The sequence below is a fragment of the Archocentrus centrarchus genome, chromosome 24 (genome assembly GCF_007364275.1).
Source record: "Archocentrus centrarchus isolate MPI-CPG fArcCen1 chromosome 24, fArcCen1, whole genome shotgun sequence".
Lineage (NCBI taxonomy): Eukaryota > Metazoa > Chordata > Actinopteri > Cichliformes > Cichlidae > Archocentrus > Archocentrus centrarchus.
The window spans coordinates 10,965,601-11,037,689 of record NC_044369.1 but is presented as its reverse complement, the minus strand read 5'-3'; the positions used below and the strand labels follow the sequence as shown (position 1 = coordinate 11,037,689).

Genomic DNA, 72,089 nt, shown 5'->3' with positions numbered 1-72,089 from the left:
AAAGTCTTTTATTAGGTCCTTTTAATTAAGGTGTCGTTTTTACGTTGGTGTTTTTGCCAATAAATTAAACAACTGTTCAAAGACTAAAATACGTTCCCCTTCTTTCTGAATATGAATGAAGATGACAGTCACAGGACAAAAACATCTGCAGCAAAGTGGCAAAAAGTGATCAAATGATTAATTTTCCCAACAAAACAACTGCTACATAAAAAAGGTGCATTACTATCACTATTACTATTATTATTAATGGTGTCTACTGTAAATCTGAGTCTTAAATAGACCTCAATAACACCAAGTCATCATTTCAAAAAGACATCTTGTTTTAGTTCTGTTCCATTAAAGTGATCAAACCTCTGTATGCTTGCCAGAATTAACAAATGTCTAATTTACCAGCAAAATAAATGGAGAACTGAAATCAATAGATGTGTTAAGATGTGGGCCCGCATGACTGAACCCAATTCTCTGTGTTAAAGAATTTTTGAGTTATAGGAAAGGCAAAAATCATTTCAAGGTGTAAAATTGTGTAGAATGCTTTTTTCAATTCAAGAGCTGACAAAGTTCCAATAGTTTGCATCACTGGAATAATAATCGTATGGACAACAATCCTTCGAGAATTTAAAAAAAAAATATTCTGGTCTACAAACTTTTTGGCACAGGAGGGACACATGCCAAAATAACTAGTCACACAAAAACTGCAGTTTTTTGCTGTCTGGAACACCCACATACAGTACTTACCTCAGTGAGGCTAAGCCAAGTCTTCTATGAGGGAGAACAGATTTATTTTCATCTAGTTCACCAGTCCAGTGCTTCTTGATTAATAATGATTCAGATATTTTATTGGTATGTTTACCCTTATATGCCAGGAACTATTAGAATGCAACAGTGCATTTTCTCACTTGTGTACTTAGGTACAATTAAGAGGCACTTTACTTAATTGATGCATCCCTACTTTGTGCTACTTTACATCTTTAATTCAGTCATTTTCATAATTTTGTACCTTTCGTATACAAGCTGTATAACAAGCTAATAAAATATGATGCATTATTCTTTTCTTCGTTTTCTTTTTTTTTTTTAGTGTTTATTTGTATAGCTGGATTAAATGATGTTAAAAAATTAAGACAACACCAACTCAACAACCAGTTCCAGTTAAAAATCAGCTCCAAAATTGTCCAATCCTCTGGATTTGTATGTCTCCAAGATTATCAGTCCCTTTCATCAGTGCTGGCATGCTGCACAATACAAAACAATGACATCAAACTCATGACAGTTAAGCTTTTACACACTTGAGCTATGATTTTTCAATTTTGTTTCCACACTGTTTTCAGGGATAATAAAATAGTTGTGTTGACAAATTGATCAGACGTATGGAATTAAGCCCCTTCTTGTTTGCAGTGGTGATGGACAGGTTGATAGATGAAGTCAGGCAGGAATCTCAGTGGGCTATGATGTTTGCAGACAACACTGTGATCTGTAGTGAGAGTAGGGGGCAGGTGGAAGAGAGAGACTGGAGAGATGGAGGTATGCACCGGAGAGAACAGGAATGAAAATCAGTAGAAGCAAGACAGAATACATGTGTGTGAATGAGAGGGAGGCAGGTGTAACAATGAAGATGTAAGAGGTAGAGGTAGTGAAGGTAGATGAAAATCACCAAATCACCCGACACCAGTGTCAGAGGTAATTTGTGACATAGAGATAGCAGCAAGAGTAAAGGGGAAAATGGTACTTAGGCCTGCTATGATGTAGGGTTTGGTGACCAGAGTTGGGAGTGACCAACATGAACAAAAATAGAAACAGACAGACAGCTCAGGTTGAGCAGGTTGAAGACAAAGTTAGGGAGGCAAGGCTGAGATGGTTTGGACATGTGCAGAGGAGGGATAGTGGATATACTGGACAAAAGATGTTGAATATGGAGCTGCCAGGCAGGAGGAAAAGAGGAAAACTTCAGAGAAGGTTCATGGGTGTAGTGGAGGAGGACATGCAGAGGGTTGGTGTGACAGAGAAGGATGCTAGGGATAGGGTGAGATGGAGGCAGGTGATCCAGTGTGATAACCCCTAAAGGAAACAGCCAAAAGAAGAAGAATGTATAAAATAGATGGGCACAATCAGCAATGATATCACTACAATCATATGGCTATCCATCCGTACAATAAAAATAATTTATCAAACTAAAAACCTACAAGCATCAGATTCTTCATGATAAGGACAAACTTGAAACTTCTGAAATGTTCCTAAATGTTTTGAGCCCAGATTATTCTAAATCATACATTGTTTTAACAGAATGTAAAGTAGGTCAATTTTGCTCAACCACAGCTACTATTATAAGAAATGCTTCACACAACATTTGTTATAATAGTCCTATGTGTTAATAATATCATTTTCAAAGGGAAACAGTTTTCTATATTGGGCCAGATAGCTGATTGTTTGTACACTGTTGTTAGAAACACTGTTATTATTAAAATATAGATTAGAGCTGCAAGTGAATGCAGGACTTGGAGTGTTTTTAATAAATACTCCTTTCAACAACTTCCTTTAGAGGCTTTCTTTTGTCCTTTACTGCATTCAGCTGCAATAATGGGAAGAATTGCCAGCACCAGTTCTTTTGTAATGTTCATATTCAGTCGCTAATCACAAATACAACACTGAGGTAGTCTAAAGAGACACATTCCTCCCAACATTACCTGCTACAACTCTTTCAAACATAGGGCAATACATTGTTCAATGACCTACAGCTCCAGGTTTCACCATTGTGCCCCCTGGTTTATTTGAATTTTTAGTCCAAATTGTCCAAGAGATTGTCCGAAATTGCAGTGGTGCAGATGTTGCAATCTTAATCCTCTTGCAGTGACTTTGACTCTGACATGCCATAAAATCTGTACATGATGTCATTTTACCCACAGTTTAGTGGTTATTTGCACACTTCTCTGTAAAAACATGACATTCCAGATCATGTTTCATAATGTTAAGATATATATATATATATATATATATATATATATATATATATATATATATATATATATATATATATATATACAGCTATGATGATTACAGCAGGCCAAGCTGACTAATTGAAGGATATACTGAGACCTTTTAAACTTATTTTAAAGAACTGTGAGCCAACTGCAGCTTCCTTTGTGGGACTGCTCAGTAAAGAACAGGCATTTGTATCAAATGGTTTTTTGTGGCACTTTAAATTCTGCAGGAGTCACACTGGTAGCTACAGTGGACTGTACAGTGCTCACCCCTGTATGATGAAAGCATGCTTTGCGCAATCAACTTCTCCTCCTTAGCAGCTGGGGGACAATCTTTCCTACACCCAAAAAAACATGAGGAAAAAAAAATTACATAACACTGAAGTTGGAGCTTGAGATCTAACTGTCGAAGGAGGGGTGGTGGGAGATCCTCAATATTTAACACACCTCATCTGACATTCACTTTGACTCGGGTCTAGGAATAGCCTTGTGATCTCGCCCATCAAAGCTCACTCAGTCAGTCACCTCACATCTCCCTTTTTACCCGAGTCTAATCGGCGCTGATTGGCTTATGAAAACCCTAATCATTGAAAATTACTTTCAGTGTGATGCCGGTATGTGTGAGTTCTGAATAACTTTAAAATGACGAGTGACTGCAGGAGGGTTTTTCTGTGCCTACTTGATTTTAAGTAGCTGTGCACAGTCACTCTATATGGATGTGGTTTTGAAATCTAATGAGACAGAGCAGAAATCTCTCCTCTACAGAGATGAGGACAGTCAAATCCCTGATGAAAAAAACATTACAACATTCCTGTTGCAACCCCACAGGGACAGAGCTACCCTATATACTGTGTATGGCACCTCAGTCAGAACGTCATTGTTCTTGAAGTTATCTTTATCCATATAACCGACTATACTATGTCTGTGTTAGCTGATAAGGAGTTAGTGACCTTATTCTTTTTAACAATTTTAGTGCCTGATATTAGCCATAAGTGTCGACTCAGTGGAGTGGACACATAAAGGTTTGGACCCAAGTAATTACAACTCTAATACTGTTAAAGGACAACCACTAATGCTGTCAACTAACTCAGCTGTGAACTTGTCTTTTTATCTGATGGTATTATGTAATACATACATAATATTTCTTCTATCTCAAACCTTTGTCCACTATTGAAGAGTGGATTTAGTGATTTAATCATATTATTACCTGAATGGCTCTCTGGATAGGAAAGTCAGTTGGTTGACCACTGTGATTTAGATGGATTCGTTTCTTTTTTAGCAAACATTCATGGGCCCCAGAGGATGAACCTTCACGATTTTAATCTTTTTTTTTTTTAAAGCCTGTCATGTCTGGTAGATCTTGCAAGCAGAACTGTGATCTGAATGCGTTGTTGTGCCAAACATATTTGCTATTTCAAGATGACCTCTATATGTTCTCAATAGGCTCTTCTTGTTGATGTTTTAACCCTTTATTTTATTTATCTGAGTTATTTTTTCACATACAATGTAACAGCCAGAGCTGACAGGCTGAAGAAAAGGAAAATAAAGAAAAGAAAAAGGGAGAGAGAAAGGGAGCAAAAAAAGGAGAGAAAAAAAAAAAAAAAAAAAAAAAGGGGAGAGAGCACAAGTCTATTAATCAGATAGTTCATCACTTTAACATAAAAAAATACTATCAATACTTGCAAAAATAAATTTGTGTGTGAAAAACAAAACTAACAAAGCATGTTACGCACACCAACAATTTTGTTGAGTTGTGATTGAGTGGGTGTTTGTGTCTGTGTCATGTTTGTGTCTGTGTCATGGAACGTACTGACCAATGAGGGCAAAACGCTGCAGCTCCATCCATCAGAAGCTAGAGGCAGGTAGGGAAAGCCCCCGGAAACCCAGGCCACCAGCAGCCCACCAAGAGCCAGGAAGACCCATGGCTTCTCAGTCCAAAGACAACCGCGCACCTACCCCAGCAGACGGGAGAGGGTGGTCTCAGATGGAGCCCCCCCAGTCGAGGAACAAGGGCTCCAGGGAACCCAAGGCGATGAGAAGCCAGTCCCCCCCCAGCGGCCAGCCCCCTGCACTGGCCGGCGGCAGGGCCCCCGGGCCCACGGCACCCAAGGACCGCCCGACCCTCCACAGAGCCCCCCCCCACGCCGAAGAAGCCAACGCAGCCCCGCACTGCACCCCCAAGGGGAGCAGGCCAGCACCCACGCCAGAACATCCAGCCCCACCCAGGAACCCTGAGGCACCCCCATCCCAGGGGGGTAGGGGGGAGGAGGCAACCAGCAAGGAGCGGCCAGGAGGCAAGGCACAAGGCCCAGACCCAGGTCCAGCCATACATACAAACACACCCACACACCCGTGTACACATTTATGCACAGATACTCATACATGCCCATACATACTTACCCACACACAGATATGCCATACATACACATTCACTCACCCACCCATACTCACGGAGACGGTGACAAATACACAAAGACACACATTCATCCATAGCTACCCACCCTCTGAAGACGGGGCAAGTGGAAACCACCCCAGGGCCAACAGCGACCCCAGGACGCCACCAGCCCGGTCCCCAAGGAACCACCCGATCCCCACCCTGGGTGAGGTGTAAGAAATCGGGGTGTAAGATGACCCATCCACCCCTCCTCCTCCCCAACTTGTAGGTCTATGTGTTAATGTTTGTGAGTGAATGAGGTGTATAGGGTGCAGTTAAAATTGAGGGGACAGTTATGCCACAAGCACCAACTGTTGGTCGTCAGTGCTTGCCCACACTGCCCCCCCAAAACCCTCCATGTCTAATGTGCAAATAAAATTTGGGGACAGACAGTGACGAGGATCCGAGTGGGGCCACCTCAGCGGCCCCACCTCATCAACCTCTGAGTAACATGCCTGCCCCAAAGGTTCTATGTGTATCAGGTTGTAAGTGTGTATGTGTTGTGAGTTATAATGACTAAAGTGCAATTAAAACGGAGAGGCAAGTGGTGGTGCAGCTCTCCACGTGGCCTCTCCATCCTACATCTGTGAGTGATGTGTATTCTGTGTGTGTGTGTGTGTGTGTGTGTGTGTGTGTGTGTGTGTGTGTGTGTGTGTGTGTTTGTGTATAGGGAGGGGGAGGGGGGGGGGGGGGGGCATATGACCAGAAAGAATCCTGGAAGAAGAGAGCCAGCTGTTCGCTGGCTCAATAGGCACCCCGACCTCCCACACCACAGCACAGGGCAGGGGGAGGTGAGCCCGGGGCCGTGGTGACAGCATCCCAGAGCACTGCAGCACCCGAGGTTGGCGCCCTCGCCCCCACTGCAGAGGGCGGCCCGCTCCCCCTAGATGCCCATTCACTCAACAATAGACACAAACAAGCGACAGGACATACTGGCCTGGGCATGGAAATACAGTGCCCAGTCCCCCCTAACCACCCCACCATGGCCCCATCCCCCACCCCACCCCCCTGCAATGCAGGCACCCCAGGGCCCCAAAAGCGTAGACCGGACATCCCGACGCCAGGCCAACCCACCCCACCCGGTGGCGCGGCCGGGACAGCAGAGGCCCCCCCCGCGCCAGGGGGGACCCACCGGGAGCCTGCGCGGCCCCAGTGTCGGGGCCCCAGACCCCAGCCCCCAAGCTATACAGGGAAGACCAGCCAACCGACCGAGGGCCGGCACCACCCCCCCAAGCACCCCGCCCACACCCCAGGACCGAAGGCAGCATCATCCAAGCCCCCACCACCATCAACCAGGACAGGCACACAGACATCACCAGAAGGTCGCCCCAGGACTCCAGTCTCAGGAGGCTACCAGCTACATAGGCATCCAGAGTCCTCACCCACCCGCCTACAAAGCACAGGAGCAGAGCCCGCAGCCCACCACCCCCACTAAGTAATGGAGCTGAGCAGTGGGAACCAAAGAGAGTCAAATTCCTCCAATTTGTTTTTAGAAGAAGCAAACATTCTCTCTAAACTAACATGATCTACTAATAAATTTCTGTACTGAGTAATACATAGTTTATTTTTTGTCTTCCAGTTCATGAGGATCATCTTCTTAGCGATGCACAAGGCAGTAAGAACTATGTGTGATATATTTAACTCCATAATTAATTCACTGACATCACCTAAGATGCATAGTCTGGGGGAAGTTGGGATACGACAGCTAAACCATGTGGATAGATCTTCACAAATCCTCTGCCAAAATCTCTGAACTGGTACACAAGACCACAGAGCGTGTAGATGATTATCCTCTAAATTGCTTGTACAGTGGGTGCATATGTTTGAGTGTGTAAGGCCCATTTGGAACATCCTTTGTCCAGTGTAGTATGTTCTATGGAGAATCTTATATTGTACAAGTTGTATTTGGGGTCTTTTAGTCATTTTGAAGATATTTAAACATATTTCTGTCCATAAATTTTGATCCAGGTTGACAGAAAGATCACGCTCCCATTTTGCAATTGTGAGGGAAACTGAATCATCAGTTTTTATTAATAATTTATATAATTTTGATAACAATTTTGGGGTACAGAGGTTAAGAAATTCTGTTACCCAAGTAGGCATTTCTAGATTCAATTGATTAAGGTTAAATCTTCCCTGTAGGACGGACTTAAGTTGTTGATATTCCAGAAATCTACCGTTGCCAATTCTATATTTTGATATAAGTTCTTGGAACGTGATAAGATTTCCATCTTGGATAATATGTTCTAAGTTATTTATACCCTTATCACGCCATAACGGAAAATTCAGCATTTTCTTTTTCTGACAAATATCTGGATTGTTCCAAATGGGTGTTAGTTTACAGGGGATAAGTGAAGACTTAGTTATTTTTAAAAATTCCCACCAGGCTGTCAGAGAGGTATTTATACTAAGGACTTTATAGCAGTTATGATGTTTAATACTGGAACTAATGAAAGGTAGATCTGAGATTTTTATTTTTCCACAAAACGCCTGTTCTAGATCCAGCCATGGGTTGTCTAATGAATTGGATTTGATCCACTTTGAAATATACTGCAATCTACTGCTTAAGAAATAGTAATAAAAGTTTGGTAATTCTAGACCTCCACTGTGTTTTGGCTTTTGTAAAGTTTTTAAGCTTATTCTTGGCAGTTTGTTTTTCCATAAAAATTTTGAGATGTTTGAATCTAGTGACTTAAACCAAGGAAGAGTAGGTTTATTAGGGATCAATGAAAATAGATAATTAATTTTTGGTAAAACCATCATTTTAATGGCAGCAACTCTCCCCATGAGTGATATAGGTAGACTGTTCCAACGTGTGAGATCATCCTCTATTGTTTTTAATAAGGGGATATGATTTAATCGTACCAAGTCTGAGAGCATGGCGGAAAAATTTATGCCTAAATATCTAATATTTCCTGACTTTAGTGGGGTCCTAGAGGTTCTCTGGAAATTACAATTCAGAGGCAAAACTGTTGATTTACTCCAATTGATAGATTAATCAGATATAGATGAGAACTTATCTATCAGTGTGATAGTCTTCAAAAGAGAGCCTTGTGAATTCCCAAGGAAAAGTAATACATCATCAGCATAAAGGCTAAGTTTATGGTCCATATTTTCAGTTTGAATCCCTTTAATATTTACATTTTGACGGATTGCTGCTGCTAGCGGCTCAATGAAAATTACAAAAAGAGAGGGAGAGAGTGGGCAGCCCTGCCTGGTGCCCCTCTGCAGACTGAAACTTTGTGAAATGAGATCATTTGTCCTAACACGTTCATTCGGAGAGCTGTGTAGTGTTCTGATCCACTACACAGCTCTCCGAATGCACGATTTTTAATCTTAACGCCACTTTGAGGTTGACCTTTGTGGCTGACCTTTGTGGTTGTCTGTTAAATGCTGTAAAATTTGGTGGAGATATCCAGGATTCCCAGGGGCTCTCGCTGGCTTTGATCCTCTTCAACTGGATAATAGTTTTTACTTAATCAGTGAAACACAGCAATATACAGTGAAAGGGTGAGTAGATAGTCATGGTTCCCAGAAAATGCATCTTAATGACTTTGATAACTTGCTTTCTCTGCAGTACCAACATATGTCTGGTATTATGGTTATAAGTAGAATACCTCAAAATATCCTCTGATTCTCTGAATAAGCTCCTCTGACCTTTTGTGCTGTGCCATCATTTTTTAGTAGAATATGATGTATTGTGTTGTTTTGAACTTACCAGTCATCCATGATTCACTAATCATTCAAGACTCCCCAGAATAATCAGCCAATCACATGGCAGCACCCCAATGCATTTCAGCATCTAGACATAGTCAAGATGACCTACTGAAGTTCAAATTGAGAATCAGAATATTATAGAAAAGTTGATTTAAATGACATTAAACGTGGGATGTTTATTGTGCCAGACGGGCTGATCTGAGTATTTCAGAAACTGCTGATCTCTGGGTAAAAAAAAGAAAATGCTTTGTTGATGTCAGAGGTTAAGCTGATATGAAGGCAACAGTAACTCAAGCAACCACTCGTTACAACCAAGGTATGCAGAAGACCATCTCTGAATGTGCAACATGTTGAACCTTGAAGCAGATGGGCTACAGCAGCAGGTTCCACTCCTGTTAGCTAAGAACAGGATTCACATGGATCCATCCTGCCTTGTATCAATTATTCAGGCTGCTGGTGGTGTAAAAGAGCGTAGGGGATATTTTTTGGCACACTTTGGGCCCCTTAGTACCAAATGAGCAGAGGTGGGAAGTAACGAAGTACAAATACTTCGTTACTGTACTTAAGTAGATTTTTCAGGTATCTGTACTTTACTTAAGTATTTATTTTTCTGACTACTTTTTACTTTTACTCCCTACATTTTTACACAAGTATCTGTACTTTCTACTTCTTACATTTTCAAAACAGACTCGTTACTTTTTAACACGTCAGAGAGAAGTTTGCATTTCCGGTCAGTTCGCAGTCAAACATCAAACGATCTGAGCCTAAACGGAGGAATAATAACACATTAGAGACAATCGTACTGCGTATCCTCCATCATCGGGGCTTATCTCGTACAAAGGGATTAAATACGCAAACCCATATAATTAATGTATCATTTATAGCGCTATAATCGGGCCGGACCGAGTCCGTAAGTTGCGCTGCGGGACATAAACAGCTTAGCTAGCGCTACTGAAGAGGAGCGAGCACGAAGGGAGTAACGTGTGGCAGATAAATGCAACGTTTCTAAATGCTCAATAAATATCAGCAAACACACAAAGTGTGTGCAGTTTGTCACACAGTGTGTCTGCTAGCTAAAAGAAGAGCTGCTGTATTTCAGGGAGAGCAAAGAGAGAGAAGTTCACTCAGAGATGGAGAAAGAGGACAGGAGAGGAAGAAGAGAGGCTAGATTTAAAGGTAAGGACTGGAAAATAAACTGAAGTATGCTGACTTTGTGTAATTCAAAGATTCTATGAAAATACTGCAGTTTAGGTTAGCTTGTTGTACTGTATTTACAGTAAAGCTCTGTGTTGGACTGGAGCACAGTGTTTGTGTTCATGGTCAGAGTTACAGGTTACATCAGTGCAGCAGAGATGAGTTTGAATCAAAGCTGCTGATGCTGAGATTCATTCACTGAATCCAACATGTATTCAGCCTGTATGCTGTCAGTGTAGGGGATGGAGATCAGCTCAGATAGCTGTGAAATACTGGGTTACATCTTTGTGAGTTCAGTTCATCCTCACAGAGCAGTAAACCTCAGAGCAGCAGCAGCAGGTCAGCTGATCACAGCCTGCACACAACATTATTTACTGCAGCTACAATAGAAAGTTGTGATTCTTCTCTCCATGCAGAGCCACTACAGCTGATCTTAGGGTTCCTCCACCTTCTGAATCCCACTGTAACCCCTGAGTATCCTCATGTTGGTGTTTAGGTGGAGGCACAGTCACCCTCTACTATGGAGGACACAGAGAATAGAGCTGTGTTTAAATTCCCTTTCACAGTTTGTGTCCTACATAACAGATTCAAGCTGAGTGCATTCATTAGGATTAAAATTTAGATTGGAATAACGTTTGTATTCTCATGTAATATTATTTTATATTATTACAATAATATATAATGAGGTTCGGTTAGTTTTACACAAAAATAGCAGGTAGAAACATCCTCCAAAGAACTACTTTTACTTTCTTACTTTGAGTACATTTCAGAGCCTGTACTTTTTTACTTTTACTTAAGTAGAGAAGTTGAACCAGTACTTCGACTTTTACTAAAGTATTTTTTAACATAAGTACTTGTACTTCTACTTAAGTACAGAATGTCAGTACTTTTGCCACCTCTGCAACTGAGTGCCATTTAAATGTCACAACCTATGTGAGTATTGCTGTCAACCATCTCTTTATGACCACAGTGTACCATTCTTCTGATGACTGCTTCCAGCAGGATAACAGACCATGCCACAAAGCTGAAATCATCTCAAACTGGTTTCTTGAACATAACAGTGAGTTCAATGCGCTCAAATGGCCTCCACAGTCACCAGATCTCAATCCAATAGAGCACTTTTGGGATGTAATAGAATAAAAGATCTACAGCCACACGTGCAGCTGACAAATCTGTAGCAACTGTGTGATGCTATCATGTCAATATGAACCAAAATCTCAGAGGAATGTTTCCAGCACCTTGTTGAATCTATGCAATGAAGAATTAAGGCAGCTTGGAAGGTAGCAAGGCGTAACTAATAAAGTGTCTGGTGAGTGTATATATATTGCTAAATAAGTGTAATGGGTTTAGTTTAATGAGAAACAAAGGACTAGGGAGGTGGGCTGACAAAAGCAAGCTGCATTTGCTGTCAACTAATGCAAAAACCAGACAAGCAATCAAAAGCAGGAACAATAAAATACAATATAACAGTTGAAAAATAAATACCTGGAAAGCTTGACATCTGGGTTGAATAAAGACAATCTGGCACTGAACCAAAGAGAAACAGGGGAAGTGACTTATTAGATGATTGAACAGAGGCGATACTAATTGGGGTGGGGAAAGTAATCAAAAAGGCAACGAAAGAAAGAAAGTACAACAAAGAAAAAGATGACAGGAAATGACAAACAGAAGGACACAGACAATCAAACAGAGGAGACAAATAGAAAGCAAAAACACTAAGACACATGAGGAAAGAGAACTACAAAATAAAAGAGGATCCAAACCCACAACAAGAATCCAAAGCCATGAGAATGACTGCTGTATCACTTAATGTGAATAATATTAGTCAATTTTTTACTCTGATTCTAAACACTGCAGATAATACACAGTGACTTGATGAGTGTCTGTGTGTTAGCAGTGACTGCACTTTATCTGTGCTCCCAAATAGACTTTGGGAGTTTATAGTCACACAAATCTCAGTTATCAGATTTTTAACACTAATTCTTATAATACCGCTATTCAGATCCTATTGTTGTTGTTGTGCATACTTGAATGGCACCATACCCGAATAATCCCTCCACTGGTGTTACTGTCATTTGCCACAAAAATGTTCTGCAGAAAAACTGTAGCACTGTTAAAGAAAAAAAAAGACTAAATGACACAACAGGAGGGGCCTGAAACAGATGGCTGTTCCCTCTACATAAGTAAATTGACCATAAATTCAATTCATTTCTCTCCTCTCTGTGTGTGTGTGTGTGTATGTGTGTGTGGCTTAGAGAGGGCTTGTAAGCAGGAGGAGACTTTTTCTTTTTGTGCACAGTCGCACTGAATTAAATGTAATTCAATGTTTCTTTATCACATCATGACCAATGAGGCTAATTCCAAATGATTTTCTGTTTAAGAATTGGCAGTAACGTCTATTGTAGCCTATAGAATACTGGGATACTGGTTTCCTTCCTGTCACTCCAACATATTAGAACTGAACAGTGATTGATAGAGCGAGGAGAATAGGAGAGAGAGAGAGAGAGAGAGAGAGGTGGTTAAGCCTATCCGGAGGAAGAAGCAACTAGCCAAGAAGCCTCAGCAGTTAGACTTGCCAAAGCGGTTCCATTTAGCCAGCAGGCTACACTTGCAGCATTCACCGTTTAAATGTGAATTAACAATTTTGCATACGTTTTCGAGCCACGGTCGCTCCGCGTCTCTTCCTGTCTGCGCTGTGTTGGAAAAGGCAGCTGGGAATGGGATTTTCTTTAACATAACTTAACGGCAGCAGCAGTTGTTGGACCGGCGTTTTCGGCGCCTCCTCGCAGCGGATTTACAAAGCCTCTCCGGAACCCGCAATAAAATTCAGCACCCTGGACAGAGACTAAGCATTTCAGCACCCCGGGCAGCGATTCACCGTCCTCTGGAGGTAAGCCAGCAGGAGTTAGCACAAGCCTTCTGCCTTGTATCTTCACGGTAGTGGGAAAGAGCAGGCTATAAAGGAGACCAAATTACTCCTGAACGCGCTTTGACTTGTCTCAGCGCTGCTTCAGAAGGAGAGACGGGATAGGCGCTCATGCCAGACATTAAAATGATAATGCTGGGGATGAAATCACAGAAAGCACAGTTTCCTAGCCAGTAAGTTTAAAAGGTTAGTTGGTAGAAAGCTTTCTCAGTTCCGCCACTTTCCCCTGTTCTTGTTCTGACTCTTTTTTATGTTAAACGAGCATATTTTGGCGCTCGCTTGAGGAATTCGTGATGGGATGTGGCAAAAAAAAAAAAAAAAGACGGCTGAAGTAACTGCTAAGCATTATTTGTTTCTATAGCTATTTGAATAATTAGATTTGTCGCCATGCTTCGGTAAACAGGGAGCTTCCGTTTGCCCTCGCCGGTTTAATTTAAGCCAGCTGTTTATTTTGAAGAGTCAGCGCGTGCCCAGCAGCGGCAGCAGTAGCGGCTCGTGCCTCCGGTCTGCGCGGAAAATCAGCCCATCCGTGTTCAGAGGCCCCCACCAGCCTCCGCACCCAACACACACACACACACACACACACACACACACACACACACACACACACACGGAAAAGGGGGGGGGGGGGGGGGGCGTTCACACCACCCCCACAGCACGCGACTGTTAATCCTCATGACCCCTGTGCTTTCCCACCCATCGATATTTTCTGTGCGATAATGGGCACATGAAAGGCGGTGCTCCCTTTCAGCCTACAGTGTCCAAGCCTTAGTTTCAATTTCTTGCCTAATTTCTGAGTTTTTTGTGCCAACTGCCACGTCTTTGACCCAGTGACTTCAAAGGTTAATCTTGCAGGTTTAACTATCATAAAGCTTCACATGCCTCAAGTGTTAGGCAATATATACGATAGCCAGCGCCTTTTGCCACCAGTCAGAATTAGAGCTTGGTGATTAATGGATTGCATATAGGTGAGGAATGAGTCCACAGCTGTCATTATTTCAGAGGTACACCTTTTCAACTTTGAATACTTGCTGTATTTCTTTGTCTTATGTTATGTAACAGTGAGCTGTTACTTTTTTTTGTAACGTCAAAACGGGGGGGGGGGGCAATCTGTAGCTGAAACTAAAAAGTGCAATGGGCCTTTTTAGCAACTTTCTGCTATCTCATAGATCAAACACAACAGATTAATCAAGAAAACAATAAGCATATTAATCATTACGAACCCAATCATTAGTAAGAGCCATAGGCCTTTGAATAATGTGTCAAGTGCTAGCAAATATCGTCACATTAGAGGTTTTCTTTTTTCTTCTTTCTTTTTTTATTTTATACTCTTTTAATCTAAGCTGCACATTAGCTATTGCTGGGATTAACCATGTGACCTTTGGGTTTCCACTCCGGTGCTTAAACTTGATGTGGCCACCCAGCTTGTTCACTCCATGCATTGCTTGATCTGTCTACTGCAGCTCTTTTGCACGAGAAAATTAGCTCTCAAAATGTAAAGGAAGAAAAATGCCCATGTCAGAGCTGCTTTGAATAAGAGGTGACCCCGGTGCTTTTTTTTTTTTTTTTTTTTGCCTGCGGCACTCCAACAGGCTCTGATAGCCCTTCACACACACTCTCTCACACACACACATACACTCTGGCTGTGTAAACCCACAGTGATGTAAGCCTCAGTTTTTAAAGCCTTGATTTTAATGATGTTCATTAGGATTTTGATTACACTGAATGTGTGATAACTCTCGGCACTGCGTTAAGTGTGTCTGATATGTCGGCTCAGACTGTGAGTGACAAGAATTAAGTGGGAGGAAGCAAGAAGTGTGAATCACAGCGGAGATGTTGCCACAGGGCTCCACTCCTGTGTCCTTGAAAGAAAGAAAGCACATATTGATATGCCAGTGTTGCCTCTGGGTTATTAAGCTCTGGGCACCACTGTATAGAAATTGCTGCTCTATATCATTGGGATGATGAACTAAATGCAAATTAATCTTTCATGCTCAATTTATTATCCAATAAACAGACTATGAATTTGAATTTTAATAGTGGCCCTACAGAGGGCACACCCCAGAATTGCCTGTTACCCCTCTGTAAACTGCATTTATTTTGTTTGAAATTGCAATGGCTGCAGTGAAGATGAGACACTCTCAGTTCAGGCCAGTTGTCCTGAGGCATTTTGTTTTCTTGTACCATAAAACCATTGCCAGTTTAACATTCATTTGCCACCCGGAGGGTTACCGCTCAACTGGGGTACTGTCTCAAACCATGCCTCATTGAGAAACATGGCACACCACAACTACAGCTTTAGGGTCAGCAGTTGGGAGCTCATGCTCGCATCCAGAACACAGCTTGTTGATAGGCTTTGCTTTAGATTTTTTTTTTTTGCATTACATAGATTGCAAAACTGGTTTGCTTTTCATGAGTATGTATTTTACATGCTCATTGCACAGTGGATCATGATTCTGCATGCCTGGAATTCCATTTGTGGGGTCTCTTGAAATTCAGGCCCTTGCTAGAAATGCAATTAGATTCCATATTGCTATAAATACATGATGGGCCGATCTGAAGGCCACAGAGCAGGCAGAGGCAGTGAACGCCCACTCACCCTCCTCACGCCACATCCCCCCTTCCTAATCGAAATCCTCTCCCCCTCACCCCGCCGCATGGCGAGCTGTAGGCAATTTGAATGATCAGCAGAAGACAGTCTGGAAGCAATGGCTGTCACACAGAATACTGGTCCACTATGAGCCTCATTAGTAGAAGATTTGTGTGTCCATAGATGTGTAGTTCCCTCCTCCGTATGTTTCCGTATAGGTCTTTGTGCACAGATAGAAACTGGATTCATCAGAGTGCTCTGTCTTTGCTGTGCTTGGCTCTACGAGGCAAGGTGTGCTATGCTAAACTGTGTGGTTCTGTGTTGTGCTTTGCTTTGCTGTGCTCTATGCCATTAGCTGAAACACAGCTGCTATTACATCTGATGCAGTAAGCACTCAGCTTGTCTCACCGGTTCCCTGCCACTGGTTTTCCACTCCAGAATCACTGTGCTTCGGAGAGCTATAATCTCACTGACATAATGGCACCCACTCCAATCAATAGCCAAATGGCACAGCAAATCAATAGCTAAAATACTGTACAATAACGTGGCCTAGGAGAGGCAGAGGGAAAAGCAGCTTGCAGCCATCACGTGTTTAACCCTGAAAACCTTTTGAAAATATACTCCTTAATTATGGATCAAAAATACCAACCTTGTTAACGATCCATGTATTATGGATTGCTGCATGATCTATGCTAATATAAGCACAGAAGTTGGAAAAATACTGGCACCACTTTCCAGGCTTGCTTCCTTCAGTCTCTGATCACTACCCCCCCCCCCCCCCCCCCCCACACACACACACACACACACATAAACATAGCAACAAATTAAAGCCAGAACTACTGTAAAATATAAAAGTTTGCACAATACACAGTGGAAAAACCTAAGTAAATACCCATTATTTGTTGTAGTTGTAGTCTTTTTTTTGTTTTTCTTGACAACACAAACAAGTGGGCGTCAGTATTAGGCAAAGAAGTAGTGTTCACACATTTCGCTCATTCAATTAACAGTTGTTGGTTTTCTGTGAGGACCCAGAAAATTAATTTGGTTTTTAAGTGTAAGCTTTTATCTAAACCTAGCTTAAAGAACTGTGTGATTAGAGACATCTTGTATGCGACGAGGCAATGGGAAAAATGCAGTATATTCTGAGTTTTATCTGACAGAAAACAGTGTTCACATTCTAGAAAAAAAGGGCCTTTAAATGATCCTGTTTTAAATGTTTTGCCTGCACCAGCCTCAGAGATAATATGATGCACACAGAAAAAGACCAAGACGGCGCTGGCAAGAATACAAATTGCAAAGGTAACTAGGTAAGGGTCACAGCTAGAGCTAAATAATGGCTGTTATTCCAACAGAGAAGTAAATTGTCCTGAATGGAAGATAAGAACTTTATCTTTCTGTCTGTACCACACTTTAACACTGCTAGAACCAAGATATGATTAGACCCAGCCTTTAAAAAAATCACTGCCACCCTAAATGGCACTTTCTCTGTTAGAGGGCAATTTGGCAATCTGCTCAGCATCTCATAAAGCAGCTACACTGGACGTTTATAAATCAAAGACTTCAAATCTCAGAGTGTGGCTGGAGGAGAAAACAAATGTACCCATGTGGATTTTTAACCAATCACTCCAAGGTTTGTTGTGGTAGCATAAAAATTCTGCACCATCTGTATGGTGGTTAAATATTTTTTATTTTATTTATTTATTTTTTTTATCTCTGCTTTGACTGTGAATATTTTTTTGCTCCCAGCTCACTAATTTGCTCCAGTGGAGGATTGTTGACAACAAAAAAAGGGACCTGTAGCAGGAGCAGAATGCAAATCTCCCTCTTGTCCTGTATATATGCAGAAATGTTTGGCATGTCATTACCACAAATGTCACCATGTAACTACCAGCTAGTGCTGTTCCTTTTAGACAACCGTGCACCCAGCACACCTACATTTTTACTGCCACCCATATACCCACACACACACTGTATATACACACACTGAATGCTTTAAAGAGAGTGTGATTGTGTGGGTATATAGAAGTGAAATATTGGAGCCATTGCAGCCCTCCAGGCATGCAGTTATCAGGGATATAGAACTGATGGGAAATCAATCAGCTCAAGTGGAGTGGCCTGGCCTGTGGTGAAGTGAATCTTGTCTTTTCCAGGTGTATGCCTTGATGTCTGGAGCTTACTTCCTAATCACAGAATACATTTAATCCATGTACTATCCATCTATGCATGGGTGTACATGCTGTATCGTGCTCTTAATGTCCATCTATCCACACACCAATAGCATCTATCTAAAAACTATTGTTAAAATATATGGTTAAGTATGGTCAACAATGGTTAGAAATGGTCAAGGACAGATTGTGGTTTGGGTAATAATGTGTATATGTGAAGTGCAAATAATTACTGGGCTTTCCCAGAAACACAGGGGATGTAGTAATGTTGTTTACTGCTGTTAAACCTCACGGGAGCAGGGTAAATGTTGGGGGCATGTCTGTTTTTTAGAAGAGAAACTGCAGTTTGCATCCAATTTCCTAATGTTGTTGTGTTTTACAAATGATACTGTCACTGGGCCAGGCAATGTAAAAAAGTATATGTATACTTTTTATATTCATATATATGCTTGAAGTTCTCATATTTAATTCACTCTGTAAGGTTTTCAATTTCAGACAAGCATGCATGTCTGTATTTAAATTTTAATTTCTGCAGCCTTAGGATGAAATAACAGTCTTTTTTGCATAGCTCAGGGGAATAAAAGAATGGGGAAAATACTATTTCTTCAGACCTCGGTATGTGCTTAAAGACATTTTTAAACCTGTGTACATTTTGTGTGCATAAGACTTCAAGGGGTGCAAAGAATATGAGAAAAGTTGTTTGTTTCAAATGTATTATGCCCAGATATTCTCATAACCAACCTAAAAGTATCCAACAACTGTTGGGAGCCTGATGTGCTTCATAAAGAACTAAGTGAAATGCAGTGCTCATATTAAAGAGTCCTTGATTATATTTTTACTGGCTGAGTGTGCAGTGTCTACCACAAACACTCGTGGCTAGTTTATTATGAATATGTGCTGATCCTGAAATGAATTATAGTGAATACATACATGTTTTTTCACTCTTAAAACTTATATGTCCATCTATCGGTACTAGAGATACTGTACCTATCGCTAACCCTACCTAGCCTACAATCATATTTGCTTGGTATGATAGGGGAGCGATGCAGTGTGAAAGCCAAAAGATCTGTTACATCTCTGTGTCAACCTCATATCTAATTCATGCACTTTATTGTTGCTCTGCAGCTGCATATATGCTCTCGGAGGTGTACCGGCCAAAGCTGAATCACATACAAAAATGAAGAGAACAAGGTAATGTGCTGTAGCTGGAGGCTCTAGCGGATTTAAGTGTCCATAAACATTAATATGCTATATTATCCCACTGTGACTGTTTCCTTTATAATGATTTTAAGTAGGAGAGTAAACCCATTTTTGCATTTTCATGCAGACTTCTCAATGGCTTTATCTTGACAGAAGGTAGCGAAGGGAAGTGCGTGTCTGTATACGTGTTCCATTATTGCATTTTTCGAGGCTCTTACAGGAAACAGCTTACAACATACACGTCCTTGCTAGTTTAAATGCTCGGACTGTCAGCAAAACAAGGATTCACATTAATCTGTCAGCATGTGTGTTTGGCTGTGAATGCATTTGGCCACATACACACTTCCATGGATAACGAGGGTGTCACAGCAATGCTCCAATTTCTGTTATCTAATACCATTAGAAGGGAAATAAACTGCTATATTCCATGTTTGGAGACATTTTGAATGTGTTTGCTTCTCATTTCCATCTGATCATATTATTACTACAAATACACACACCTGACCAGATGGTAAATGTGTGTCTATTTCTTCACGTGTGTGCTTGTGTCTATTCTCTACATTTCTTCCAATTTGTGAGCATTCAGTATGTGAATACTGCATATCTGCATGATTAGTCTTGAGTGTGTTTCACAGTGTGTCTTTTTTTTTTTTAACTCATGTTGGTTTATGCCTGTGTGTGACAGTAGCTGTTTGCATTTGTGAGTAAAGAGGAGTCTACCAGTGACAGCAAAGTGTCAACAGGGATATGATTCTGAGAATCATGAATCACTTTCTACTGCCTTTAATTTATCGTTACTAAAAACAAGAGAGATTTTAATAGAGAAGAGAGGAGATATTATGGTATTTCCCACATTTCCACATTTTGGAGTTCTGTTAGTGCACTAGTAAAGGATACAGATGGGTGATAAATGCAAAGAACAGGAATGAGAAAAATACCAGATGCTTCCATCTAAGTGATTAAGAGTCAGTAACTAGTGTGATGAGTATGAATCAGTAGAATGAGTAAAACATCAGTTTTTATTAGCTAAAAAACAAACCTGAAGCTACATGAAAAAGAAGCTGCATGATAGTTCACGCAGCCAAGTTGATCCTTCTTCACACTCACATGACATAGTCACCAAACAGCAGGATATATCCAGTGCGCCATTTCAATCATGGCAGTGTGCTTAAGCCGTCAGTGATCTGCTCACTATTTGCTGCCACACTGCTCACCTGAAACCTATACTATTATTTTGTGCATAAAGTAATATAATCTCCACGACGGGCTTGGCTAACTGAAATGGTTTTCACTCAAGCTGAAAAACGAAACCAATGCTCAGGTGCCAAAAAGTGTTGTTCCTGGAGAGGCCGCTTGAGGCTGGCTCCAAAAGTAAGTGAATCCCAATGGACTTCAGTTATGAAATCAACATGTTTACAGTCTCTATAGCTAATTTTTCCCTTCAAAATAAGTGAACCCCATTTGGATTATGCTCAAGCTTAAATGTAGGGGTGTTGTCTCTTTGACTGGCAGATGTGCCTATATACAAGCACCTGTAGCTGGCAGCTGTTTGCAGGGTCTCAACTCTGAACTGAACTTCTGGTTCTTTGTGTTGGTGGCTTATGGAGCAATGATCTGACAAATAATATGACCTGCCGTGAAGGCGCATCCAAGATGTTTTGTACTCTAGTTTTGAAAAGTGAAATTGTGCTATTATCTTAGTCAGTCCTAATTAGCTGTGTCTGTGGGATGCACCCATGCAGTTTATGGATGCAGCTTACTTCCCAAGCTTGCTAATATTAGTTGATACCGTAGCATTTCGCCCTGTCATCCAAAGCCATAAAATAAACAACAACAACAAAAAAAGCAAACAAACAAACATGCTGTTTTTAGGCTTGTGGGAAAGATGGAGTACAGAAATGTGACTATGTCCATCTTTTATATACAGGTTTTATTAGGCAGCTGATATATGCTACAGTTGTTGCAGTCACTAGTTTTTAACCCCTCTGTGTCCATCATCAAAAGATCAAATTAAGCAATCTGTTTTGAACAATAGTTTTCATCCTGCCAGGAGATTTCAACTGACTATGTTAAAAAGAATTACTTTGCGCCAACTGCAAGGTAGTTTATGTGGGCTTTTATGTTAATTTTTTCCACATCTGTAGGTTCAAACTAAATAATTAACATTATTTCTGGTGTGTACTTAGAAAGAGAAGTTTTACATCACATTACATAATAGTGGGGAACATTAATAATAGCTTTTAAGACATTTTTCATTTAGGTTGGAAGCTGTTAGCATTTGAGTGACAGATCGATGTCCCGGGATGACAAGGAGGCTTGCCTTTTCTGGTTGACTAGTCTGCCATTGCTGGTTAAGAAATGAATTGAGATGATCGGGAAAAAAAAAAACAAAGATTGTCTAAAAATCTGCCAAACACAGCTTGTGGTGTACATCAAGGGCCTCGTTATGTGTGTCTGTTTCTGTATTGTGCAAAGTGTCACCCTTTGTGTAGATGTCATCAAGTGAGAATATGTGCGGTTGTGTGTGTCTGTGTGAATGTTTGCAATTATGTGTCACCATATGTCTGTCTGCACAGCTATGCGCTGCCTACTCATTATGGTGTTGTCTAAGTTGGACAATGGGCTATAGGTGCACATGAGACAGATTTCACTCTGCTGGAGACATAAAAATATTATCATAAAACCCACAACATTCTACTACATTCTCCTGCCGTTCTGCTGTTTATTTGCTCCTGGATAAAAACAGTGTGGTCATATCGGCTAAGGCGCTGTCCAAGCTGAATACATACCGTAGATAATAAGGGAACACCATTGGATCGTCCTCTAAGCATGCTTATTAGAAAGTTTAAACTGTTCCTGTAGAAAACATTGTTTGGACAACCCTTGTAAGAGCTGGCAGTGCTGTGCAGGTGTGATTGTGTGGAATTACAGTTTGTGTTTTTTTTCTTGTAATTAAGTCTGGCCGACAGAGTCAGCACCCAAGCTACCCTAGGCTCTGTGTACAATGCTCCAAAACAGAGGCTCGCATGATTGAATTACCACACAATCAAACAGTTTACACACATGTGCACACAAAGAACAATAAACCAACAAGTCTCATACTCTCTTCCACAGCTCTCTGTATTCCCCTCTCGTTTGTCACTTGCTGGCCTTTGCCAGACCTCCACAAATTCACTGGCTTTGTGAGGTGCAGGAGGATAGCAACCATGGCAGGGAATTAACCCTGCTGCATGGGGCCACCTGACCCATCTGTAAGACATTATTGCCTGTGTGTTGTACGTTTCAGCCCAGCGAGTGCAGTAACTATTGTGTATATCATCATCAATACAGATCAAGCCTGACGAAGGGAAAAGTCAGACACCCTCAGCTGGAGTGGAGCCAGGACTGGTAGACTGATTAGACCATAGTGACTGCTGGTAGTTGTTGCTGGGGGGATAAACTCAGTTCCATATGACTGTTACTGTGGTTTGAAAAGGCAGAAGCAGCTGCTGCTCTGTCACTGCCCCTCGGCTGTGGAAGGGGACTCTGGAGATACAGGACTCCTCTCCTCCCGTTCCCCCAAGCTTTCCCCCTCTCTGCCATTACTCCTTTCCTCTATCTCTTCTCACTTCACCTCCCCCCCTCCCATCTTTCTTTCTTCCTTTCTCAGCAGCACTTAAACACCAGCACCAACAGGCAGTAGATAATGCAAGGACACACACACACACGGCCCCAGCATTGATGCACTCTCACGTGTACTGCTTCGTTTTCTGTGTGGGCTCGAACACAAAAGATTGGTCCTTCTTATCTTGCCTGTTGTCATACTGCCCAAACTGGTGTGTGTGTGTGTGTGTGTGTGTGCGTATGTTTATAATACCGTGTGGGGACAATTTTCCTGACATATACTACGTTGTGGGGACCAATTGCTCCTTGTGGGGACTGGAGCCTTGTCCCCACAAGGGGAAACCCTGTTTTTGGGTCAGGGGTCAGAGTTAGGGCTAAGGTATGAATTGAGTTTAGGTTAGGGTTAGGGTTAGGTATGTGATGGTTAGGGTTAGGAAAAGGGTAAAGGTAAGGTTTAGGCTGTAGAAATGAATGGAAGTCAATGGAAATTCCCCACAAAGATAGCAAAACACACTTGTGTGTGTGTGTGTGTGTGTGTGTGTGTTTAGATACGCATACGCATACACGTGTGTATGCAAGTGCACTCTTAGAAGAAAGCAGAAGAGAATTTGCCTACATACAAATGTGTGTAAGTGCTTGTGTCTTGTTTTCAGTGATGAGCACTTTTTTTAACTAGCCTGTCTCTCAACTCAGCACGGCACTAATAGGCATTCTGCAAGCCACTCTGCTCTGCAATTAGCCGAAAAACCACGGGAAAAACATTGATAAACAATTTACGCCTTGCCCGTCGCAAAACCCTCAATCGAAGTCAAACGCTATTATCATCTCGGCAATACATTTCAGCAGGTGGAAGCCTGCTCTGCCAAACAGATACTACTATGCCCTTGAAGCACATCAAACAAAAGCAGATGCAAGTGCCTGTTTGTTCAAACACTTATTAAAAACCCATATAGGCCATTTATGTGGGTGCTGTTACTGGAACCAGAGTTAAAGCAAGGGTGGCTGCTTCATCCTTGTCCCCACAGTGCTATGGCAGAGTGTACCAGAGGCTACTGCCCATAGTTTCATGTCAGAGCCAGAGTCAGGGAATGCGGCCACCACTGTGGCTGAAAAGCTCCATCATCCAGCAAACAGACTCATCTATCCTGCGCTGGCCGTAGAGTAAAAGAGATAGCTTGAGGAACTAAAAAAAAGAAAGAAAGCATGAATTGTTCGCCCTTTCTTTTCTCATTGCCGTTCTATCTATCCCTCAGCCATTGCCTAGATTTCTCACATTTTGAACTCTTTCTTAGCTGAAAATGTTTACGCTTAATAAAACCAGCCCAGCCCACCCCTTGATGCCCGATGCCTTTGAACATTATTCTTAGCTTCAGCAGATCAATATCAACCATGTTCCCTGTCGGTCTGTTTGCAATCACTAAAACTTGCTAGTAATTAATTTTTTTTTCACCTCAAAAACTCTCTGGAGCTGTGTGATGAAACCAACAGCATCTCCATCTTCTACTAGGCTCTTCTTCTTCAGGCCAAATATCTCTTGTATCTTGTAGCTTTTAATCTCTTGCCAATAATTGAAGCATGCCAGGAATGAAACGCTTGTATTACCAATCACATCAGCCACTTAACACTGATGCAAGTTGTTGGAAACCAAATGTAGGTTGCAAACTGAATAAGGGGTCAAACTCCATCACACCAGCAGAGAGACAGCATATTGTACTGGTCAAACAAGTGCTCTGCTGGCTCCCTTTTTACATCAGAGGCAGTCAACGGAAGTCAAAGACGTTGACTGGTGCCTTGCATCACTGGACACTGGAGTAAGTTTTACAAGGTCTCAGTCAATGGCCATGACAAGCTACAAGCGACATATCTACGCTCTAGACGGCACCAGGGGAACCTGTGCATCTATATTCTGACGCTCATCTGACTGAGAAATAACACATTTACAATTCCCACTCCTGAACGAGAGTATGTACATGTCCACAGTGAAGATGTTCAAAAAAAGGAATAAAGTGCAGTCTGAGGACAAAATAAAGACAGACAAGAGGTCTAACATGATGAAAATTTCAATATAATGGAATTTTACCTTTACTGCTAAATACAATGCATAATTCCTACACTGAGAAGCAAAACAGCAGTTTTTCCTTAAAAAGTGCAGAGAAAAATCTGAAGAACAACACAGCTATAAGCAACAATAAGGGGGCTAAGAAATTCAGGAGTACCTGACCTAATGTTGAAAGTGTGGCTGTAACTACTGATAGGAAAACACATCAAGATCAATACATAAGCAGCTGAAAAGATGGTCTGAGAAATATTTACATTTTTACATTATGCATTATGGTGTGGTCATTAGCGCTGTTGCTTCACAGCAACAGGGTCCTGGATTCGAATCCAGTGCCCCACTAGCTGTGGCCTTTCTATGTGTAGTTTGCATGTTCTCCACATGCTTGTTTTGGCTCTCTCTCGTTACTCCGGCTTCCTCCCACAGTCCACAGACATGCCTGGGTTAGGTTAAATTGGCAAGTGTTAAAAATGGATTGAATTGTTAATTAGGTGTGAATGGTTGTCTGTCTCTCCGTGTTAGCCCTGTGATAGACTGGCAACCCTTCCAGGCTTTATACTGCTTTTTGCCCTCTGACAGCTACAGTAGGATGGGCTGCAACAGTAAAATAATATGGATGTCTAGAGGAATTGCTAGTGCCCACATTCAGAATTCAGTTCTAAATGCAGTCACAAAATATTTCAGAATAAAATGTACAATGAATAGTGAATAAATGAACAAGGTGATTTCAGACACAGTCCTGGACTGGTATTCTGATGTGCCTTTGGGCTTTTCATAACCTGCTGACAATGAAAAAAACCTACAGATTGTTGAAATGATTGGCAGGGCATCCATGTTTCATTTCACCATTCTCTGCACTTCTACTTTCAGTCAGAGTTGGTTTAAAGACTGCAGTGCATTGTACATTGTTCATTTGAAATTTAACTGAATCAAATGAGACTGCTATGGACAGTGTAGGCTGGGAGCTCTCTGTGTCTGTATTAAAACCTAGTTTGCACAGATACTCATCCCATTCTTCATTCCAGAGCAGAGTTAACATGATTCATGATTATTGTCTAACAACAAGCCCTGCTTTGTGCTCCCCTCCCCCACTTCTAGCCCTGCGGACAGCTGTGGTTTTGGCTTGATCAATGTGTGTTCTTAGCAGCTCCATCTCTTTCTAATTAAGATATTTCACTGTGTTCTCTTTAAGAATTTCACAGAAAGGTCAAGCTGACTGTTTTCCCATTTGGGTCTCAGAACATTTGCAAAGGTCCCGCTCACCATGACGACCGATCTGCGTATTTCCATGTGACAAAATGCCAGCAACTGATAACATTATGGATTTGGGGGAAGTGTGAGATGTTGGTCCGCGCATCGTTGAAGCGGCATCAACTCCATCTGACTTATTTACTGACATAATCACCTAATGTTTCATCAGAGCTTTCCGATGAGACAAATGATCTCTATAAAACACAAGGAAACAAATTAACCACCGGTGTCAAGATTTTAATGGTTCCAATTAGTCAACACTTTGGGGAATGTGTATTATTAAGAATGATTGCATGCCACTTCCAATCTGCAAATTCCACCTAGTTTGTAGCAGTCGCAAGCAATCTGTCCAACAGTTTCTGCACTTGTTTTACAGGCCTAACATTACTGTAAGTAGTGTTGATTTAGTCCCGTGAACATCATCTGAGAGCATGGTGTTCAGTCAGACTGACATTGGCAGCCTGAGCCCACACACACACACACACCAATCTCTAAATACCAACAACATCACAGAGGCTTATCCTGTTTTCATGTTGAAAAGGATAGAAGCTAAATATTCAGACTAATATATATATTTTAGGTAAACATGTTTTCTCCAGTTTGTTTCTTTCCTCTTAAGTGCTGCCCATTAGTAACTAAGCTGAGTGGGTATTTTACACTTAAACTTATTTTTTTTTTTTGGTTTCCTATAACTTTCTATCACAACAGAGAGTTGCGATTTGAATGCAGTGCTGCCAGTAACTCCTGACTGATTTGTTCCCAGATTACATCCATTGGAACATTATTCTTTTGGCAGCAAGTCCTTTCTCTGCAGTGGTCTGATTCCAGACAGAGACAGTAACCAATCAGTTACCCTTAGCAAGCTTCCAGAATTTTGTGGAGCCAGCCAGAACAGCTTCTGTTTTCTATTGTTGTGTAGATGAAAACAATCCTTTGCTTGCTTTAAAACACTGAGTACTTTCCACTGCAAGTGAAACAGCACTTTGCATTTCAAGTGTGTGCCAGCATGCTAGCAGGCTGTAATGGTTTTAGTAAAGAGAGTTAACCAAAGTACTAAATAAACTGAAATTCTGACTGGGTAAATGCAGTAGATTAAAAAGCTGGATGACATAACAATTTAGGAATACCAAGAATGTGTGTAACAAATCTCATTGCAAGTCACCCTGCAGTTGTGGAGAGATTATGGGCCACTGATGTCAACCTACTAATGGCAGTGGAGAAAAATTCAGGAGGATTAGTGAAACCATTCATGGTCCCCAGAGATCTTGTTTATGTAAATTTTCCTCTGCTGTTGGAGTTAGATAACAATTCAACAGGTACCAGAATGCAACTTCTCAGCTGGAGACCACGAATGCAAAATTTCATAATTAAAAATTTCATAATTATTATATATGCCAGTATGTTATTTTTACAGCCATTAGCTTCCATTTGCAAACTAAAATTGTTACTCCTTGGTTGGACACCACCTTGATATGATGAAGTTGCAGTTTACGTCCATCTGTCCTTCTCTTCTTGAATTCTGGCATAGGATATCAAACGCTAACTGTTTCTTACACTGTTGTTTTATGATGTGAGTACAGACTGAAAGAATGATATTGTGGATACAGTTGGTGGAAATTGGCTTCCTCTGAAGGGCATCTGAGATAGGAGCTAGGGCATTCAGTCTTTTGGGAGGGACTCATAGTAGAGCCGCTACTCCTCCGCATTGAAAGGAGCCAGTTGAGGTGGTTCAGGCAGCTGACTAGGATGCCTCCTGGACACCTCCTAGCTGTTTCATGCATGTCCTACCAGGAGGAGGCCCCAAGGCAGACCCAGGACACGCCGGAGAGATTATATCTGTCAGCTGGCTTGGGAACATCTTGGTGACCCTCAGTAAAAGCTGGAGGATGTAGCCAGGGAGAGGAAGGTTTGGGCTGAGACTCCTGCCCGTGCTACCCAAAATGGATGGATGGATTTATCACAGAGTGGCTGATATTAATCTGTTGTGTCACAGTAAATTCATTCTGGTTAAATGTTCAAATAAGAGTTGAAAGACTGGAAAACATTTCTTTTTACAAAAGGAGGAATAACTGACAGCAAAAACAAGATCATTGTTGCATTGTTATCAGCCCAGCTGCATCCTTGATAATTAATGTATAAATTCTTGGGCACATTACGTGACACATATTTTGTAAGGTTAGGGTGACCTTTGACCACAGAAAACCTAATCAGTTCATCCTTAACCCACATGAGCATTTCTGCTACGTTTGAAGAAATTCACTGAGGGTATTGTTGAGATATCAAGTTCACAAGAACAGATGGGCAACTCAAACACATGATGCTTCTGGCAACTACAGAGGCATAAAACAGAAAAAAAAAACAACAACTTTGAAGTGAGATATTAAAAAGAAAAAAATCACACCATGAAGAGAACCAATTAGAAAAAAACAAAAGAGACATAAACAAATCAAACGTGATAATTTAAAGACATTAAAAAAATAACCAGCTGGAATTGAATGAAAAGATTCAGCAGGGAGGAAAACAATAATAAGAATTCAATAGGCAATACTAAGGCCAATAGAAGAAATGTATTATCTTTGCGGAACTACATCTGTTAAATATATCTCTCATTCTCTGCCAATGCTTGAATCTGCCATTTTGTTTTTTGTTTTTCTTTGGGTAAACATTAGCATATTTTGGACATGCTGGACCTGTGTTAGCAGACTGTGAGTAATCACTACTGCTGTTTACAGAAGATATTACACACCAAAGACCCATTAACCAAATGGCTCGCAGATAAATACCCGTGTTCCACAAAGAGTCAGCTGACCTTGGGAGTCCGGAAATTGCAGGACTGCAGAGACTCCAGCTCACCCTTCCTATTGATTGTTGCAAAATATGTTTGACCACATGAGGTCTTAAAGCTAAACCCCAGGCTACGACTGTCACCTCCTGTGCCCCTTAGCAGCAATAATTGCAGAGCTCTACACTTCAGGCAACAGAGGGCAGATGAAAGCTTTTTCTTTCCAGCCCAAGCACTGCTCCCTTTGCCTGTGTTGATGAACAGGCTTGCCAACTTGCTGTGTCACAGAGGGATCTTAGAGAGGGAGGTGTTGTCTTGTCCCCCCTACCCCCGTCCTCTCCCAAGCCCTTGGCCTATCTCAACCCTCTCCAGCCCCACCTACTTCTGCCTTGGCTAAAATGCTTTGAGGAAATAGAGGAAGTGCAGAGCAGACAGACTGTAACCAAGCGTGTGTGCATACGATAAGGGGAATGTGAGCTCTGGATGTGAGAACTTGTTTTTGTCTTTCAGACCGTTGGCATGTTTGCCTGCAAATGAGAGACATGGTATGTCAGTTATAAGTAAAACCGCACAGAGATAGACAGGGAAAGAGACTTAAAAGCACGCCGCCGCCACCGCCAAAGGTGTGCGGCTGTGTGTGAATGATAGAACGCTCGTGTCGCTCATCGTCTTTCTGCTCACGGCTGCGGTTAATTATTCACTAGGGTTGTGCTGCAGAGATGAACTGAGGGGCTCTGGGATAAAGGCATTGGAGGAAGAAGATGAAATTATAAAATCCTAATGACGGAACTCCGGCTGAATGGTAATTTCTTAAATTGATTTTGAAGAGGTGCCCAGACAGAACCGGCATGGAGAGACATTGAGATGGAGAGAGGGAGAGGATTCCTTCCTTGCTCTCGTTGTTTCACTCTCTCTCTGGACATGTTCCAGCCCTCTTCACCTCTGGCCTGAGCTGCCTTTTTATCCCATACTTAAGTTTCATCGCCACACATCTGTCCTTTTGTTTCAATCTCTTCTACTTAACCTCAACTTTTTACCTTCCTCTACCCAAGGAATCTGTTCACATATCTCCACGATAGCATCATCTTATGAACAATTATCTCATTTTACTCTTCACTCATATATATGCAGGACCCCAAATTGCAGGTCTCAGTTGTCTTTGAGATGAACTGGAGACTAAATACTTTGGACTGAGAATGCAAACCAAACTAAAATGGGCATGAAGGGATTTCAGTAAGGAAATGGGAGTTGACGTCTCATGGTTAATGGAGTAAATCCAAGGACAAATCTGCAGTGATGCATATATTAAATTATAGTTTTTCAAAGATTTTGTCGTATGACAAGGGAGAGAAGATCACCCTGTATTGCATTTTCAGTATTATACCATGTTTAATTAAACTTAGGAATGCATTTTTCCACACATTTCCTGTTTGGAAGAAATGCTACTTATGAATACAGCATAAATATCCACATAAAAAATATTAAAATATTCACTGTCAAACAATTTGTTTTTCACCAAAGAAATGAAACTATGGAACCTCGCACATATTGAAGATACAGATATGTTCCAGCTGGGACCCTTATTAGTCATGAGAAGTTTGGGACAGACTGTACAATGTATGTATGTATGTGAGTTACACCAAGTTAAAATTTCATAAATTCACAAATTTTCTGATGCTACATATGTGTAACAAATTTCAACTGTGTAACACAGCTGATGGTTCACCTGTTTTTGTTGATCACCAGTTCTGACAATAGTTTTCAAGTTTTAAAGCATGTTTAGGGCCTCAAAAAAGGCAACTTTTCTGCCTAAATGATTATGATAATAAAGCCGACGGATACAGTAACGCCTTCACACAGTCAGGCCCTAATAAAGCATATTTCAATTATAATAAAAAAAAATGTTTTGCATTTTTCATCAATAAAAAAAAACGGATTGAAATTTTAATAAATACACTGGGATGGGGAAATAGACTAAGCAGTGCTTAAAGTTTAATTCAGTGTTCTGCAGCATCTGGAATCCCACAGCACAGCTCTTGATTAGAAAAACGTCCTCCTGCTATACTGCCAGTAATGAGGGCCTACTTACTTTCATTAATGTGTCTATCAGTGAAGTTATCTGAAGTCACTGGTTCTTGGAAAACAAAAGGGGTCCATGAACTTAAGTCATTCTACAATGAGACGAAATGTCAGCTGAGGCAAACTATTACATGCAAACAACACCCTAGCATTTATAAAAAGGTATGCTAATGTTAATCCAACACTGCTTAATGTAGTAAGTGAGGTGGATTTAATGTGCTTCCAGTTGGACGTCTTTTGTGTTGCTGTCAGAAGAAATGAGCCACCTCCAGAATTAATGATGGTACTCCATCTAAAGTGTCTTCTATATCATGGGCGTGAAAGCCAGAGCCAGCCCGTCAAAGGTTTCAATCCTGCCCACTGGATGGCTTTGTAAAAGAGAGAAGGAGTGCAATTTTTTTCTTTTTTTCTTTTTTTTTAACCTTTTTTCCAGTCTTTTTTCACCAGGCAGCATTGCATTAAGAATGGATCGCCTCGTGAGAAACTGTTAATTTCATAGGAGCCACAGGTCTGAATCCTCATCAGTTTTACAGCCTTCCTACTGTCAAAGACATTACCCGTGGCCTGCCATCGGCTCGGAAGTAAGATGGTTTAAGCCAAAGAGCCGTGACAGCATGTTTTTGATTTACCACGCTAGAAGTTCTTTGTAATGACACTAGACTGACTGAATGTGGAAAAACATTTTTAGAGTATATTTGTACTTCTTTTTTAAAAAAAAGGGAAAAATTTGGAGATGATTTAAATAAGTCACTACACAGTGGTTTCACTGGTTGGGCCGACTTGATATCAAATTGAACTATTTGTGGTCCATGAAGTAAATGAATTTGACATCCCTGCTCTATATTTTGTCTAAAAAAAACTGTAAACAGGATTTCAGTGAACAAGTAGGCCGGATGAGTCAGTTTCCAAAAGGTGTTGCCGCACTGTAGTGGTGAGAAAGTGTTACTGTGTTAATGCTGATTCTAGGTTGCGCAGGCCAAAGAGAAAGAGAGCCGCTCTGCTCAAAGTACGGAGTGTGAATTATATCGCCAATAGGATATACTGGGGCAAGCGCATCTGTTGAATCACTGCAGAGCACAGAGACATTAACAAAGAGTCTTTTCCATTCCCCTTGACAGACAATAATAATATCTGTAGCCATCAAAACATCAACAAAGACACAGATTTTCAAAATTTTGATAACTGAATACCAGTTAATGGAGCCAACAGATGATTAAGGTCCACACAGGAAAAATTCCCACATCAAATCATTTTAGTTGGTGTTTTTTTCAGAGGATGGTTGCTTATTTTGGTGTTTTTTTTTTTTTTTCGTTTTGATTTTTAGTGTTTGGTTTTTTTTTGTTCTTTAATCAGAAGGCAGCTAAATTCCTATATCCTTTGCTTCCTGTATTTTTCAGTGTCAGAAAAGATTAGTGTGCTGTGATTGAACAGAACAAAAGAGTTGCAATTAAAAAGAAATGGTGCCTTGGCCTCTTTCTACACTCCTATGTCAGAGTGTTGCAGGTGGAACTGTGGGTGAATAGTGCCTTTCAGCCAACGGCTTCCCTTAGACATTAAAGCACCATGTGACTCAGCAGGGGGACAGTGCTGATCGCTTGTGACAGGTGACAGGTGACGATCACTGGCTCATCAAAAATGAATAACAAATAGAAAGAAATAAGAAAAACCTCTGACATCATGTTCATACTGAAAACACATAGAATAAAAATAGAATTTGCCACAGTTTTGTGTCAATAACAGTTCCACATATAGAAAACACTTATAGAATAAACTAAACACTGGATGACAGATAAATACTAGTGAAAATAACACATATCCATTATAAGAAATAATACTAAATGTCCTATTCTGTGTCAACAGTGTGCAATACAGTAATCACTTAATGTACACATTAAAATACATTTTTTAAAAATCCATTACTCATGCACACATACTGTAAACTGATTACCTTGGGATATCTGAACAAGAACACAGGCGTCATAATAAAGACAGATTAAATACTGAATTAACAAGAAACGCATCAACAATTCTTCTTTTAATCCTCCAGGATATACTGTTTGATGCTATCCAACATGCCTCTCTTTGAAGAAGCCTCCTCTCTCGATCACTGCCTCACTTCAATACCCACGAACCATAGTAAACACCATGCCCAGCAAAACAGAAAAGCCTGGCTACAGGAGACCGCTCATCATTATTTCTAATGCCGCTTTTGTGTTCAGGAATTCTCTCGACTTTCTGTTAGCCTTTCCCATGTAACAAAATCTGCATTTTAACAAGTAACAAGACTACATATGTGTTCTTTTAAGTTTTTTTAAATTTTTTTTGGGCATGTGATAAATGCTCCCCTTTAACTGTGGCATCATAGTTCGCAACATGGAACATTTCCAGGAGAAAGAGAACTTGAAAAAATGTGACTTTACAAGGTTATCTCTGACATTACCAGATTGCTTTGTAGCGAATAAAAGAGAATTAGCAAACGCTTTGCCAAAAGTAGACAGGATGTGCCAGTGTTTTAGAACAACATTTTCAAGGGATTGGAAGATGGTGAATGAGTAGAGGTCAAAATCGCGATCGAGATTGTTTTATGAGCAGGGAGATAGAGTGCTAAGAGTTTATTTTCTGTCCATTCGTCTGACCTTAGATAAACTCGTGTTTAAATTCCTTTGATCATATTTATTTCTTCCCAAAAACAGCAAGACAAATCATCAGCTTATTTCTCAAACTCTTCCTCAGAGCAAACAAAGCAACAAAGTCTTTTTATCTGCAGCAGTTGACTACGAGATAAACTTTTTTTTGTATGAGTATGAGGATGATAACTTGAGGACAAAGCAATTTGTATTAGAAACGCTGAGGAAAGCCACAGGCTGGTTTCATTCTGCTGCCATGTAATATTAAAAGTAATATGTACTGCATGTAGTGGTGAGTGCTGATGGTTTTAGTGGATCTGCATCTATTAGACTGTTAAAGCCTTTTGAGTTGAGCTTTTTTTTTTGTTTAGATTACCACCTTCGGCCCTCATGTTACAGGCTCAGATGAGCAAAGTGCATCTCAGGCAAAGCTCATATTTATATAAATAAATACAGTTCTGTTCCTCAAAGAGAAATTCAGTGTTTTGGATTTTAGTGGCAATTTAATGAGGCATCCTTTTTTTTTAAAAACACAATGCCCCTTCAAGCCAATTTCTTTAGTTTTTATAATTGTTTTAATATATACATCACTTTTGCATGGAGCAATATAAAGAGTGCACAGCTATGTGAGACTGAATGTTTCAGTACTGTTGATGTTAAATGTGCTTTGTTTTAAAATTAAAATAAATCTTTGTTTTTCTGATCAGTAGATGACATTTCACTCTCCCACTCGCCCTGCGGGTGGTCTTTGTCCTCCAAGTTCGGAGGAAGGCCTCTGGTAGCTTGAGGGTCCTGCGGAGTATCTTTGCTTTTCCTAGGACTGAGCTCTTCTGGACAGCGCTCTCGGATGTCATTCCAGAAATCCAGTTTGGGGGTCACTGCCCTGAGTGTTCTGATGACCACAGGAACCACTGTTACCTTCACCTTCGACATCCTCTCTAGCTCTTCTATCAGCCCTTGGTATTTATCAAGCTTCTCATGTTCCTTCTTCATGATGTTATTATCACTTTTTATTGCTACTTCTATCACTACAGCCTTCCTCTTCTTGTCCACCACTACTATGTCCGGTTGGTTAGCCATCACCAGTTTGTCAATCTGTATCTGGAAATCCCACAGGATCTTAGCTCAGTCATTCTCAATCACCCTTGGGACTGTATCCCACTTTGGCACAGATGTTCCTGTATACTATGCCAGCCACTTGGTTATGGTGTTCCATGTATGCCCTGCCTGCTAGCATCTTGCACCCTGCTGTTATGTGCTGGAGTGTCTCAGGGGCATCTCTGCACAGCCTGCACCTGAGGTCTTGCCTTGTGTGGTAGACCCCAGCATCTATCGAGCTTGTCCTCAGAGCTTTTTCCTGTGCCACCATAATTACTGCCTCTGTACTATCTTTCAGTCCGGCTTTGTCCAGCCATTGGTGGGATTTTTCTATATCAGCTACTTCTTCTATTTGTCAGAGGTACGTGCCGTGCTATCCACGATGGTTTCTGCTCTTGCACCTCTTCTTTCTCGGGTTTCTGCTGCCTGAGGTATTTACTAAACATGTGATCAGTTCTGGCCATCTTTCTGATGTCCTCATGGATATTTGTTGTTTCATACAGCAAAGTGATTTTGACTCTCACTAGTCCTTGGCCTCCTTCTTTCTGCTTAGCGTACAGTCTCAGGGTGCTGCATTTGGGGTGAAACCCTCCATGCATGGTAAGGAGCGTTCTTGTCTGGATGTCAGTGGCTTCTATTTCCTCCTTTGGCCAGTTTATTATCCCAGCAGGGAATCTGATGACCGGCTGGGCATTGATGTTGATTGCCCAGATCTTGTTCTTCCCATTCAGCTGACTCCTCAGGACTTGTCTTACTCTCTGCAGGTACTTGGTGGTTGCAGCTTTCCTAGCAGCCTCTTCATGGTTCCCACTTGCCTGTGGGACTCCAAGGTACTTGTAGCAGTCCTCAGTGTCTGCAGTGTTGCCTTCTGGTAGTTCAATCCCCTCAGTTCTCACTACTTTCCCTGTCTTTGTCACCATTCAACTACACTTCTCCAGTTTGAATGCCATTCCGATGTCATTGCTGTAGATCCTAGTAGTATGGATCAGTGAATCAATGTTTTGTTCACTCCTGGCATACAGCTTGATGTCATCCATGTAGAGGAGGTGGCTGATTTTATACTGAGTTTACTAAATTAGAAACTTAATTATTCCATTCTTAAAGGGGTTCAAATGTATCTGTGAACTTAGATGTGATCGCCAAGGATAGCATCATTATTAGCACATTATCTGACCCAAATGTATGTCTGTAATCATTGTGTGCATCAGTGAATGCCAAGTTTGCCTAGTTTTTGTCTGTTTAATCCCATATAAGCAGTATACTGTTGTTATTGTTGTATCATTTCATTTTAGGCTTGGAAGTATCCTCAAGGGTAAATAAATGTTCTTGTGCCTGACAGCCATGAGGAGAAGCAACTAGAAAAATGTGGGAGAGGAAGGTAAATACACTATGCTCGCTCACTCAATAGCTACTGTTGAGTTACCATTGAGCAAAGCACTTAACCTCCAACTGAGCCAGCGCATTCGCTCAGCAGATCTATATAGATGGCTCTTCGAAAGCTTCACTTACTTGAATTAAAAAGACATTTTACATCCTTACCTCCATTTTTACAGTTTTTTTGCCACCTGTGTAGGCACAGCACATTCACACCTGAGCGCACACGCAGTGACATACAAACACACATCTCTCTGATCCTCCGTCTAGTTCTCTCAGCTCCCTAAGGCATTCCGCCCTCTCCTTCCTGTCTCTATTCCTCCTCGTCCTCTGTGACACCACAGCGTCCTGGCCAGGCCTGTTACCCTGTTATCCAGCAGCGGGCCACAGAGGAGAGCGAAAGGCACAGTGATTGACAGAGATAAGGCCTCTAATTAAGGCAGTGATTGGGGGCTCTGGAGGGGGCTTAGCTTCCTGGCAGGCAGAGGAGAGAAGACATATCCAGGGGAGCCCAGCCTCTCTGCAATTAGACACACATCTGCTATCAGTGATCAGCTCGCTGTCCCTGGAAAAGGGAAACGTTCTGCAGTTGCCTGTCAATGTCATTCATTGTCCCTTTTCCTTCACTTGTACAACCTGCTGCCACCCAACCCGATGGATCGGAGAGATGCTGATAGTGCCACGCAGACACAAACACAAACAGTACAAGAGTGAACTAAATATTCACAGAAAGTCCTCATGGAGGTAGCTGGGCAAATATCCATTCATGCATATACTATACAGTTTATTGTGCACACGTGCTCAGTGATCATGGATGAATACATTCAATCAGAGCTAAGATTGTTAGGTTTTACAAATCCTGCTTATATAAATTCATGCAGACCTCATCAGAAGATGTGTTTGAGTAAATGAGATGAATGCACATACAGTACAAAACAAAATGAACACACCCATCTCTAAATTTAACATACCATTAGCATGCACAGCCCTGTCTTGGTACTCTTACTCTTTGAATTTACACTTTGAAAGTATGATCAGCCTGTGGAGATTTTACAGCCTGGGTGAAATGTCAGATCATCTAAGCACCAAGTTTTATGACTCTAATCTGGACAGCTGACACAGACACAGGGCCCACTAGCATGTTCGAAATGGAATAATAGTACATTATGACACACAAGAGCATACATCACAGGAGTTCTTTGCTGCTGGAGAGGGTTGTCGGATCGAGCCAATTTATGAGCCGATATGTCTACAGCCTAATTCCAAATATGAGGGAGCCGTCATTTGAATAATCTACACCGAGAGAGCGGAAGGCTAAGAGATATTTAACATGATGAATACGCCTGAGCTATACAACTTGTGCTATCTGCTGAAGTCTTAAATCTAGACTCCTCGTCAGGGGGAGAGGGGTGAGAATATGGATGGAGCAAGCTTATGTCAGTCTACGGCTTTTAGAAAGAGAAAGGAGTAGAAAGGCCACACACTTAAATTGAAGAAACTTCAGGAGAGACACAGGGGGCCAGTTACGCGTAGTCACCAACTAAAGAGATTTCTCAACAGAGACATCCACTGAAAAGGCAAATTAGTCTAGGACCAGGCATAATCCTTGTCTGTGAAACTGGCCAAGAGTGTTTTCTCTCCGGGGAACCAGGTCTTTATTATAGCCTTGCTCTTCAATATCACACCCCAGACTGCCAGGAGACAGGTCGCCTCTGCAACAAAAGAATTTCGCTTTGACATGCTCTGTTAAACATGCTGGTTAGCTCCTCTGCCTCATCTGTGCATGGCTGTTTTAAGTCATTATAAAAAGTTATTGCAGGCTAAGTAGGTTCAGTTCTGATCCCAAACAACTGCTCCTGGCCTTTTGTAATGTAAACATGAAGAGAGTGATCTTAGCACTGAATAAAAGACGTTGAGCAAGGTGTACGCTATGAATGCTCAGCGTAATTGGAAGCAAAAAAAAGGACTGCTAGCTCTGTGAGAAGAGAGTAAGGCAGACTTGGAGCCCCTCAGTGCAGGTCAAACAGGTTCTGTGAAATAAGAAAGAAATCAGGACAACGGAGATGAAGAGGCAGAGAGGGAGCATAGTGGAAAGGAGGAGAGGAATCTGTGAGCTCGCTCAAGGAGAGAAATGAGAGAATTGGAGCATTTTCCCCTCGTGGATACTCAACGTTTATGACCAGACAGAGAGTCAAAAAAAGAGAGGGAAAAAATTAATAGTATGTGCATTCTTTATGCCTGCGTTTGGTACTCACATTGATCTCTGTTGTTGGCTTTTAAGGCAAAATCTTTCTTCTAATGTTATCCTGCCAATCAAGTCCAGCAAGCCAGAGCTGACTTGGATTAAATAATAAACTCTACATAGATCTGAAATGACCATTTGGATTTAAAAAGAAGGCATAGGCATGGCTTGGTTAGTCTGTTTTTGAAGCTTTGACTTTAGCATCATGGTTGTCATAATGTTGTATATTTGGAGCCAAAAGTGACCTCAATTAGCCATAATTGTAGTTCTCAACTAATGCTAGTTGTGTTGATTAGTAAGCATCTATCTATTGTAGTAATGTATCTGCTAATTAGTGCTAAATAGCATACAGATATAATGGTAGCATTTTACTCACCAAAACTGGAGCACAGATGGCTTGGATAGCTGCTCAACTCACTGCCAAGCATGCCATATTACTTGTCAGATAAGTGCACTGAAAATTCTCCAAAAGCACAGACACCACATGGCAGAGAGCGGCAGGTCAGCAACCGTAAAGTTCAGCCAGTTGTGACTTGTTGGTTGTGAATATTGTTACTGCTCTGTCCAGTAAAAGTAACACAACTTTTGATGTTTTTACCAGCTTTGAACAATTCTTTATTCCTAATCTTATTCTACCAGCAAATGAGAAATTTGATAGTTTTAGATATAGAAATGAAATCCAATCGTAATGTGACCTGTAGGTTGATTAGAAAACAATTGGAAATATTGAATTTTGAATATTGAATTTTATACCACTAAATGACAAAGATAAGTCTTTAAGCTATAAGATTATGCTACTCCTGTGTGGTAAAGTCCATACATCAGTAGGTACTTTCTGTATCACGGATAGTGTATGCATACAAACTATATATAAATATACGTATATTTTACGTATATAAATATACGTAAAATATGTTTTGTGGCTGTACCCACATGTTTTGTTTGCATTTAGCTTTTCTGTCTGAGCTGATCCAATTATTCCACGATATACTGACACATAAGACCACTGTTTAAGAGGCTTCAGCATTTGCAGTATTACAGTCTGAAAGTGCCTGCTGCTGCATGCAAACTGAATATATCGGCTCTGTGAAAGTCTCATTATTATAGCTGGGGAGCTCATGCATGTTCTGTTATTAGTAGGCACTTTGGTATTTCCTTCTTCTGGCTTCTGCTCTTCTTCTCTTGTCAAGATGCATTTTATGTCTCCAGTTTTTTTTGTGTGTGTGTATGTGTTGTGATAATTTAAAGCATTTCTTGTGATATGCCGAGGCGCCGGAGTCTGATAGAATCTGTGAATGTGAGGCAGAGTGAAAGCTGAGTATTTATGAATGGCCTTTAACAGCAGGGGAGAGATGAACTGCTGGATTTTCCCTGCTCTTGTTTCTTCGCCTGCTCTCTCCTTCGAGTCAGTGCGCGCCATCCTATTGTGTGTGACATTCGGGCTTAGTGTGAAAATCAGCAGATGGGTAATTTTGTTTGTATGATTAGTGAGGATGCGTGGGTGTGTGTGTTTGTCTGTGTATGAAGAAAGAGAGCGGGTGAGAGTGAGCTAAGGAGCGTGGAATAATTTATGACCGCTGTACACTATAATTAGCAAAAACTAAATTGCGTGTCAATGTAGGAAGCAGTTAAATAGGGCTCGGCTTCTGTCAGAGGACGTTACGAACTTCAAAAAGAACTGCAGTAGCAAACGACACTGATTCCACTGACTAGTGCACCAAGCTTAAAAAAAAAAACAGATTGCTAAAATAGGAGCCCGTGGCCTGAATGATTTTAGACCCACTTTGGCGAGACCAATCTGCCAATAACTTTTTGATGAATTGCTAATTCTGATTACTTTTTGGCTTTTAATCTGTTAATAAAGGCAGGAGGCACAGCCCAAAGGCAGAATCAATTGGAAAACACAGATAATATTCTGGAGAAAAGCCACCAATTGCTGTTTTTCAATTCTTTCTCTATACACTCTGTTGCCTATGAAGGTGCAGGCTTGCCTGAGGTGTGTGTGTGTGTGTGTGTATGTGTGTGTGTGTGTGTGTGTGTGTGTGTGTGTGTGTGTGTGTGTGTGTGTGTGTGTGTGCGCGCATCAGCATACCACTTCCACAGATGGAGGCTGTTCATGTCTAAAAGGGCTGACAGCAGTTGGCTGATTGATCAGATTTATTTTTTAGCTTACAACAGCTCCACCTCCCACTCTCCCACCCAGCTTCATCTGAGACCTTGAGTTAGGATGGGACAATATTTTTTATCACTGTTCAAATCAATTCACAAGGCACTGTTCACAATGCAGGTCAAGCAGCATAAGATGTGATATCTAAATCAAAACCTGAATAAATTTATGTAATTTTGTTTTGCTGTTCAGCGGTTAAAGAACGTGATTGTTTTTTGTGAATGGGAAATCGAGAAATGTGATGCTGCCTCGGTAAAAAAACAGTGTGTAGTACAAAAAATGGAAATGGCCATGATGGAATGCAAACTGACACTTTAAAGAACAACTGATCATTGTTGTTGTCGCAGTGCAGTTAAGACATTTCGTATTAAAGGAAAGGCGCTTTAGCAATACAGTTAAATCGTGAATGAAATATGGAGATTTCATATTAAACTTAAGGAATATGTAGATGACTTTATTTCTATAATGACTAGAGTGCATCAACTCTGACCTCTGACAATCCACAATTGCCCACCAACATGCTTGGCTTACTGTTTCAACTGAAATCTACACTGTAACAAAATCCAGAGCATTGTACCACAGTGTTTTTTTGCTTTTTTCTTTGACCCTTGATGCACAACATCATAACATTTTATATCACAGTATATTGTATTATGACCTATTATCAGAAGCTGGTTGTTGAGCCAGGAAAGAGCCGCAGACCCTTTGGCATTCATTGCCATCCTAATGTCCTGAGACAGAAGGTGGCTGGGCTTTTGCCAGCTGAGCCCCCTGGTTGTTGTATTTTCCCTCCTGATAAACTGAGGCTGTCGAATTAACACAACTCCACATGTCATCACTCACAGTCTGATATAATGTTCAGGCTTTTATGAAAGTTCCTCTCTTCATTCCATAGTTTAATTGTCACGTAATTATTACCTCAGATTTTAAATGATTGTCTTAATAACTCCTTTGCATTGTTTATAAGCATTGTTTGAAAAGCATGACACACCAGAAGTTTATTAGTGTGCCCCATCTGTTTGCGAAGCTCTGTGTGTACATGAGACAACTTGACGTTCATGTCACTCTTTGCCTTTCTTCTGATCTCCCTAATTAATTTAAAGATGCCTGCATTAAGTAAAACAGAATATGCTCTTTAAGTAGATGTCAGTGCTGCTTGACAAAGCTTCCACAGAAACTTAGTGGTGCACTACTTCTTGCATACAGCGGTACAAATTGTTAAATTAATTGCTACCTTAAATTGTATTAATGGTGCTATTAATCAGTTGTAATAATTCCATAATAGTGCACTCTCTACAATAATCAACTTTAGATTTGACATGATTATTTTCTGAGCAAATAATAGAATACTTGTGCGCTAATGGTTTCTCATTGACTCTAAGGCCTTCCATTACAAAGCACTATGTCTGCCAATAATGAAACATTTAGCTGTGATTGTGGATCGGGATTTGTCATTTTTTAAAAGTTGATTAAAGCCAATTTAAATGATAATTGATCTGATTTTCTTAATTCCTAAGAATACTCACTGGCAGCATACACAGTCCTTTTTTTGTAACTCTTCTTTAACAGAAATATTTAACTTAAATTTATAGCATGACCTTTACACCAGGTTAAAGGACCTTTTTTCACTCTAACTCAAGCAGTTCTCAAAACAAACTGCCCCCAAGATGCTGTGTATATATATATATATATATATATATATACAACTGAGAATTAATTGCAGTACCCATACCACTTTTTTGTCTTCTAACATATTTTACATGTCTCTCTAATGGGTAGTGTGATTACAAGGCCATTGTGTTGAGTAACGTTGTGTACTTCAAACAATGGGGACTGATCTGAGCAGTTATGTTGGAGTCGGTGCTAATAAATGTTGAGCAGCAGTTTCTGTTGCTGAAATGATTGCAATGGCAAAAACAGAGAACACCAATTGAGTCGATACTCAGACTTGTGGAGCTCTGAAAACGAGGAAATAGCAGATGGCTACAGCTACAGATTACTGACTATTGCGTTAGCATTATGAGGAAGCCAGAAGCCACAATTACATCCCATTACATGTTAAATTTTATTTCACAGAAGAAATATCTTTGAACAAGTCAGTATGCTGTGTTTATATTGATTTTCACGATTACATGGCATATTGCTACTGAGCACATCACAGATGTTTGTTTCTGATGTTTACAGAGAGGTGCACATCCAGCTTCAGCTTAGGATTGGACCCTTTCCACAAGACTCCCAAGGCCAGAGAGTCAGGTCATAAAGTCATATGAATTTCTATATGATTGTTCAAACTGAGGTCACACTATAGAACACTGCATCTCTGTTTGGCTCACATATGAAATTGGCCCAAATCAAATCTGGAAAACCAAAAATCAGATTGCATGGGATTTGTGTTGTTTACACAGCAATAAAAACAGATCTGACTGACATATGAGAAAAATCAGCTTTGGGATATTTTTGCCTGCAGTCTGGACATCAAACAGCGTGCACAGACTCGGCTGGTGTTAGATGAGTAAAACACTGAGTCACTGTGGATGCTAGAAGTTCCTTAATTGAAGAAGTCAGTGTTTGTCAATGTTTGGATCCTGGTTTACACTGTTTAGCAAATAGTCATCCATGTTCTGACCACTTATCTAAATAGAGTTGCAGCAGGTCTCGAGCCTAACCCAGCAAAAAAGAAGACTTTCCCCCTGGACAGATCACCAGTCCACTGAAGGAAGCAACTAGTAAGTGAATAATGTTAAAATGCACGAAATCAGTTGGTTTAAATTTTCATGGCTAAATTCAGCAGTATTTACAGGCTAATACAGTGGCCTTGCTGGACTCGTACACATTTAGAGATGTGAGTTAGTGTGACAGGTAACACTTATCACTTATTGGACCTTATTTGTCAAGCAGTTGATCATACGGTGCTTAACAAATTTATATTCATTTAACAAACAGGGGCCTCAGTAGCATGTGGAAGAACCACGCACAGCCACAACAGCCTGGCACCTCCACCTCATGCCGGTCACCAGCTTGGTCACACACTGCTGTGGGATGGCATCCCATTCGTCAAACAGCATTTGTAGCAAGTCAGCCACTGCGGTTGTGTTGGTCACTCTGGCACGAACAGCACACTGATCTTGCAAGTCTTCAGTGGGGTTGAGGTCAAGACTGCAGGCAGGCCAATCCATCCTCTCTGATCAACCACGTTCTATGGGGGTGAGCGTTGTCATCTTAGAGGACAGAGTTCAGTCCCAGACTGTGGAGATATGGGATTGTCACTGGTTGCAGAATCTCACCACGATATCTCTCTGCATTGAGATTGTCTCCAGTGATGATACCTGGGGTGCCAGAAGCTCAAAACAAGAGTGAATAGCAGAATAAGCTGTTTGGCACTAGCAGAGAAGATTTGGCAAGTTTTTCATGGACACAGCACATACTCAACTCTGCTGCTCAACCCACAAATGCAATTTTCTTACCTTGTGGCACCATTTAAAGGGAAATAAAAAAGCTATCCAACAGTATAAGATTTATTACCAGGAAGCATTCTTATAACAAATGAATAATCGACCAAGCACAAATTTCCTTACTTTTTGTGCAAAGTTTATGAATGTCTTGTATATGTATTATTTACATGGGTCTTCTCAACTCTGAAGATGGATAGATGCTGACCAAAAACATAAAAGTGTGATGGCAGGAAAGATAGTGCTGGCTAGAATGCTGGCAGCTCCCCTGCTGAGTTACAGCTGAACTCCCTGAGAAGCACAGGAGGACAGGCTTTGATCTACACTTCATTTCAAAAGGCAGAGGACGAATAGCTGTTATTATTAACAAACTGCCCAGTGTTCAGCTGTTTTATCTGTAATCTGTACAAAAGCTCTGGGATTCACACACACTCCAAATCTGAATAAAATTCAGGTGATTCCTGAATATGGGCAAACCAGTAGCCACCTAGCCAGCACTATCTTTCCTGCCATCACACATATGTTTGTGGTCAGCATCTGTCCATCTCCAGTTTTAGAGGGATTAACACTTGTTACGAAGCTTTTACACCGCTTAATGGAGGCTAATACGGAGGCCTTGAATTGCAAAAACAACAACAACAATACCAAAAACACAACATTTCAGGAAATACAGTAACGGAACAGAAAACACAACACTTCACATTATGGAAATGGTAGTGATGACATTTTTATTTTTTTTAGTCATCCAAGTTCTCGCCAAGGTTGTCTCTCCTCTCCTACTCTTCACCATCCCCCAGCACACACACATATATACACATGTTTTGCTTTATTTTAATTTGCTGTTTTATTTTGGCTATTTGGAGGGGAGTTGGGCATTAAACAGGATTTCTGGGGCACTGTGTGCTGTCGCTGGAACTATTGCTCAGTGGGATGGCTCTAAACTTTAAGCTTGTCAGTTTAAAACCACAGTGTCTTCTTTCATATTACTAGGTATGTTTTAGCCTGTGGTTATAGTGGTTTGGAAGAGGATTGAAGACACCTTTGTGTGACTGTTAGTAATCTGAGTCACAGAAAATAACCACTTGCTTTTATTATGCTGTCTGATACCTCAAAAGTTGCAGTATTTGTATTTTGTGTGCTTTTAAGCTTTCTGTTAGTTCTCAGCTGGAGGATGTGTAAACTGGGCATCGCTGTGAGAGTAGGATTTTCAGAGTGCCGTGTACAGTCACTGGGGTATAATAAGTACTCAGAATCTGAATATATTTTCAACTAATTTTCCCCAAATTGTTGTAATTGTGTATGTACAGTGTAGGCTAAAAAGCAGCTGCTGTATTATCTCATTAAAAATTACACACTGCTGAGCAGAGTCATAACAACATGCCAAAAGCTGCAAAAGTCTCTTCACAATGAAACAGCTCATAATTGCTGGTAAACTTTAGTGGACAACACACATAATGGGGAATGAAGAAGGGCAGAATATAAGTGCATCCATTTGACAGACAAAAGCAGCCACAGCAAAAATATCAGCTTTACGAGTATTTCCGATTTGCTGAAGTTATGGTGAGTAAATATAAATTGCATGAATCCCTCATTCACGCCATGCATAGGCACTTTTGAGCACTGAAGTCATACCCAAACATACCTTCAGTATAAAGCAGCTGCCAAGAAATTCGACACCTCTCAGTGTGTCGCACGGCAAACAATTGTCTAATCCTGAGTGAAATATTGTTTTCCATTTCATTATCATACAAAACAGGTGCAGCCTTCAGCAAACACCCTACCCATGAGACACATTCAAAGCTTTGCAACATTTTGTCAAATACCCGGTTTCGCTTCAGACGTAATAGAAAGCACACGAACAGAATCTGACAAAGATCCTCTTTCCCTGCCAAACAGCTCCTCTTAAGGAAAATGATCTTATATTCCATTTTAAAAAGCCATCATCCTTAAAACGGGACATTTCTCACATCATTTGTAGTTTTTTTTCCATTTATTTTGTGGCTAATTATTTTTAAGACTGAATGTTAAGATGAAATGACTTGTTGAAAGGGACATTTTTTGCTTTTTTTGCCTGTTCTAATCATAAATCCCTAGCTGCTAATATTTAAATCAGTTTCCTCTGCAAAGCTATCCGGTTTAACTCCTAGCTCATTAGCAGCACTTCAAATCCTCCCTAAATCACATTTCTTTTTGCTTTTTAGTCAATCACATGGAACAACAACCCTTGCTCCATTGCCTCATTCTCCCTCTCCTTGCGTTTTTTCTCCAGTTACTTTTCCCTCTGAGGACGGTGCATGAAGGTGGCTGGCCTTGCCCTTTTACCTACCAGTGCATATCTGTTTTATGCAAAGAAGTAGCAACAGCAGGTTGAGTGGGTGTTTAATTGAGATGAAAACAAAGTGGGCTTTACTGGTTAAACGCCTGAGATAACGCTCAAGATTCTTACTTCCTACATTTTAGCCAATAACATAATATAGTGAAATGCCGAACAGGATCTGTGAGGGTTCGATGTCTTTAGGATGTCATTTTCCCTGTAAGTGGGATGAAAGCAAACAGAAGGGAAGCATGACTGGAATGAAGGCACCTCCCTTAGGTTGGACAGATTAGAAATTGTGACATTGAACACAGAGGGAAGATTTCGCAAAGCAAGGCAAAAGAGTAAGCTTAAAAGGGGGGGCGCGTGAAAGGGTGGGGGTGGGGGGTATTGACACAAAGATTAAATGGATCTCCCTGTAAAACTGCTGGATGAAAATCATTTCTTTCCCTGGTTGATCACACTCCCAAATGATCATTACTGAAATAAATATGAGAGCAGGAATCACATGGGCAAATCAATATGCTTGTTAGACTCTTACATCGGAGAATTAAAAGCTAGAGGAGTGTGTAATAGCGTGTTACCATGGTACAGCTTCAGTGCCATGTCAGAGATGTCTGTGTGTATGTGTGTGTGTGTGTGTGTGTGTGTGGGAAGAAGTGGGGTAATGATAATCACTGCAGTACTTTATGCTCTTTTGTGGCCCTCAATTTAAAAAATTAAAAGAGAGTCACAGTATTGCTTAAAGGGACAATCCAATTAACAGTGCAAGGGGAAACTTAAGTGCTTGAAGGTGTGCCTCTACAGTGTAAGGGGTTAAAAAAAAAAAAAGAAGAAGAAAAACTTAATTATGCAGGAATCACTAATTGTTATTGCTTGGCTTTAGTTCCAAAACCCAAAGCTGTGGGATTTATGTGCAGCATGGTGCTGCTTCACTGACTGCCATTTGGGAATTTTTGGAAAAGTGAGAGAAAAAGAGAGCCTATTTCTTGGGGATGAGGGTGTGTTTCTTTGATGAATACTGACAGCAGTATTAGAGATTAAAGTACATTTGACTATAAAGGTATATTTTGTAGGTCATTTCAAATGTCCTAGATCACAGGTCTAACCAGCAATATTATTTTTGCAAGATTAAGTTTGAACAGAGAGCAGTAATGTTGGTTCTCAGTGGATTTGAGTCATTTTGTTCTTTTAAAATAATAGCGAATAGGGTCCTCTTTACCTGCAGATAAAGTCTAAACTTAAATATGCCGTCTAAAACTTGCCAAACATTCCATTTAATCTTAAATGTGGATTTATATTAACAATGAAAGATATCAATGGCAATAGGAAAAGACTATAGACTAAACTATGTGATTTCATTATAGGCATTATACTGCACTATGCACAAAATACTTAATTGGATGCATTTCTTCATTAGTGGATGCACTCCACTTCCTGTCAGTTGACGGTTAAAGACAGGTTACCGTGGTTACCCAAATTCATTTGAGACAAACCAAGTACTGATGAACAATTTTAAAAAGTACATTATACCTTGAAATATGCAACCAATTAAACTCTTAGAATGAAGTTATTCTCATTAGAGCACAGTTGCCTTGATCCCAGTCCAGTAATATCTCACATTTCACTGTGGGATATTAATTGCTGGCATGATGTCCAGTGCTTGTATAGCATAAATACAATGCCCCATGCATACTACTGGTCACACATTAAGGTTTCTAACATGCTAAAAAAAAAATAAATATACATATATATATATATATATATATATATATATATATATATATATATATATATATATATATATATATATATATATATATATATATATATATATATATTAGTTAGTAGTGCACGACTATAGAATTTAACAGGAAAAACTATTCTGCAGTCTTTAACACACAAGGTCTTAAACTACAGGGGGTTGAATTGCCCTTGTTTGAGGCTAATTGAGTGGTGGCATAGTACAAAGCTAACTGAAGGAGAACAGAAAGAATAGACTAAACATTTTTAAACAGTGGAAGTAAAAGCTAAAAAAAACCAAACTCCATACTCTATGGAACTTTTTTGCACATTGGATAGCTTTATTTTTTGTTTGTTTAAAAACGTAGCTGTAATAACGTAATACCTTACAAACATTTCATGTTAAGTTAGATTTTATATCCTACTGCATATGCTAACAAATATACAGACTGATTTTTATAGTTTGACTGCTATTATAAGGCCTACCAACAATATGGGGTGGCACAGTGGTGTAGTAGTCAGTACTTGCAACTCAACAGCTAGGGGCCCTGTTGTGTGTAGTTTGCATGTTCTCCTGCCTCCAGGTACATTCAAGAGCTTCCACAGTCCAAAGACATGCACACAGGTCTGAATGTAAGTGTCTGAAGTGTCTGTCACTCTGTTAGGTGACCTGTCCTGGGTATACCCCACCTTTCACCTCCCTCCCACGACCTTGTAAGTGGCAGAAGCATATGGATAAAGGGAATTTTAACTGTCTTAATTTGCAATATTACAATAACTTTTCAGGGTATGAATATTTTTGATGTTTGCATGAAGATCTTGATCCCTGCCTGTGAGGTACTTGTTTAAGGTTTTTACTTATTTCCTTCAAAAATGTGGCTGTGACTCAAATGTCAGTTATCTTGATAAATGACTCATCTCACAAGACCTGTTGCTGTACCTGCGCTTACATCCCAGTATCTCCAATTAGTATGGCTTCTATAGTAACTTCTTTTATTAAGCTTTTATTGACTTGGCACTAAATCTGATCTCTCACCATCTCTACTGTCTAATAGCAGTCGCTCCCACACATTTAAATTGCACTGAAATCAAATTTTCACCAATATTAAATCACACTGAGTAAAGATAAATGCTGTATGCAGCACAAAATGTCCAAACCACCTACAATTTCTACTTCCATAATTTACTACTGTTAGCCCAGTCTCATGTTGTAATGATCCAATTTCATTTCTATTATGTTTCAAGTAACTTTTGTTTTGCAGATTGCTAATCAAAAATATTTAACAGTGATTTAAATAGTGAACAAGTTTTTTTGTTTTTGTTTTTTTTTAATTATTGAATAATAGCAGTAGATTTTCACATACTGCTGTATGACTTAATACCATGATATTGCACCTGTAATAGGACATAGTTTTGTGGATGTTATACAAATCAATCAATGTTTAACTTTAAAAAAAAAAAAAAAAATGTTAGAGATGGGTGGCACAGTGGGATGGCCGGTAGCACTGTCGCCTCACAGCAAGAAGGTCCTGGATTTGAATCCAGTCTGGGGCCTTTTTGTGTGGAGTTCTCTCCGTGTCTGTTTAGGTTCTCTCCAGGTACTCTTCCCACAGTCCAAAGACATGCATAGGGTTAGGTTAACTGGTGAGTCTAAAGTGATCAAAGGTGTTAAAGTGAGCGTGAATGGTTGTCTAGCTCTGGTGACCCTGTCCAGGTTGTACCCTGACTATCACTCAGTGATAGCTGGATTGGCTCCAACCCCCTGCAAACCTGAATTGGATGAGTGGAAGGAAATGGATGGATGGATGGATGGATGGATGGATGGATGGATGGATGGATGGATGGATGGATGGATGGATGGATGGATGGATGGATGGATGGATGGATGGATGGATGGATGGATGGATGGAAAAAGCCTAGACCTCTCTTACAGAGAGACTGATGATGAACATCTGAGCTAATCAAAAGTTAATCAAAGACTGGCTTTTAGTTCTGCCAAGACCTTATAAACAGCACAGTAATGCAGAATTTTCTTTTAATATCAGCAATGCCCAAACCATATGCTATTCGGTCACAGAAAAAGTACTAGAACAACAGGTTAAAAATTTTCACTGTAATAACTGCATCCTTTCTGGACGGTACATCAACTGTCTTGGGTCCTGCCTCACGTGTATACGTTAGACAACCAGTCATCTTTGCCCCCTGTGTCAGTGACTAAATGCTGGGTGGGATGTCAGAGGGCTGCTCTTCACTTTGATGATGATTCACAGTGGCATGGTGCCTTTGATCCTCTCCCCAGCTTTGTGAATAAAGAATACACTTTGATTGACGCTGCGCACATTATGGCCGTTTGAGAGCTGGCAGAGGAGAAAAAGACACGTCTGTCATGTTGAAAAGCCCCTTGTCTCTGCTGCTGAAGGCCAAGTTGGAGGAAAACACTTTTGAGCTGCTTTCAACATCTAACCCTATACAATGCCTATTATTGGAGCCTATCCTGCACAGCAGCTATCTATCCTTTGTCATGTGCAGCATGCTTGATTCAATAGTGTTTGATCAACACCCACGGCTATTTAAAAGCAGAGACAGCCCAAATACAGATTGGGTTAGTTACAGTTATGGGTAGAAATGAACCTTCAGTGCTTATCACACACACACAATGTGACATGGCAAAGTAGAATATGGATCAGCCTTAATCAACCATAATGGGCGATAAAATGAGCTTAGCTACTGCTACAAATCACAGCCCTCTTCTTAGTTTCAGATCCTTCTCAGTATTCGAACCCAGTGCAACCTTATAAGCAATCACAAGCATATTATACAGGGATAACAAGAAAACAAGAGAACAGGAATGTAAGAGCAGCTAGTAGCATTCAAACCCCGTGTATTGTGTTTTGACTAATTGATGTGTCGGCTTTGAATTGCACAAAATAGATGAAAACTTGCCAAAAATGATAACAAAATGCAAAATAAATGTGTTTAGAATTTGAATTCACCACTACAGGAATTCATTAGGTACAGTAGAAATACACTGTAAATAATGCAGCTCGCAAACCTCACGAGGGCAGCCGAGCCTGGTGGTTATAGTACATTAAGGAAACGTGTCCCAAAGAAATGTCACACACAGTCTTCAGTGCAACTGGGGAAATCAAGCAGTCAGTTTTGAATGCAGCTGGGTTTGTTATTGGTCCCAGTAGGGAACACGAGACACATTTTAACATGCATTCAGGGATCTGGGGATTTAATACCTTTCCGTGTTATAATCTGTACAGGATATATGCGATCAGTTTGCGGTTACTGAACATAGTCAGGCTGTGAAATACGGGATAAAGACGTGACCTAGAGATTTGAATCCTTTCAGCTGCCTTTCAGGCAAGAAAAGATGGAGTTTTCGGAGCGCTTTCATGCCTTTGCACATGCTTACGCGCATACACTGTGCATGTGTGTTAACTTTCTGTGTGTGCGCAAGCATTTGTTCAGCTGAGCTGTGCTGAGCTGTACCCTGTGTACTGGGGAAATTCAAAGCAATCTGCTATCTCTCCTGAACCTAGCCAAGCGCTGACTGTAACACAAAGGACAGCGCAGAACACCTGCTGAGATGATGGAGATGGCTGGCAGCCAAGACGGCATATGGGTCTCATTCTGGTCCTAATGAAGACAACCTGACATAAATATCGGACAAAACGGCACACTCTCGAGACCTGCGCTGTCCCACTGCAACATTGCTGACACTGACGTAAACATTTGATCATCCTTGAGGTTTTCAGGGAGGAGAAAAGAGAGTGGAAGCATGGAGAGAAAACGAAATTGGCAATGTAATATGATACGCTTAATGCATAACAATACGGCTTCCAAAAAAGCATAAACACCTCAGTCTTCTTTGAAGCCTACAGGTAACAGAGCACACCATGCACTGTTGCAGGATGAAATGTTTTTGCTGCTGTAAACAAGTGCGAGCTCACAACCGTCACTGGATGTATGAAGTGTCAGAACACCTCAGTGTTAAAAGAGAACCTTCTTGGGGCTTGAAAGACTTTAGTATCCTTAAGCTCTGAGTCTGTGTCAAAAAAAAAAAAAGAGAAAAAAAAGACAAACATCAATCCAGCAAGAACACAGGTAATTAAGGGAAGTCAGAACTTGAAAAGAATCTGTTTTCATGCTCATTTTCAAAAGCCGCACCTGGAAACGGCACCATTTGAAAAAGGTTTCATTTTTGAATTGATTTTTTTTTTCCTCCTGCACGGTAGAGAGTGAAAGAATCCTTTGCAAAAGTCCTGTTTCTGCAATTGTCCTGTTTTTTTGGCTGAAACTGACCCCCCTCCACTGAATTTTAGAACAAATGGAACGACAGACCAAACGAGTAGCAGTAATGCCACTCGATGCTCCAACCTCTGGTCATGTTGTGATCAATGTGGATGTCTGCAGCCATTCAGAGAGGTTAACTGTTAAAATAACTGCCTGACAAGGAAGCTCTGGCTGTTTAGAGAGATAATGGCCTGAGCCACAGACACAATAATAGCCTCCCTCTGTGAAGAAATGTTGTCCTGCCAGTTCATAGCCCCCCTTGGTGACTATTTATAGTAAACCATAATTAATACGCAGTATAATTGAAGTCTTTGACTAGAGCTGAAACATACACAGTCCTATAAATAGAGGTCCCCTGCTCTTACGGAGAGTCATGCAGAGATGTGAAATCGCAGCTGTCAAATCTCATATCAGTGGACATTTCTTTTTTTCTAATTCAGCGTTAACATTCTGGGCTAATCTTCAGCCTTGAGAAATACATTATAAACTCCGAGCAGAATATGCTAAGCAGAGCAGTGCACTTCTGTCATCACTTCATGCAGACAAAGAGATTTTTCCGCAGTTTGTGGCAGAAAGGATTAATAATAATCTAATATTGTCAAAGTTCATCAGCTTCCTGCTTCATAGGGCGCACCAGAAGCAACGAATCATGGCGATGACATCTTGGGATCCATGTTTCACAACTCAAGTCATAATTCCTCAGAGGTTCAAACCATCCAATTTGGCACTCTCATATTATCACTCCGGCCGTAATCCGTTCATTAGTGAAACAATCTCAAAGTCTTTTTTGATAATTAATGGCATTTAAATGATGATTCGATGTATGGTATGTGTGGAAGCAGTCTTCCTTATAGCATGTTAATGATCCACAGCATTCTGCTAATCAGTCAATTAATCACCATCTTATGAATTTAATCTCTTACTTAGACCCTGTTCTACATAATGGGTTTTAAACATTCAAACCCATGCTTGGATTACAAATGAGGCGCAATCTGGTACCTTGCTCTCAAACTGGGCTTCCACTGGCAGTCCTTGATTTGAGATGCTATTAGATATCATGTTGGTTTTTTTTTTCTTTTTCAGCAAACAGGGGAATGACCCAATGCATAATGCATCCATTGAAATTCTTGCAGGGTTGCTATTAAAGCTGCATTTTTTTCTGTATATCCTTTATGGGTGTATACAGTGCAGTTCATGTTTTCTAAGGGTGGTATTTTCTGATGAAAAATAACCTCTCTGCAATCTCTTTGGATCTCATTCAAAAAGCTCAAAAGCCCATTTTTGCTTTAGTGATTTCACACAGCGGGTGTAAAAACAGGCTCATGTTTATTTATCGCATACTTAAATCTCTCATATCAAGAGCAGAGTTAGTCAAACTAGGAGTAAAATCCCAGTATCTAAATTACAATAGTAAAAGTGATGGAACAGTTTTAATCCATGTCTCAATTTGCTTTTTTGCAAAAACAAACAAATTTTTTAAAAAAGGCAATCAATATCACTAAAAGGTTTGTCCTTGTTTTGTTAGAGTGGTCAGAAATGGCTTGGGCCAAAATTTAAGCTTTGACTTTCCATTTTGTTAGAAACACTGTTGTTGACATATTTGAGGTTGTGACATTTCTTGTTTTACTATTTTTGCAACTTTGGTACCACTTTCAAAAGAGACAGGCAGTTGAAGAGTGGCCATTAAAAGCATTGGTTATATTAAGTATTTTACTGAACACTTACTAATTCATCATACACTCACTGCTATTTGCAAGCTGATACCTGCATTAATGAGAAGTTGGAACAAACCGCTACAACCTGTTTAACTTCTTTACACAAACATCTAAGCAGTCAGCAGTAGCTCAGAAGGTAGAGCAGTTCATCTAGTAATCATAAGGTTGGTGGTTTGATCTCTGCATGCCTAGGTATGTAGGTAAGTATCCTAGGGCAAGTTACTGAACCCAGAATGGCGAAGTTCATGTGAATGTGTATGAATGTTAGATAGAAAGCACTTACAGTAGAGGTAGAAGAAAGTGCTTGTGTGACTATGTGTAAATGGGTGAATCAGACCTGTTATAAAAGTGCTTTGAGTACTTAAATAAAGTAGAAAAGAGCTATATAATAACCTCACCATTTAGGCATGGTCTAGACAACCTGCTGAAGCTCCAAGCATCAGAATGGGGAAGAAAGATGATTTGAGTGATGTTGTATGTAACCGAGTATTTCAGAAACTGCTGTTCTACGGGGATTTTCCTGCACTGGTTTCTTGAACATGCCACTGAGTTCACTGTACTCAGAAGGTTGGTGGTTCCACGGTCACCACCTCAGAATCCAACAGAGCATCTTTGGGATGTGGTGGAACAGGAGATACACATCATGGATGTGCAGCCAACAAATCTACAGCAACAGTGATACTGTTGTATCAATATGGACAAAAATCTCTGAGGAATGTTTCCAGCTCTTTGTTGAATCTCTGCCAGGAAGAATTAAGGCACTACTAGCAAGGTATACAACAAAGTGGCTGGTGTGTGTAGAGGTGCCCAGATTCAACAACATACTAATGTTTATAACTAAACTTTTAATGGCTGATTAAAATGTGAGGAATAAACACGAGTATTTATTAATTCATAACCAACACGTATAATTGCACTATAACAAAAAAAAGGATCAATATCAGCCAGTGTGTTTTTCCCCTTATATTTTTTATCGTATTGAAATTTGTTGAAAATTTAATGTGCAAAGCAAAATTACTCCAGTTGTCTTTTCTGTTTTTCTGACAATAACAAGATATTTTCAACACTGCAGAAGTTTTCAGTGGGACTCGCTTTACCCAGACAACTTTGTTTGTGCGACCAGCGCATTCTGAATGATACAGTCACATCTTGATTTGAAACATACTTCAGCTGACAGAAACACTAATGTGATTTATGCGCGTTCTGCCTGAAGGATCCGGTGACAGGAGGAGCAGGCATAAATGAACAGAAATGAAACAGAGCGACACATAAACTCTAGTTTCTGCTCAGTGCGGAGCTTGCCGAACTTAAACTGATTGAGAGGTTTCTGCTCAATTAGCACATTTCACTTTTTCTCTTCCTTCGTGCTAATATTTAGATTTGCTCTGTTATTTATAGATGAGGCCAGTGCACAAGGTGAGTTCTTGCTGGTTCTTGCTGACTTGACATCTGTTTTCTTTTATTCTTTTTTTTTTTTTTTAACAGATGCCCCCCCGAACCTGCCACACGCTTCGACGCACACATCAGCTCGAATACTAAACAGGTCAAAACAGAAACACCTTGAAAGATCATTCAGCAAAAACAGAGTGTGAATGGAAATTGTAAATGGAGCTTGAACTGAAAGCAAAATGAAATATGGGCAAGGTTATTATTATTATCAGTATCAGTTTGATGCATTTTTGACACTGGGCATGAATGATAGCTGAAATCTGTATTTTCTGTTCTACGCATACTGTACACGGAAACAAAAGTCACCATAGCCAATAGAAATCCTGTTGCGTGCATACTGCAATTGCAGTTTCCTTGAGACTGCACCAAACGGATTCAATATATATGCAGGAAATGAGCTCTTTTCCATCGTTTATCCCATTTACCCTTGCCTAGGAAGAAAATGCAGTGCCAAGCAATGTTAAAAAAAAAAAGAAAAAGAAAGAGGTGTAGAGTAGTTAGCTACTGTATGAGACTTTCAAATTGGCTTCTACAAGTTTCTATAATAAATCCTCTATTAATTTAGCTCCCAGAATTAACCTCAGGGTATTATGGCCCCAAATATGCTGAATATATTAACATTTCAATGGGAGCATATTAAGCCGTGCAACCAGATGTCATGTGACACATCATAGACAATAGAGAGGAAATAACATCCTGAAGCAGTTTTACATGTGCAATATGTTCTGTCCCATCAATAGTGGAACAGGCTATATTTGAGCCAAGCTGACACATTACTTGGCTCCTCATATATGGAAGGCCGTTGGCAATGAAACTGTGTTATATGGCCCAGTAGTGCTGACAGGTTTCTTTCTCTCCCCCCCGCCCCCCCCCTCTTTTTTTTTTTATTTATTTCTTCCTCCTCTAGGCTTTGGAGAGGCTGGCACGTGGCAAGAAGAGGGAGGGTAGGATGGATCTTCAGTCCAGTGTAAGAGCCTCCCCCAGGGAAGCCGGCGTCAGACACAAGACCTCATGGGCCGTTGACCTGCTGTCTCCGTGATTTATGGCGGCTGGGGGCCTTTGGCCACTGCAGACTCCTCTCCTCTCTCTCTTCTGTTTCCCTTCATGCACACTGCAGGACCGCAAGGAGCCACACACACTGCACCACCGTCCACAGGAGTATTCAAAAAGGGATTCCTCACACATGCTAAGCTGCAGCACAAGCGTGCATATACCTACTGCATACAAAAATAAACACCCCCATAAACATTCCTACACTGCAGCACCGTGTCCCGCCATTGAGTCACATGTCCATTAGACAAAGCCTGCTCTCAGAGCCTGCTCCATTTGACAGCGTGTGGATTACGATCAGTCATGGTGTGTCAGCTGTAGAGCCCTTGGTGTAGCTACTGCTCAGGGGCAGAGCTGGATCAATGGAAGTGCGCTGAGTAATGAGGTGATGTTCCTGTTTTCACATTGTCTGAGTGCAATCAGCAGCTAGCATCTTACCTCACACAGAGCTCGACTTCTACACTGCAATAATCGTCCTCCTCTACGGACTATTAGTGCAGTGACTTATTTTATTATAAAATAAACTGTAGCTGGGCATCTGCTCCTGTGCACACATCTGTCAGAGCACCTTAAATATCCCTTTTCTCCCTCCAGCCTTAAAGGGTTGGAGTGTCCAGACTATTTTATTTTTACTTTCACAAGCTGTGGCCTGACAGTGAGAGCCAAGAGGTGCCCTCGCCATGGTGTTGCCACCCCCAGACAAACGTCATGTTTGCCTGACCACCATAGTCATCATGACCAGCATGGCCTTCATGGATGCCTACCTAGTGGAGCAGAACCAGGGTCCCAGGAAGATTGGTGTGTGTATAATAGTACTAGTAGGGGATGTGTGCTTCCTGATAGTGCTACGGTATGTGGCAGTGTGGGTAGGTGCTGAGGTGCGCACCGCCCGACGAGGATACGCCATGATCCTGTGGTTTTTGTACATCTTTGTTCTGGAGATCAAACTCTACTTTGTCTTCCAGAATTGCAAGGCTGACAGGAAAAGTCTGGAAACAGTGGCACGGAAAGCATTGACGTTATTATTATCTGTGTGTGTGCCTGGGTTATACTTGGTTTTAGTGGCTCTGGATAGCATGGAATATGTGAGAACTTTCCGGAAAAAGGAGGACATGAGGAGTCGTCTGTTCTGGGTGGCTCTGGATCTGCTGGACTTGCTGGATATCCAAGCCAACCTCTGGGAGCCCCAGCGGACAGGCCTGCCCATCTGGGCCGAAGGCCTGATGTTCTTCTACTGCTACATCCTGCTGCTTATCCTGCCCTGTGTGTCGCTCAGTGAAATCAGCATGCAGGGGGAGCACATGTCACCCCAGAAAATGATGCTATACCCAGTCCTAAGCCTGGTCACCATAAACGTGGTCACTATCCTCATACGTGGTGTAAACATGGTGTTGTTTCAGGACAGTCGGGTTTCCACAATCTTTGTCGGCAAGAACGTGGTGGCCATCGCCACCAAGGCCTCCACCTTCCTGGAATATCGCAGACAGGTGAAAGAGTTCCCCCACCCACAGAACGCAATGGCACTAGAGCTGCAGCAGAACTCAGTCAGCCACACACAGCCACTGCCCAATGCCACCAGTTTGCCACACGAACCCTCACCAGCGCAGGACGTCATAGACACATGACCGCCAGCGCTGGACTCACCAACAGTACAAATGAACTGAAAGCTCTAGGAGTGGAGGACAGAGAATAGAGAAATCAGCTGCATGACAGGATGATATTCAGCTCTTGTCAAGCCCACACAAACTGCTGTGAAACCATAAAAGAGATTTCTAGCATCACCTGCCTGTCAGAATATACTGTAAACCTACACATGACTGAGTGCAGCGAGCAGACTCTTCAAGTCAAGACAAAAGTTTTTATCGTGCTGTTGTGTTTTTAATTGTTTCAAATGTTTTAAAAGTTCAAACTTTATTTAGAGACAATCTCCACACTGCTCAGTCCAGTGATATTATGTCGTGTAAAATGGACAGCTGGTTCCCCTTCAGTGAGTATCTTGCATTGTTTTTTAAAGGTCACTTTTATGACAGTGCATCTGTGGCATTTCCTTTGAATTCCAGCACCAAAGGACATACCACTCAGCGTGAAGCACTGATGGAAAAGAGGAGCAGAGAGTGACAAGGGTCAGTCATGAGAGGCTATCTGTTCTGGCTATCTGTACTAGAGCAAAGTTGATAGCTTCCATGTTTGGCTCAGCTGAGGAAGGTGCTCTGTGGGAGATGCTGCAGACTGAAAGTCTGATCAAAGCACCAGTGCAAATCACCATACCATCCACTGCAGACATCCTACAGTGCATTAAAGTGAAAGGAAATGTGGGTGTGTGTGTGTGTGTGTGTGTGCGTATACGCGCACACAAAAGTATGTATGTCTGAATGCTTGCGTGTTGACCACAGGAGATTTAGGCTATTTCAAGTTGTTTTGGAACAGATACAAGATGTTTGATGGGTGTGACAAACTGCAAATGAAACAAAAACATGTAGATGTCAGAAGCAAAACAAGGTGATGGGGCAAAGATACTCCTTGATTACTGTACTGTACATTCCTTTCAAATGATCTCAAGCCTTGAAGCCAGAGAATTCCCAGAAGGCCTCACTAAAGAATTGACAAAAGTAAAGAAGTACAATAACACAAAAAGAGAAATTTCAGATGTTATTCAGTTCATTATTATTATTATTATTATTATTATTATTATTATTATTATTATTATTATTATTATTATTATGTACATTCTTTACATGTTGGAGGCCAATGATGTTTTAATAAAAGTAGAAATTAATAATAATGAGACCATGGTTTCTTTTTCCGCTGCTGATTATGATTAAATAAATATCGCTTTTTAGTTGAATTGAGGATTATCTGGTACATGTGTTATATTTTGAAAGCAACAGCTACCTAACAGCAACATATTTTTGCACAAAAGAATCCACACAGCACATAAATATTTAGACAAAGCAGCCCTTTCCTTGGATCCTGGAGCATTCTCTCCCTAAGGCTACCAAGTTTGGAGGGGAATGCAATAATGAATTTATTTTCAAGAAGATGTGCTAATAATGTATGAACCTTTTCTCGGTTTCTCCCTTGTCCTTCCCAGTTCTCATTATCACCCTTCCAGCTTGCTTTTTTGTTGTTGTTGTTCTGTTACCAGTTTTCACCCCCTTACCGACCGGGTATCAGTTATCAAACAGAACTTTTTCAGCCAATGAACAGCCTTGTTTACATAGAGACTTGTATTAACAGTATTGAGTATTGTGGTAGGAGGTGGAGAGGTCAGCTGCACGAGGACAGTCGGTTTTACCGTCATCAGGTCATCTGAGGTTAACTGTCGCTCTCAGCTCAGAGGAACACACTGTCAGACGCTGAATGGCCCGACTCAATTAACGATAACTGTCATCTGCAGAGTCACAAAGAGACTTAGTGACATTTTCTTTTTACAGTGTCGTTTTCAGAAAAAGGTGAGGCACTGTGTAAAATGTTAATAAAAAGGGAATACATGATTTGCAAAGCATTTAAACCCCATATTTAATTGAAGGCAGCATATTAAATGTTGAAACTAAGAAATCTTGCTGCTCCCTGATTTTTAATTTTATGCCAGTAAAAAAATCAGCGCAGGGACATGTTTGCCTCTGTGTTGCATCACCTCTTCTGTAAGCTTCTGGCAACTTAGGAAACCAATTGCTGTGGTTTTTGAAAGCAAACTGTTTTCCCATTTTTACTTGATGTATAATTTCAGCTGCTTCTTTTGTCATATTTTTCATTACATGATGCATAATGCACTTTTATTTAATTAAAAAAATATTTTTAAATTGTCCCTTGCAAAGGTGTTACTATTTTAATTAAGCTAAATCAGACTGAAATAACTGCAAAGACCAAGATACATATTATTACTGGCAGCATTTAAGCTTAATTAAAGCTTGATTCAAATTGTCATTGACTGAAATGCCAATTTGAAACCACTATTCCCTAGCAAGGACACCAACCCCAAATACAAATAATGACAAACAGTTATCGATAATGAAGCTACAAGCTAGGTCAGAGGCTGCATTTTGGCCAAAGTCTCACTGAGAATCAGCAGGGACCAGCAGATCCCTCTGACACCTTTGAGAGAGGTTGAAAACCACAGAAAAGGGAGAAGACCAAATGGGTGTGTTGCACATGTAATTTGGTTTACTGCATTACTAAAAATCCTTTGCAAGGCAGAGATAATAATTCCAAAACTCTGGTAAAATTATGCTTCGTTTGCAAATTGGTGCAAGTTGTGCTGAATTTGCTTGCATACTGACTAGTGCCTTTTTTTGCAAAATATACAAAACACAAACTATTTAAAAAAACAAAACAACTAAAACTATATGGAGAAGTGCTTAATAACGTTCCAATTTCCACTGTGTTGTTGCTTCAGATTCATCATTTAGTCAAATTTTTAAGGGAGAGAGCAGGATCAGTGTGTGATTTACAGTACTAGTTGCAAACTGCCAGTCTCTTCTCATCGAATCTCCTCTGTAGAAACATATTGATTGTTCTTGCTGGTGGAGTATGAAATATATCTGAGGCATGCAGCACATCCACTTCCTTCTGGTTGTCTGTTTTCAGTCCAGCTCCTGTCTTACAGGAACTCTGTATTATTGAGGCACAAATGAATGTTAACTTTGACACAGTGTAGTACTGCTCTTATTGCCAGGGTATTTCTTAATGTCATGGATTGGGTGACCCAGAACCAGCTCTTAGTTTCAGTGCTCCCATCATGCACAGAGCAGTTCTCCTTCACCCCATCTATTCTGTTTCACTCTCCATGTATTTATGTGCCACTATTGCATATCAGTATCCTGGTGTTTTCTGTCCTACAGTTTGTGCTTTGTACTGTTTGCAGTGTTATGCACATCTTTTCTTTTTTTTCCCTTTCCCCACATCCCGGAAAGTTGTTGTGGAAAATTGCCACCCTGCGTGGGCCTGGAGATTTTTCTCAGCAGTTTTGTCAAGTGTTTACTTATATTGAGTTTTTGGATCATTGGAGTTCCCTCTCTAATATTGTACAGTGTTTACCTTCAAATGTAACACACTTTGAGTGACTGCGCATTATCCCTAGATTAACTATATCTGCCACGGTTTGAGAAGTATAAAAAGCTATCATTTGTAGCATATTAAATCATTCCATTTTGAAATTTTTAAAAAATTGAGAAAGCAGAAAGGAGGCTGAAATAATTGAACTGCAAGCCAATGTACTCCTAATGCCAGTGCCAAGCCCAGATAAATAAGGAGGACTGCAAATGCCCAGGAGGGGCATTCAGTGTAAAAATCTTTGCCAAATCAAATATGCAGATCATCAAGAATGAGATTTCCATATCAAATCGGTCAAGGCCTAGGTTAACAAGACCGCCACTGGTGCTGCTGACCGGCAGCATGTTGGTGGAAACTCTGCTACTGTTGGGCAAAGACAAAGGACGAGGAGAGTGAGAAGGCATGTTTGGAGGCAGCGAGACAGAAGAATGTCGCGAAGACATGAAGAGGGTTGGTGTTACTGAAAAGGATGTAAAGGGTGGGGTGAGACAGAGGCAGATCTGCTCTGGAGACAGCAGTAAAAAAGAATAAAAAATACTGAATATTTTTTTATCTTCAAAGTGTTAAACATGAATGTTGGCATCACTTGCTAACATAGACAAGGCAGCTTATTGTTTTTTTTAAATGATGTATCTTATTGGTAGCAGAGCTGCAATGATTTAAAAAAAAAAAAAATTTCAATAAAATGCAGCCACACTGGAAACTTCTTTGACATGGTGTCAATCAGTTTGTAGACTCAGTAATAGTTCAGTCAACACCAACAATTGTTTGGCCATTTAAAATTTGGTTTGACGAGAACACGTCACCCAACAATCAAGGTGGTCAACCACATGCTGCAGCCCAAGTGCAAAGCACTGCAATTATTTCCACTGGAAAGCACAAACTATAATAGTGCCCACTGCCCAGGTTTTCAGGCATGTTTTGCAGTAAAAGCTTAACTTTAAACCTAAATACACCCACCTCCAAAACACTTGTGGAGGTGCCACTGAAAGAAGGCTGACAACATCAATTTTACTGTAGCATAATGTGGAGGATGAGTTAACTTTTTGGAATCTAAGAATCGAGCTTTAATCCTCAAGCCTTCTAGAGCTGGAGGAAGCTTGAAGCGTGGGGAGTTTGACGATTGTGGTTGTTTACATTTAGTTGAGGTCACAGCAGTGTTTAGTTATTGCATGTTTGATGGGAAACACTGTTAGTTAAACTGTCCAGTGTACTAAACATCTATCACAGTAAACACCTGGTTCAACTTTGACCTACTGCACTTATCTGTTTCCCATTGAAATGAGGGATCATTTTCACATTTCACATCATATTATGCAAAGCACCAGGATGCAGTAACATATCTTAGGTGAATCTGTTGCACAAGAAGCACGCAGTAAAATATCATTTGACACTGTTTACTGACAATCACCTCTCACAGGAAGACATATTACTCCCTCTGAATCAATAAATTGTTCGAAACTGTATAACCTTCCACTCTTTACTGTCATATCCAGCTTTCTATATTTACAGCATGCTTGTTAGTAGGGACAGCAGTTAATCAAGGTTTGACACCGGTCAGCATAAATTGTGGATTTCAAACATCTAATTACACACCTCGTGCACAGCAAAATTAATTATTTTATGTAAACAGACCATTACTCTAAATGTAGAAATGACTCCGCAGTTATTTTTGTTAAATTCTAACAGACGTCAAGATGCCTGGTTGGCTTTCTGCTGCGACTCGCATTATTAAATCTGAAATCATGTGTTGTACACAACAGAGTCAGCAAAATGCTTCCTGTTCTTTCACAGAACAGGAACTGAGAACCAAATCCTACATTTAATTAAAAATGTTCTCCTGAATATGAATATGAGCTACAGAACTAGTGATCGATACTAGAACTTTTTTTTTTCTTATTGTTCGGCTTACAGTATAACAGCATAATGCTACTATTGTTTGCACAAGTGGTTGTTGGGGGGGGGGGGGGGGGGGGGTATGGCAAACTTGGAAATAGAATAAATTACCTGTGGCTGCCTCTGCAACAGATCACCTTTTCGAGACCCTCTGAGCGGGAGACTCATCTATAAATCACCAAGGCTGCACATCAGGAATGTAATTGTGCTCTCTCCATATGTAATAAGCTGGTAAAAGTGCCTTTTCTCTCTCTGCATCTGATTTACTGCGTATCTATGACTTCCTGCAGCAGTCAGTCTCAGCTAATTGAAATCAGAACCAATAAGATGAACGTGGCATTGCTGGTACTGCAAACTTTCTTTGAAACAGCTTTGTATTTGCTGACTTGAAGGAGTTTCTTCACCAGTGGCTCGCTCGCTTTCACTTGTTAGCAAACGTCTCTGTTCTCATTCTGTAACCACTTTGGTGGCTACACAGCCCTGCAACTGCACACCCCATTGTGCACAGTAATCTGTATGTAAATCACTCACTGACTCTATCATATAACTGCAGTGTATTTATTGCCCACTGGACAACAAACAGTGACCTTCAGTCTTGCAGAATCATGCTAAAAGTTTGCAAGTATTTCCCTAATTGCATATCTCTGCAGCAAGATATGTAGTAGAGTCCTGCTACTGACTAAAGTCACATTTCATACAAGCCAATTCCAAAAATGTTGGGAGCCTGAGTAAAATACAAATAAAAACAGAAATCTTATAAATCCAAATTTTATTCATAATAGAATATGGAAAATATAACAAATGTTTAAACTCAGAAATGTCACTGTCTCACAAAATGATGAGCTCGTTTTAAATCTGATGGCAGCAACATGGCTGAAAAAGTAAGTGGTACTAAAAAGAAACAGCTGGTGGAACATTTTGCAGCTAATTAGGTTAATTAGTAACAGGTCAGTAACATGATTGGGTATAAAAAAGATTACCTCAGTTTCTCAGAGTTTCTCAGAAGTAAAGATGGACAGAGGTTCACCAATTTGCAAAAAAACTGTGTCCACAAATTGTGGAACAATTTCAGAATAATGATCTCCAGCATAAAATTTTTAAGACTTTGAGGATCTCAGCATCTACAGTTCATCATATAATCAACAGATTTTGGGAATGTGGAGAAATCTCTGGGCGAAAGGGACAAGGCCAAAAATCATTACTGGATGCCTGTGATCTTTGGCTCTCAGGCAGATGTGTGAATATGATCCAGAAATGTTGCCATATTCTCTAGTCCAAAGCTCATTTAAACTGGACGAGGCAGAGTGAAAAACGGTTCTGTGGTCAACTGAAGTGAAATCTGAAATTCTTTTTGGAAAACATGAACGCTGTGTCCTCCGGACTAAAGACAAGAAGGACCATCTGGCTTGTTGTCTGCGCTCAGTTCTAAAGCCGGCATCTCTGATGGTGTGGGGGTGCATTAGTGTCTATGGAATTGGCAGCTTGCACATCTGGAAAGGCACCATCAATGCTGAAAGATATATACAGGTTTTAGAGCAACACCTGCTCCCATCCAGACGTCTTTTTCAGGGAAGGCCTTGCATATTCCAGAAGGACAAGGCTAAACAGCATACTGTATCTGTTACAAAAGCGTGGCTTCGTCCAGGTACTGAACTGCCCTCCCTGCAGTCTTTCACCAATTAAAAATATTTGGTGCATCATGAAATGAAAAATACTACAAAGATAACCCAGGACTGATGAGCAGCTAGAATCCTATATCAAACAAGAATGGGACAACATTCCTCTCCCAGAAGTCCAAAATCAAAATGACCTTATTTTATTTCTTATAATTGTACATTTCCTCAGTTTAAACATTTGATATGTTTTCTGTGTTCTATTGTGAATAAAATATAGACTTATGAGATTTGCAAATCATTGCATTCTGTTTTTATTTGCATTTTACTCCCAACATTTTGGGAATTGGGGGTTGTGTATGACTGATAATATTCATCTTTCTAATAGAAGCAAGCCTGCACACTGACAAAAAAAAAAATCTTTGTTGAGGTCACCTAATAAACTGGCAGTTGAACTAGACTACAGGTCAACGAATTCATTCATTGATTTCTCTTGCCTTTCATTGAAACATTTGACAGATAATGATAAGAAATAATGGGAAATCTTTTTTCTGTTTATGGCTCGACATACTCTGTTACCTTCAGCATTTAATTATTGACTCTAGTGTGGCTTATTTCAGTGGTGTGATACTATTTTTTGTTTGTTTGTTTGTTTTTTGACAAATCAAATAACGTCACCGTTATCAGCAAAAGACCAGAGGCTCTAATACTGACTAAAAATTCATGAAATTCTGTCTGTTTTCATAGTGTTAGCTGAGATTGGTTATTCATACCTCACACTGAGCTTTACAGCCTTATGGTATATCTAAGGCAGGAAGGGGTCTGTTTGTATCAGTCAGACTTCAATCTAGGAATCCAAATGGGCTGTATGCTGACTAGTCTCTGAGGACAATCTCAGAATTTTCAAGGCTTACCACATGTACAGTAGGCAGTGGAGATCCAGGCCAACAGCAGGCGCTGCTTGAATACAGCTAAAAAGGTAATAAAAGTTTAAAATACCCTGTGGTGTATATGCTGTGATTGTTGTACCTGGGAATGGCATATATGGTTGGAAAGAGGAGAACCGTGGCTTTCTTTTAATGTTTCGTATGTGTGTTTTGACAACATAGGGACGGAGAAATTTGACTGTATATTTAAGAATTCTGCGCGACGGCCCGCGATCGGGCCGCGGAACGTTAAAGGGTTAATAACTGTTTATCTATATGCAACCAAAGCCTGCTCAAACATGATTGGTCAGTAGAATTAAAACTACAAGTAGAAACCATAAAACCAGAAACCAGCAACAAAAATACTGTAGTTTGCATACAGATTCTGCATATGAATATGCAGACAGCTGTTCATAGAGATGAGTCAGACTTAAATACGGATACAAACATACAGGTTTCTAAATTTTACTGTTGAACATTTAAAGCCTTAACTGTGAAAATAGGATTTAACCATTTCCATAGCCACCCAATCTGGAAGCACATGCCTCCTCATGTGGAACAGGCACACAGCCCTGTGAAATTCCAACAAGCCAGTACTTTGCTATTACAGTAGCTGGTGAACCCAATGGTGCATTTAGCAGCTAAAGAGCCAGATATTTCCCTCAGGAGTTCATGGAAACCAAAACAAATTTTAAAAGGAGAGTTAATATTGGACTGCTTGACATTTGTAAAGCAGCCAGAAATGCAATTGTAAATGAGTGCTAATGGTGATCAAGACTGCTCTGTGTTTAAACATGTTTACTATAGCATCCTTAAGCAGTGAATGTGCCAGTGTTACATGCATCATTTGTGGCCAGACGATGATAATTAATGCAGTACAAAACAAAGAAGTAGAATTGGGAGCAAGCAAAGCCAATCAAGCCTGCTTCTGAAAGGAGATTACCAAGGAGGTGGTGTGGCAAAATCTAGAGCTAGACATCCATATAAATACAAAAACAATAACAACACAATGAGAAAAAGATGTAAGAGGAACAAAATCATAACAACCGCTACAAAGGAATACTCTAATAATTACCCAATGCCAGCTTCCTTGTTAAGAAACTAAAATGTTTCTTGGTGTTGAAACAAATTAATTGCACTTAAATGCATACATACAAAAAATAGCTGGTATTTGTTTGTTAATTATTTACCAAGTTGAACAAAGCATAATTTACCAACAAAGGATGTAACCTATTGTGATATTCTGAATTATGGATGTGGTTTTCTTCAGAAAAAAAAAAAAAAAAATATATATATATTTATATATATATATATATATATATATATATATATATATATATATATATATATATATATTAAAAGAACAAGTGATGTATCTGAGTCATCTTTCCTGTTTTTATTTAAAAAATTAGATTTGACTCTGGGTGTGAATCTATATTTCAGGCAACAAATGCACGGCTTGGACTCTTTCCAACACTAATGTGTTCTTTTAATGATTGATGTCTGCAGAAAAGCCTAACCAAAGTCCACAACACTCAGTGATCTATTACACATCCTGAGTCTAACCTTGATTAAAAGGGTTCAATGCATAACTCACCATTAGTGGATGTTTCCAAGTGGTCTTATCAGAACTATCAGTCTTCATTGCAACATTGCTGGCTTCACCAGGGCTGGCTACTTAATATTCATACACAGATAGATAAGAAGGTATTGTGTTACCTTCACAAAGTGTACAGCGTGTGCAGAATGGATTAATCACTGAGTCACAATGCACAGGGGAATAGACTGTGGGAGCTGTCATAAACAGATAAGCATAAATGAAAGCTGAGCGTGCACTGTGGTAGAAAGTCCTGCTGTTAGTTGCAGAAAAGAGCTGACTGTCCTCTGAGTTTATGGTTTGATTTCTGTGCCATCTTAAAAGTGACTTCATTATCAGCGGGGTGGCTAAAAACAGCCACTGACCGCAGGTTACGGCTCTGATAATGTCACTGTCTTTATCATTATTCAGTGTATTTTAATTTTATCTAGTTATAAAGTTTGCAGATGATTTTAAATACCAGGGAAAGGTCACATGGTTTTAGTAGAGTACCATAGCAATGTACCATTTGAGCATTTGAAAAAACTGTTGGGAAAACCATTACACTGCAACATGGCATGTTCACTCAACTAAACAAGGAATTCCTTCTGCAGGGTTCTTTTTTCCCCAAAATATGAGTTATGTTTATATAATCACACAATATTTTGTCCATACATCCATTTACCACCACTTAGCCAGGTCCAAGTCGTGAGGGCAGCAATCTATGCCTCTCTCTCCCAGAGCACATCCTCCGGCTCTTCCTCTCTCCAGCATGTCCAGGGTCTGCCCCAGGGCCTTCTCCCAGTGGGACATGCCCAGAACACCTCACCCAGGAGGCATCAAGGAGGCGGCCTAGTTAGATGCCCGAACCACTTCAACTGAGCCAAAATCTTTTGTGGTAAACGTAATTATGCCCGCCAGACACGAACACACACATACAGGATTGTGATCTCACTTGGCAGCAGCACAGCCTGTCCTCACACCTGACACAGTAATGTGCAGAAAAGCTACAAATTGGTGCCTAAAAATTCCTGGGAATGCAGATAATTAAGTGTCTGACACTCAAACCCAGACCCCCCCCCTTCTTCTCCTTTATCTTGAAATGAAAGCCCATACCAGTACCGATAACAGTTATTATTTTTTATGAGGTGGTATAATAAGTTTCGTGACCCCATCCATAAAAAAATACTTTGTTTAATTTTGGATGATCTGCCCTACAAGGTAGCGTCCTTGAACACTTCTGGGCTGGTTCCAGCACACTTGCTTGTTTTAGATCAATCTCTGAAAGCATTGTACTGACAACTTGTAAGTTTGCGTCTGTGATGCCTGCTGGATCTCCTCCACTGTGTCTACAAAGCAAACTTTTAATTTGGATTTCAGTTTTTTGCATCACAACTAGCCAAATCTGGCGAGTAGAAGCTGGTGAGTGAAGTGATGTCACAATGGCACGCACCACAGTTACATAGCTCACATGTTTAGAGGCATCACTTACCACAAGGCAAGGCAGGCAAATGCCTTGGGCCCCAGACCATTTGGGGCCCCCGAATGCTAACAAATTTTAAACTACGGCAGTGGCGTGCATGATTCTGACAACCATGAAAGTCCCTGAACAAAAATGAAGATTCCAGTTGAAGTCCGCTGCTTGGGGCGCATTTGAGTCGGTGCATTTTAATGTAAATGCAGACAAGTCTTGAAAAGCAGGTGAAAAACATGTACATCACTGGCCTAAATGAATATGGTCTTAGGCAATTCTTTTGTAATGTTTTAATTGTTGTTTTATAGGTCATGTTGTTGTCAGTGGTGTCAAGTTATTTATGACATAAATGCAATGAAGGCTGGTTGAAGGGCACCTTCTGAATTTTTGCCTAAGGTGCCAACAGAGACCACTGCACATGTTCCTCCTGCCTCTGGATGTTACAATAAAACTATAAGGTTTAAGAGGACCTGGGAGAGGACCTCACTGTGTACATCTCAGTGAATATTCAATTACATTTTATTTATATATTGCCAAATCACAACAACAGTCACCCTATTGTAAGGTAAAGATCCTACAATAATAGAGAGAAAACCCCAACAATCAGATGACTCACTATAAGCAAGCTCTTGGCGACAGTGGAAAAAATAACTCCCTTTTAACAGGAAGAAACCTCCAGCAGAACCAGGACTCCCCTGGAAGGGGCAGCCATCTGGGAGTGACAGGAGGGAGACAGGACAAAAGAAACACTGTGGAAGAAAGCCTTTATGACAGTGGTCTATTATAAAGCTTCTCGCCTGTTTGCGTCAATCCTTTATGTTGTGGCTGCAGTTTTCTATTATCTCTGGAAGCAGGTTTGACTACAAATCCACTGAAATCTACAGCTTCTGCCATTTACACGGGCATGTCCTGTTAGAGGACCTGCCAAGCTGTGGGGGCCAGAAGCTTTTTTCTGATTGTTTGTACATGTGCACTGCGGATAAACATCTGGTCTTTACAGGAAACGAATGGGAGACAAATGTGCTAGAAATGCTGCTGCTGCCTCTGGTTTCACTGCTCTGAGATCAGTTATGATCTGCACTTTGTGTGGAAACAGAGCTAGAATTTACAAGTAAACAAGCTTCTGTGATTTATCACCATAACATATAACAGGTTTTCTCTTACTAATCACCTTGGCCAACATGTGTGAAATAGAATATCTTTTAGCACATTAGCAAAGAAAGTCTTTTTGATGGAGACTTGTCGTGTCCAGTTTTTTTAAAAAAAACATTCAGCATTTTTTTGTTATTTTGTAAATATATTTTAACGTGTTTTCTAAATTCTAGGCATAGCCTTGTTTTTTCTGCAGAATAATTACTTTTACTTTTGATACTTTATGTACAGTTTGCCAATAATACACAGTTTATGTGTCATGAGGAGTTTTGATAGTGTGGTGTTGCTGCTTTTACTAAAGAAATAGTTCTAAAGAATCCTACAACATCTAATAATAATAATAATAATAATAATAATAATAGTAATAATATATTGACAGTAAATGGTAAATAGACAATAACTACAGAAGAAATACTATTTTACAATTCTTCAGCCAGGAAGGAGTGCAGAATAAAGAAGATGTCCTGGAAGAGTGCAGCAAGCAGCAGGAGGCTGTCAGCATATGTGACAGAATGTGGGTTATTTTTTGTTGTTGTTATTGTTTGTGGGGGCGTGTGGTCACTGTCTTTTTGTAAACATCACCATATGCCACTGGACATGATGCCCAAAGGGGAGACTGTGCAGTGTTTTTTTGTTTGTTTGTTTGTTTTTAGATATAGTTTTTAAGAAGTTTTTTTTTTTTTTTTAAAAATTGATCACAGCAATGTCTGTGGATTATGTAAGCCAGTGTTTCTGCGAGAACCACATGAGGCAGAGATGGCATCTCAAAAACTGGACAAATTAAAAACTGCTTGGCTGTTATATATGTTTAAGCAAATTGCAAAATAAGTTTCTTTTGTAATCTGGGTGTACTAGCCCATTAAAAGTGCATGATCAAAGTTCATTTTCTAATTTTAGCATCCGAGGGTTAAGAAAGCAGGGCAAACCACAACCCTAGACAGTTTAAAAAATACACTTAGATACCAGAACGAATGCAGAGACACACATATTGGCTAAATTAAGCACACGTCAAGTCATATTAGTCAGATAATCCATTAAAATGCCCCAATGGGCAGTGAAGAGGGCCATTCCAGTGACTCAAAGTAGTGGATGAGGCCTAGCAGAAACTGATCTCAGCACCTGTCAATCAAAGCGGCCAAGGGAACAATCCAACTACTGACAGAGGCCAAAACTGCTTTTTTGTACCAGGCTGTAAAATTGCTTGTTAATGCTTCAAAACTGAGGATTTTAACAGGGAAGTCTATAGGGATTGACTCCCTTTTGGAACCAGCTTCAAGTGGCACCTAGAGGAACTGCAGTTTTCAGCACTCCCATTTGGCATCATTTGGCTTCATTTTTCAGCTCCTGAGGTTACTTCCTTGCCACAACACCTTGCATTCAGCAGTACGGGATGCCCTTATGAGCAACTGCAGCAAGCAGCAGCAACCCAGTTTGCTAACCATCCATCACTGCAGTACAGCAATTTACCCAAACAGCAAAGCGGTGTCAAAAATACCGGCAACACAAACAAGGAAAGAAAATGTCCCCAAACTATAGCTGTGGAGGCGGCGGGTGAACAGATAAACAACTTTTCAAAGCAGGATTATGGTGCTGTATATGTCAAGGCCAGGATGCGTGGGCCTTGTCTCTAAATGTGGCACAGCAAACGGTGGAGGAGAGCTAAGCCGGCATTCATGGAAGACGCACAGTAGCTGCCCAAATGGGCTTGTTAGGGGGCAAAGAGGGAATTCATCAGTGCACAAGATCACGGCTGACAGAGGAGCTTGTTAACTGTAGTAGTGTAGCCAAGAGGTGGCTCATTAGGGAGAAGCACCAGTAGCCTACATGGGCTTTGCTGGTCTCACCAGATGGCTGTCCGTCTGGATGATGAAGGTTATCGACATCCATCATTAACAAATGAT

The 72,089-nt window shown here is 40.6% G+C and overlaps 1 protein-coding gene across 3 annotated transcripts; it reads left to right on the top strand.

The window, feature by feature from the left end:
• The first annotated feature begins 13,175 nt into the window (after window positions 1-13,175).
• On the top strand, window positions 13,176-58,245 carry tmem121ab (transmembrane protein 121Ab). Of its 3 annotated transcripts, none has more exons than XM_030721815.1 (2): window positions 13,176-13,207; window positions 56,357-58,245. In XM_030721815.1, exon 2 carries the CDS (start codon window positions 57,180-57,182, stop codon window positions 58,122-58,124), a length of 945 nt encoding a protein of 314 aa, XP_030577675.1. In that variant the 5' UTR covers window positions 13,176-13,207; window positions 56,357-57,179; the 3' UTR covers window positions 58,125-58,245. The 3 variants fall into 3 exon arrangements, with proteins under 3 accessions (XP_030577675.1, XP_030577678.1, XP_030577677.1); XM_030721818.1 differs by lacking the exon at window positions 13,176-13,207 and adding an exon at window positions 55,487-55,543; XM_030721817.1 differs by lacking the exon at window positions 13,176-13,207 and adding an exon at window positions 55,495-55,644.
• The last annotated feature ends 13,844 nt before the right edge of the window (window positions 58,246-72,089 follow it).

What these genes read in the sequence shown, in the direction of transcription:
- tmem121ab (XM_030721815.1), top strand. Translation starts at nt 57,180, where the DNA reads ATGGTGTTGCCACCCCCAGACAAACGTCATGTTTGCCTGACCACCATA.